Source organism: Triplophysa rosa, linkage group LG23 (assembly GCF_024868665.1).
Source record: "Triplophysa rosa linkage group LG23, Trosa_1v2, whole genome shotgun sequence".
NCBI lineage: Eukaryota > Metazoa > Chordata > Actinopteri > Cypriniformes > Nemacheilidae > Triplophysa > Triplophysa rosa.
Window position 1 is genome coordinate 9,574,859 of NC_079912.1, and position 72,089 is coordinate 9,646,947.

General features: G+C 38.1%; 3 protein-coding genes across 6 annotated transcripts; 2 read left to right on the forward strand and 1 right to left on the reverse strand.

The window, feature by feature from the left end:
* Positions 1-4,419: 4,419 nt before the first annotated feature.
* On the reverse strand, positions 4,420-39,735 carry LOC130547048 (dnaJ homolog subfamily C member 13-like). 3 transcript variants are annotated; one of them, XM_057322691.1, is made up of 57 exons: positions 39,578-39,735; positions 35,588-35,668; positions 30,154-30,229; positions 29,870-30,019; positions 29,379-29,420; positions 28,497-28,697; positions 28,018-28,224; positions 27,755-27,850; positions 27,380-27,471; positions 27,116-27,282; positions 26,713-26,792; positions 26,337-26,506; positions 25,414-25,513; positions 25,210-25,317; positions 24,954-25,109; positions 24,809-24,865; positions 24,616-24,737; positions 24,058-24,133; positions 23,868-23,963; positions 23,632-23,772; positions 22,342-22,359; positions 21,840-21,922; positions 21,039-21,192; positions 20,749-20,852; positions 20,474-20,633; positions 20,313-20,375; positions 20,126-20,227; positions 19,920-20,024; positions 19,354-19,556; positions 19,168-19,252; positions 18,914-19,068; positions 18,755-18,800; positions 18,025-18,179; positions 17,663-17,864; positions 17,407-17,522; positions 16,578-16,656; positions 16,338-16,473; positions 16,050-16,234; positions 15,880-15,954; positions 15,593-15,712; positions 14,727-15,122; positions 14,530-14,643; positions 14,318-14,434; positions 14,049-14,226; positions 11,217-11,308; positions 9,959-10,058; positions 9,731-9,805; positions 9,093-9,205; positions 8,824-8,993; positions 8,704-8,746; positions 8,436-8,609; positions 7,987-8,166; positions 7,626-7,766; positions 6,570-6,713; positions 6,345-6,444; positions 5,742-5,843; positions 5,316-5,427 (listed from the first exon to the last, which is right to left on the reverse strand). In XM_057322691.1, the coding sequence occupies exons 2-56, from the start codon at positions 35,653-35,655 to the stop codon at positions 5,788-5,790; spliced, it is 6,744 nt and encodes a 2,247-aa protein (XP_057178674.1). In that variant the 5' UTR covers positions 35,656-35,668; positions 39,578-39,735; the 3' UTR covers positions 5,316-5,427; positions 5,742-5,787. The 3 variants fall into 3 exon arrangements, with proteins under 3 accessions (XP_057178672.1, XP_057178673.1, XP_057178674.1); XM_057322689.1 differs by lacking the exon at positions 5,742-5,843 and having other exon boundaries at positions 4,420-5,427; XM_057322690.1 differs by lacking the exons at positions 5,742-5,843; positions 22,342-22,359 and having other exon boundaries at positions 4,420-5,427.
* Positions 39,736-45,424: 5,689 nt separating this feature from the next.
* On the forward strand, positions 45,425-55,742 carry lztfl1 (leucine zipper transcription factor-like 1). 2 transcript variants are annotated; one of them, XM_057323368.1, is made up of 10 exons: positions 45,425-45,630; positions 46,627-46,751; positions 46,891-47,085; positions 51,152-51,209; positions 52,295-52,366; positions 52,522-52,587; positions 53,028-53,105; positions 54,034-54,210; positions 54,321-54,424; positions 54,527-55,742. In XM_057323368.1, exons 1-10 carry the CDS (start codon positions 45,628-45,630, stop codon positions 54,543-54,545), a joined length of 897 nt encoding a protein of 298 aa, XP_057179351.1. In that variant the 5' UTR covers positions 45,425-45,627; the 3' UTR covers positions 54,546-55,742. The 2 variants fall into 2 exon arrangements, with proteins under 2 accessions (XP_057179351.1, XP_057179352.1); XM_057323369.1 differs by having other exon boundaries at positions 54,052-54,210.
* A 4,605-nt stretch (positions 55,743-60,347) lies between these two features.
* On the forward strand, positions 60,348-63,865 carry ccr9b (chemokine (C-C motif) receptor 9b). The gene is made up of 3 exons (XM_057322610.1): positions 60,348-60,432; positions 60,834-60,868; positions 62,472-63,865. The coding sequence occupies exons 1-3, from the start codon at positions 60,408-60,410 to the stop codon at positions 63,504-63,506; spliced, it is 1,095 nt and encodes a 364-aa protein (XP_057178593.1). The 5' UTR covers positions 60,348-60,407; the 3' UTR covers positions 63,507-63,865.
* Positions 63,866-72,089: the final 8,224 nt, after the last annotated feature.

Sequence of the window (72,089 nt, forward strand, 5' to 3'; positions counted from 1 at the left end):
AGAAATGTGCCTTTTGCCTTCAAGTTAAAAAAAATCCTTCAGAGAATGAGGTTTGAGGCAGCTGAACAACACACGCATTATTCATCTGCTTACGTTTCTCATCCGACTTCTATTATTCTCAACAGCTGCTGATCAAGCCATTCTACACTTAGCACCATGTAACTAACAATAGAGGAAGTCTAGTCTCAACAGAACTATTTAAAGCCACTGTATTAACAAACACAAAAGGGCTTCAACTGGATAGTGAACATTAGACAAAGTTCTGTCATTGGCAGAGTAACCTAAAGTAAAAAGGCTTGCTTTTTAGATTTTCAAAGCGTTAACTCTCTGTGCTATACAAGACCCAGTGAGAATGTTTGTGCATAACACTTTGAGAGTGTATAGAATAAAAATGGAGAAAGCACATATAGGCAATATAAAACAATTTTTGTAAATTTCATTGAACTGATGAGTTAAAATTGATGATCAAATTAATCGGTCCTGCGTCAAACCATTTAAAAAAATAAAAGTAACTAAAGGAATGAGCAATGAGCAAAAAACATGCTTCCCCAAGGTGGGATATGGGGAGACCGGAAAGGTATATGTAACATTTTTATCAGCATAAACAGAAAATGCAGGGTTTAGTTTTAAACACAATGGGTGAAATGTTGTAATTCACACCATATCCTGTTGTGAGATGTACCAATATGAATGAAGCTTTTTATACAACACAGACCTTTCAACATAATCTGTGTGTGTGTGTGGGGGGGAGTTCATGTTTTTATATCCTGGTGGGGACCTAAACCTGAATGCACATGGGGACTCGTGTCACCGTGGGGACCAAAATTGAGGTCCCCATGGGCAAAAATGCTTATAAATTGTACAGAACAATATTTTTTAAAAATCTAAAAATGCAAAAAGTTTTCTATGATCTTTAGGTTTAGGGGTAGGGGATAAAATATACAGTTTGTACAGTATAAAAAACATTACGCCTATGGACTGTCCCCACGGAGATAATAAACCAGACGTGTGTGTCTCTAGGAAATTCAGGCTCTCCTCTCCGTTGGTTCAAATCCTACCTCCGGCAGATCTTTCAGGGTGTCATGGAGGGGCTCGCTGTCCACTGCTCACCACATGATCACTGGGGTCCCTCAGGGATCGGTGCTTGGACCGCTGCTTTTTTCCATCTACACGACATCCTTGGGACCCATCATACGGGCACATGGCTTCTCGTATCATTGTTATGCTGACGACACCCAGATCTACATCTCGTTTCACCCAGACGATACCACTGTAGCAGCTCGCATTACAGCCTGCCTAGAGGACATCTCGGCTTGGATGAAAGAGCATCACCTCCAGCTGAACCCGGCCAAGACAGAACTACTTGTGTTTCCGGCACACGCCACGGTGCAACACGATCTCACCATCCAACTTGGCAATACCACAATCACTCCTTCCAAAACAGCCAGGAACCTCGGAGTCATATTTGATGAACAGCTGTCCTTCAATTATTACATCGCAAAGACAATGCGGTCATGCCGATATGCCTTATTCAACATTAGAAAGGTTAGACCCTATCTCAGTGAGCATGCGGCACAACTCCTTGTCCAGGCCCTGGTAATCTCAAGGTTGGACTACTGCAATGCTCTCCTTGCTGGTTTTCCTGCAAAGGCTATCAAACCGCTCCAGCTGCTTCAGAACGCAGCAGCAAGCCTCATCTTCCAACAGCCCAAAAGGGCTCATGTGACGCCCCTTTTCATCTCTCTCCACTGGCTACCGGTTGAAGCCCGTATCAGATTCGAATCGCTAATGCTTGCCTACAGGACTATCACTGGATCTGCACCGACATACTTTCACACCCTCTTACACTCCTACACTCCATCAAGATCCCTGCGTTCAGCAAACCAGTGGCGTCTTGTACTGCCTTCCCATAAGGGCAGTAAATCGCTTTCCCGCTCATTCTCATTTACAGCTCCTTCCTGGTGGAACATTCTTCCTAACTCGGTCCGGTCAACCACATCTCTCACAACATTCAAAAAACTACTTAAAACCCATCTCTTTTGTGAATACTTGACAGACAAATGAAAAAAAAAAAAAAACACTAACCCCCTCTCTTTCTCTCAACAGGTAGTGGTCTAGCTTTTGTTGAAACCAGTAACTTTGTATTGGCACCTATTGCATTATTGCTCCTGTATGACATATCGCTTATTGCTCCTTAAACTCTTTGTAAGTCGCTTTGGATAAAAGTGTTCGCTAAATGACTAAATGTAAATGTGTGTGTGTGCGTGTGTGTGGGAAGGGTAAACCCTACGGTATGGGGACAAAATGTCCCCACAAAGATGGCGATATCCAAAACCCTTGTCCTTGTGGGGACATTTTTTTGTCCCCATGAGGAAACAAGCTTATAAATCATACAGAATTAACTTTTTTGAAAATCTGAAAGAGCATGACGTTTTTTGTGATTGTTAGGTTTAGGGGGTGGGTTAGGGGTAGGGAATATGATATACAGTTTGTACAGTATAAAAACCATTGCGTCTATGGAATGTCCCCATAAAACATGGAAACCCAACATGTGTGTGTGTGTGTGTGTTTGTGTAATAAAACTGAATACAATGAGAAATTGTTCAAAATTAGTTTTCCCCCTCTAAAAGCTGTATCTCTACTTTCACATGTGGATTAAGGAATACCATTTGATTTAGCATTTAAGAAGAGAAACAGGTGAATGGTAGTTTATTCCTAATTGACGTAATTGTAAGTGTTACAACCCCTAATCTGTAATAAAGAAATGGACTGCTCTAAACCATTGTGTTAAAAGACTGCTCGTCTCGGAGCTCGTCTGTCTGTCTGAGGTTTGCACGCTGTAAGCATTAAAAACCGGATGCAAATCCTGAGTTTACGATTTTCTGTCATATCATATATGGACTCATAGAGTACTGATGGAGTTCAGGAATCAAAAGGACATTTAGCCTAGATGAGACACATGAAGGTAAGTGATGATGAGAAGATATTTCAAAATAACACAGAAGAAAACATGGAGGCTTTGGAAACAGCCTACAAGGATATGACAGCAGATGTCTCGAAGCATCTGGATGACATATGGGCCAAATATTATAACATCCCCAAGGTTCACCGAGACACCTCAGGTGGAAGACAGAAAAAGACAGACATCTGCTATCCATCATCAAGATATGTAAGATACCTAAGAAGCTAATGAAGTTAGAATTCTTGAGAAGTTAGTTGTAGCACAACTACAGTCTCATTTGGAGAAAAATAATCTTTATGAGCCGTTTCAATCTGGTTTCCGCCCCTCTCATAGCACTGAGACAGCGCTTCTAAAAGTGGTTAATGATCTCCTCCTGGTTTCTGACTCAGGTGCCTATAGTATCCTTGTTCTACTTGATTTAAGTGCAGCATTTGATACTGTTTGCCACTCTGTACTCCTTTCTGGACTATCTGAAATCGGGATCACTGGTGTTTCTCTTCAGTGGCTAGCTTCATTTCTTTTGGATAGGCAGAGTTTCGTAAGGATTGATAAGTATAGAACTCATACTGCTACTGTCTCTCTGGGTGTACCACAGGGTTCGGTTCTTGGTCCACTCTTATTTCTCATCTATGTGCTTCCATTGGGTAAAATGATCAGACATCATGGTCTTAATTTTCATAGTTATGAAGATATTCATTATTCATTAGATACTCAAGATATTCATAAATTTCATAGATATTCAAATTACTTTACAGTTAAACCTAACTCTCTTAGCCCTGCCCTCTCTATTGTCTCCTGTCTTCGAGAACTTAAAACCTGGATGTCTGATAACTTTTTGCAATTAAATGCTGATAAAACTGAAATCATGATGATCGGCCCTAACTCAAAGTACCTGTCCCACCATGACTTTTTCGTTGATATTGATGGTGTCCAGCTTAGGCCCTCGAAAACCGTGCGGAATTTGGAAGTACTGTTTGACCCAATGTTAAGTTTTGATTCATATATAAGTCAGATTATAAAAGCATGTTTCTTTCAACTGCGTAATATTGCTTGTATACGTCCCTCACTCAGACTTCATGATGCTGAAACTTTAGTCCACACTTTTATTACCTCCAGCCTGAATTACTGCAACTCCTTATTATACGGTTTACCTGCCAAAGTTAGTGATCGTCTTCAAATGGTACAGAACTCTGCTGCTCGAGTATTTACATTTAACAAAAAATCGTCACATACCACTCCCATCCTTCATCAGCTTAACTGGCTTCAAAGCACATGATAAGGTACGTTGATCTTGTATTTTAGGATTAGTTGTTTACAATACAAGTGTTAGTGTGAAACAATATTCAAACAAACCTGTTTGTGTCTCTGGTATGTGTTGTTATTCAGTTATTCAACAAAATAAATATGGCCAATATTCCGATATAAGGAAATGAAATAACCAGAAACATAAACATTTGGATTCCCTTTTATTTTTAAAATGTTATGTACAAGTGCAACTGATTTCTTTTTTCAATAATGTACATTCAATATAGAAAGTTTATGTACGTCATATTTCATTTAACATTTCACAATTGCACTAGTCTTTCACATACATTGGTAATCAGAGTCGGTACAATTTGTCCTTTTAACGCTCATCTTCGGTTGGTCTTTATTCAACTAGGAATAAATAGTCTAGTGCTTTCTGGGAAGGTAAGGAAAAATGATCATTCCGGAGTGCTGGGGGGGAATTATATTGGGGTCTTACAGACAGAAGACAGATAAGGAAAACATGGTCAGATTGCATCCAGTGCGGTACTCACATGTGCACGTGTATTCATATGACAAATAATCACAGGTTCCTTATCAAGTTTCTATCTGTTCATAAGCACACTTTGAGTTCTTCAGAATACATAACAAACACAAAAACGGGGAATTATGATTGTGTGGGGGGGCTGCGATTTATTCACAGGATGAAGACAAACAGAGGCTGGTCATGAATGTGAGATACAGGCAGACGAGGGAAAGAGACAACGTATCAGAGCCAACATGTCAGGCATTCAGAAAAGCATCAAATATCTCCATACAAAAGTAAACTATTTTACTCTCCTTGGAAAGAAATCAAGTTTGAGGTGCAACTGAAAATAAAATGAATTTAGGGAGGAAGGGTTGAGTATTAAAATGAAGGAATCACTAAAGACCACGAGTGCTGTGTTGAGGGTGCTGGACATTTTCATAGTTTGGTGGCAGCATATTGCGGAAACGTTTATCCTTCTCCGCTATTTCCTTTCCATCTTTTAGTTCATCTTCTCTTCTTTTTCAGGGATGCCACCACTCCAGAGAAGCAGGTTCATCTGTGTCTGGGTTAGTCTGATGTTTTATTTGTCCGATTCATCCCAGGTCTCCGATGTCATTGTCTACGGGTGGTGGGACACTTGGCATTACCGTGGAGCCGGTGCCTGCTGTTAGATAACCTGCCACGCCTGAACCTGAACACATTCAACATACCATCATTACTATCAGTAAAAATAATCCAAGTAAGGAGTTTTATCAAACTTGACCATCACAGTAACACAAGAATGCACTGCAAGACAAAATGAAAATATTGAGAACTATTTGTTATGATGACTAGAATGAACATGCATCTAAATGTGTGAGGTGGGCTGATAGATGATGTATTGATAATGAAGTATCCTACAAAGTACTCACTACATTCTCTACTTCATGTCAAGGGAATGAAATGCCAAAAGAAATGGGAAAAGAGAAACATGGAAGAAAAAGAGGGAGGAAAGATGAGTGTCACCTGCTTCAAAGAAATAAAGATCGGGGTGGGAAAGGCCACGAGGCCACTAAAGCCCACTCCGCAACGGACTGCTGCCAGCCAGAAGGGATGGAGTGGACACACCTGAAGAGTGAGAAGAGAAGACGGCAACAGTGCAGGAGAGAGGAAGCGAGCACAAGTCAGAACCAGAAAGCATTAAAATGCAGTTAAACGGACAGTCCACCATAAAAAAAATTATTTTCGAGTTGTTGTATAAATGTCTTAGTTCTGTTGAACACAAAAAATATTTTGAAGAATGTGGGAAAGCAAACAGTTCTGGGGCACTATAGACCTCCATTGACATTTTTCCTACTATGGTAGTCAATGGTGGCCAAGAACTGTTTGGTTACAAGCATTCTTCCAAATATCTTTCTCTGTGTTCATCAAAACAAAGACATTTATACAGATTTGGAATAACATGACGGAGAGTAAATGATGACAGAATTTTCATTTTCGGCTGAACTGTCCCTTTAAGAAAGCCCTTATGCCAGAAGATTCCAGTCCGGCTCCTGCGGGACTCCAGTTCCACATCACATAAAGAGAGGCAAGTTCAAAGCACGGAAGAGCAGTGAATATCTCTCTTACCCGTCAGGTAGCCTGCAGTTTGGGAGTCGGAGATGAAGAGGTCGTGTTTCTGGTCTTTGAAGGCACTCCACACGGTGGAACGAGAGAGGATTTCATTTACCTGCAACAAAACAACCACAACATCAATCCTTAGGCCATGTGATGCATATGTAATCTATAACAGTGAACGGATCATTGATTTCACCTCTAATGTGTCTGTTATGCTGACAAATGAGATTTCGTTACCTGTTCTCCATACTGTAGACTGTGGGTCATGGATTTAAGGGCTTTGACGATCTGAGCTTTGGTTGCTGAGGGGTTTTCAAGAGTCTCCAACCCTATTCCCTCCAACAGTTTCAAGAGGTACGGCACCAGGTCTACTCTGAGAGCCTGCACAAACACACAAAACGACACAAAAATGTATTTGTGTCTATACTTGTATTTGTGTACTTGTGTAATAAGATGGTATTTATTAAAAAAATACAACAGTGATTAATAACTTCTATGGCCCTGTAAATAACAGCTAGCACATCCACCATTCCCTATCCTTGCTGTTAAAGTGATACTTCACCCAAAAAGGAAAATTCTGTCAGCATTTACTCACCTTCGAGTTGTTCCAAATGTGTATACATTTCTTTGTTCTGATAAACACAGAGAAAGATATTTTGAATAATTCTTATAACCAAACAGATCTCAACACCCATTGACTCCCATAGCAGGAAAAATTACTTTATCATTTTGTTCTGTTGAACACAAAATAAGATAATTTGAAGAATGTAGGACAGCAAACAGTTCTGGGGCACTTTTGACTACCATTGTTTTTTTCAAGTCAATGGGTGTTGAGATCTGTTTGGTTATAAATCGATCTTTATCAGCACAAAGAAATTTATACACATTTGGAACAACTCGATGGTGAGTAAATGATGACAGAATTTTCATTTTTGGGTGAAGTATCACTTTTAAGTGCAATATATATATTATACTTTATGTAAATACATATTATAATTTTTAATGGTTATAAAAATGTACAGTACACAATTGTAATATACAGTACGTACTAGTAGGCACACTTGCAAATGACTAAACTGCACCTTTGTATATTATTTATATTTTTTATTCTTTTAGTCTCATATTTATTTTATATTCTTTTCAATTTCCTGTGTTATGTATATACTGTGTGTTTAAGACAATAGAGCTCCTGTAACCAGAACAAATTCCTAGTGTGCGTGTGCACACTTGGTGAATAGAGCTGATTCTTATTTTTTTGTATTCATTTTCAGCATAAACGTTGCATGTGTTTACCTGTGCGACCAGTTCAGTCTGCTCTCGCTGGAACATACGGTTAAGAGCCTCACAGGCCAGTCCTGCCATATCAGCTCTCATCTTCATCCCGGTGATCAACGGACCGATGACGTCTAAAGCAGCCATGGACCGCACGCACAACTACAGGATGAACAAACAACAAAACAACAACAAAAAACCATTATTAATCGTGTAGATGGCTAGAGATGTTAACATCTAGTATTTTAACATTTACAAAACATGACGCACATTGCATGGTATGGGGTCAGTTAAATTAAAATTGTCCACAAAGTTGGAAAAATATCATTACATAACATTTAGAAATGTTCAAACACTTTTTGACAGTTAGTGTGTGATGTACCTCATTGTCTGAGAGTATGTGTAGGAGTTTGATGGCACTTTTGGGCACAGCGTTGTTTTTGTGGTTGAGCGCCGATATGACACGTGGAAGATGCCCGAGAGGAGGGACTTGGTCAGCCAGCTGGGTCTGGGTACCAAAGAGGCACACTGCTGCCGTGGTAACCGTCTCCAGCGCCTCACCCTGAGATTATAAAGAGGGGAAAACAAAGTACACAGCTATTTATGAATACAAATTTGATCAAAGTATGTCTTCTGTAGTGGGAACCAATCTGTAGTTGATTCCAATAACAATAACATTATTGTTGATACTAATAATATAAAGATCAAGTAAAAAATAACAAACATAACTGAAGCACTAAAGATGCTGCAAAGTATGTTTGCAAAAATGTTTTTAAATACAAGTATGAACTTGGTACAGAAGTGCAGATGTCCCACGGTGAACACACTCACATTTGGATTGTTTTTCTCCATAAGTGTGGTGAGAGTATCTAGTAATGACACCAGGAACTCTCTGGGTTTGCGCAGCACCCATCCTGGCTGAGCGATGAAGATCCGTAGAAACACTCCACCAACCTCCAGCTCTCCCTGACCTGCTCCATACGGCACTGAGAAGTCTTCAGGCAACTATGAGCCGTACAAACATAAATATATGACAATACAGCACCTGACCATTAATACATCTAAACAATACATTCAGACAGACCATTCTGAATCTCACCTTCCAGTTAACATCTGGATTATCCTTCTGCAGCTTGAAATGCCTGTGAGAAGAAGATGAACGAGTTAATAAGAACTTTATGAGAGAAACTTAATGGAGTCGAGTTTCAAAGAGTCTCACTCGAGCATCATTTCTCTGACAGTCGTGGAGACGGTTTCTCTCGAGCTGTCGTTCCAGATGAGTTCGGGATTCTCGTGTGTTCCTTCGAAGATGTGCACAGCGGCCTCTGGGTTATCCCGCATGGCGTCCATGAAAACGCCTGGCAGGAAACGCATCAGGGTCAAACGGACCTGTTTGGGGGAAGAGATGCGTTATTATGACAGTGAAATGATCAAGTTATTTGAAGAGTGTCAAAGAACAAATATGAAAACATGGTAGAGGAAATGTACCTTTGGTCCCACCAGCTTGTCTGAAGTCATTTTGGAGAAAAGCTCTGCCGTCTGGGTGCGCACCTGAGGATGGGTGGAGTTACAGAATAGATCCAACAGGTAGATTAATGCACCTGAAAGAGAAAAATTAAATGTGATACATAAGAAAATGTACACCATGCACTTAAAGGAGCAATTTGGAGATTTTAGCAGCATCTAGTGGTGAGGTTGTGAATTGCAACCAATGGCTCACTGCACCCCTTCCCCCCTCCCTTTCAAAGCACTATGGTGGCTGAAACAGAACTAAAATGTCGTCACATTTTCGTTTTGTTTTTTTTTGCCCAAGGAGATCACGTATTTACAAAACGCACTCTGTAGAGCAGTTTGTCCGTTTAGGACTACTGTAGAAACAACATGGTGAATTCCATGTAAGAGGACCCGTGGTGTATGTAGATAGAAATAGCTCATTCTGAGGTAATAAAAACATAACGCTTCATTATGTAAGGTCTTTATACACCTCTGAAGACAAAGTTATGTATATTATATTGCATTTCTGACAATAGAGCCTCCAAAAAATTGGACCTTTAATGTAAACTTTAGTTACTACGGTATGTTACCGTTACCAGGAGTAAACCATCTTACACAGTGAACACACTTACCTTTGTTCATGGCCTCTGTAACAATCTTAGTATTGGATGTCAGTGCATACAGTGTCTCCAGCACCAGCTGTCTGCCTGTATACAGATGAGACAGTTAGCACAGAGGGAACACAAATCTGAAACATTCACAGTTTATCTCAATACTGTATCTATGTCAGCACAAAATAATGTTAGGGTATATTTACGGCTATGCATCTCTTTATAGTGGATGTAAAGTGGAAGTCTTACTGGATGGTAAAGAGTGTAGCAGCACCAGCAGATTGGGCAGAACCAGAGATTCAGCGATGTTGATAACACAGTCCAGATTTGATGTGACAGTATTCACAACCTACAGCCAAACAACATAATGGTAACAGTTATTACCGTTATTAATAGAAAAACGTTAGCAATACAACATTGTAGTCAATTCATTTGGAATAATCTACCTGCTGATATTAGATCTGTTACATCTTTTAGGATGTTTAAACCAATTCTGTCATCACATTATGTATTGGTTTGTACATGTTATTATTGAATCTGTCACTGTTCATATCTCTCTATATCTATTGTTGATGTTTATTTACAATCGAATCCATCACTTGGTATTCTGGGTTAAATGTTTATATAGCTATTAAGTTATTTTGTAGTGTTTCCTTTTCTTTAAGTAAATCTTTGTTTATGTGTTTAGTGTTTGTTTTGCTATCTGTGTATTATGTACTGTGGGCCACCCTCGAAAACGAGATGTTTCATCTCAATTAAAATAAATGTACACCTAAAACTCATATTTACATTTATGCATTTGGCAGACGCATTTATCCAAAGCGACTTACATTGCATTATACTATACATTTGTTTCTGATTATGTGCAATCCCTGGGATCGAACCCATGACCTTGGCATTGCTAGTGCCATGCTCTAACCACTGAGCAACAGGAAAGCTGATCTTCTGGGTGACATGTGTTTACATGTCCCTCATGTGTTTATGCTTTAAAATATGAATATAAATAGATGTAAGTCTACACCCTTCATTTATCTAGTATATGCAGAACTATGAATATATTTGCTATAGTCGCTGTCCTTCCCAAACCTCCAATGTCCAAATTCATTTTTCAGGGAATTGAAAAAAACACTTTTGAAATGATTAAATACCGTGTTGTCAAAGTTGACAATTACTTTGAAATATTTCTTATTGGTTAGATATTTCCAAAACCCAGTGACACACATAAAGGATGACTAATAATAGTGATTCATGGCTAAATCAAAAATCACAACATCTCATCTCATTCTACCTGACTCACTCAGTGAACTGTGTGACGTGATTGGTTGTGACATGTTTGCGATGTAGAAAACAGTAGTTTTAGGGAAAAATACTCAACAGTGGTGTTGACTGGTTTTCACCACAGGGGGACTTGAATAAAGCAATCTTTATACTAATGTATCAAGTGTATAAAGTAGAAAAGATTCAGAATAAATGGCTTAAAGTGAATGGGTTACGTGAAGGAATGTACCTCTAAAGCAAGTTGCTGAACTTTGCCGGCTCCATGAACTCTCAGCAGGGAGAAAAGCAGCTTAAAATGGCCAACGCACTCCGTCTCAGAGCCTGTTACACAAACACACAACACCTCAGTCATCACTCTTTATATGTATATAAAGTACAAAATATGTCATTTCTGTGGGATTTCCTTTAACTCAAAGATGGGTTCATGGGTTCATACCCCAAAGAACACACACAGATTTATAAATGTAAACCTTAAAGGAGTCCTGTCATTTTAAATACAAGCATCTATGAAATACATGCAAATCATCTTTGACATTTGTGACCCTGCCTATAAAATCCAGGCTAAAGTCACATAATGTATTTATGGGATTAGGAGCATCAAAGTTTGATTTCACTGCGATTTTAGTCAATATTCAAAATATCAAGATTATATCTTCACAGAATGTTCTTTACATTATGTAGGATGATTTTGTGTTTTCTCAGGCAGGGCCACATTTCGTCGCCTTGGAGTTATAAGGTTCTATCTGCGGTCTGAGTAGTTTGGAGATATTGAGCTTCAAAGTTTTTGCATTTCATATACTGTAGGAAAAATGATACGAGTGACAAATCTCTTTTATACATGAAATGACAGAGACGGTGAGACCCTTAATGTATTCCAAATGTACAATATCAACATTTTCAGAAATTTGTAAATGTTTTTTTTTGGAACAGATCAAACGCAGATACAACCTTCTGATTCTGAAAAATCACTTTCAGTTTAGAATGATAAGGTTCTATCAGCAAAACATTCATTAAAGCAATACATTTTCAAGCAACACAAACAATTTATTTATAACCTTTGTTAAAACATGAAATTAGTGTATAATAATGTAAAAAAGGTACATTTACATGGTTTTTATGACACTTATTTCATATTTTAGGATGCTTTTTTCTTGTTCAAGTTAAGCATAAAAGGCCGTGCTAATTGTTGTATCCATGTTTTATCCACAGAAGGTGGGACAGATCAGATTACTTTTTAGAGATGAGTATGGCTGAAAAAACATAATAATGTTTATTATTGTAATCAAGACTCTTGACTGCATTATGAGAGTCTATGTCACATGTGTCAAATACAAGGCCCGCGGGCCAAATCCGGCCCGCCCCCTCATTTTATGTGGCCCGCGAGAGCTTACAAATTATTGTAGTGTTATTATACATTTTATGTCCACGACCTGAAAATGCAACTCAACTTTATTACCTGCGCGATGACGACATCTAGCCAGTAGGTGGCAGTGTCCGTATATATCGCAGAAATAAGCCCGTCCAGTGCGATCAGGTTGTTTCTTGTTTCACACTGGAGGGGCTTATTTCGCGATAACAGCCGGCTGCTTGTACATTATACCGCTTGTTACGCGGGATACTTGCCACATGAGAAAAAAAACTTGACATGAAATGTGAATTTGAAATATTTGATTAGCTCATTTTTACTGAATGCAAACCTAACAGGAAAAGCTGTTTACTTTCGGTTTTAAGATAAGAAACAATGTTCAAATGTCACGAACATTCAATTTGTTTTAATAATTTGTAAATATAATGTCATATATGTTATTAAAAGACATATTTATTTTTAATTTGTCAAAAAAAGCCTGTCAAAATGATTTGTTGCGTCAGGGTTACCCTGTGTTATTAGTTTTGAGAGGTTATCTGGGAATAACGAACCTGCAAATGTCGCGACTGGCCAATCAGAATTAAGCATTCCAACGAGCGGTGTAATAAGTGAGTGATATGATATATATATATATATATATATATATATATTAATTAGACACATTGTGTCAAACAAATAAAAATTGATGCAGAGGGGAGGCTATTTCAAGAGGGATGGGAAAGCAAATACATGTTTGTGCTTAATGGAAACAAGCTGGTGTGTCGTCTTTGCCAGGAGGCCATCCCTGTTAAAAAAACCAGCATATGCTTGTTTGGTATGTTTTGATGCTGGTTTAGTTGGTCTTTAGCTGGTCATGTGCGGTCCATAGCTGGTTTAAGATGGTCCAACCAGCATCAAAACATACCTAACCCAGCATATACTGTTTTTTTTCAACAGGGGTGGCTGTGCTCAAAGAATACAGTACAATTTACGTCGGCACTTCGAAACCAAACACAGAGCAAAGTATGCTAACCTTAGCCACCTAGAAAAGCAACAAAAGGTACAAGACTTGAAAAAAACTTACATTTTTGGCAGAATTTGTTTGCAAATGATTCTGCAAAAAGTGATGCAGCCGTGAAAGCCAGCTTTATTGTGGCTGAAGAAATCGCCCGAGTTACCAAGTGATTTTCAGAAGGTACATTTTTAAAGCAGTGTATGCTGAAGATATGTGAGCAAGTGTGCCCTGACCACAAAGGCCTTTAAAAATGTTAGCTTGTCAAGAAACACTATGCAGACCGACTATGTGTTCATACAGAAACATATCATATAATTTTTTTAATAAACTGTACAATAGTTGTACACTTGAATACACTTTATTTTACTGGTCTTTTACTGTCAAAACTAGGTATTAATTGAGTTATTACCAAAAGGAGTAATTAAATGCAGATGTAATTATGCAGTGTGATAAAAGAGTGGATACATTTATATAGTCTTACAGTTACAACCGGCCCTTTGAGAGCAATCATAATACTGATGTGGCCCGGGATGAAATCGAGTTTGACACCCCTGGTCTATGTAAACACAGGTATTAGGAAGCTAGCGCTGCTAACATTATGCCATGTTTGTCACAGAATAAGAATATGTGAATAACTCAATTTTGACCAAAATCTCAGATAGAACCTTGCGAAGATTTATGTTTATGAAGTTAAAAGGCACCTGGGTTATTTTTGATGACGTTTCGCAGAGCTTCGAGAGCCATCTCAGCCCAGCGTAGTCTCTGAGCGTGTTGCTGGGACTCTACTTTATTAGTCTGTGTCATAGCCAGCAAAGTGTGCAGGTACTGGGCCTGGGAGCCAACGTAATCCAACAGACTCGATGCGAATGCTTTTGGATACTGAAATGAAAAAAAAACATCCTTTTACAAAAAGTACTCTCTAAACGTATTGCAAAGCAAGCTTTAATAGGAGTGCAGTGAAATATTTCACCTCCAGAGGAAACGTCGGCTGCTCGTTGTAAACTCGAACAAAGATCTCTCCCACGATCAGCTCCTTCCCATGTTCACTGAATAAGAACTCTGCTCCAAAACTCTTATCACACTCGCTCTACAGACAAAGACACCGAAGGAGGTATTTTGAATGGTCTTTAGTGTGTTGATATTACTGTTAATACGAATAACGATGAACGTTCTTCCTCTTACTCTCTTGATGTTGCTTTCTTGCTGTGCTTCCAAGAACTCCATTAGCTCCGCTCTGGTTCCATTGTTCCAGATCAAATATGGGTTCTCCGAGTTGCTGTTTAGCAACTTCAGAACCTGCAAACATTGTAGGAAAACATAATCACACGGTATAGTTTGTACTTTTTATGTTCAATACAACATCTGGTTTTCTCCCTCACATCAGCCGGCGAGTTGCTGCCCAGTTTCCGTGAGATGTATGGAGTCAACATGGCTGCCAGACTCTTCCTGATGGAAGGATTCTCTGGAGGGTGATTCGCTGCTCCTCCACCATTAGCTTCTCCGGCAGGCCCGTCCTCCGGGCTGACCGCTGAGATGTAACCTGCGAGCCGCCCGAGGGCCACCAGGCTGAGCTTAGCCAGACAGTTGGCCACCTCCTGCTGGTTGGTCTCCTGGTTGGCCTGGACTCCGCTCTCTTCTAAAGTGTAGTCATAGTTGAAGAGGTTGACTAGTAGGTGCCACAGAACACCGGCGTGGTACAAGTGCGTCTGGAGGAAGAAGTCTATGGCGAAGGAGCTCACGCACTGAACAGTCAGTGAAGCTAAACGTGGCAATCCCTGAAAAATAGCGGAAATGGATATAAAACTCATTATATGAATGAAGAAGAAGAGTTCACCTAGAGCATTTAAAGGGATGGTTCACCCAAAAATGAAAATTCTTCTATTATTTATCATTTATTCACCCTCGTGTCATTCCAAACCTGCATGTCTTTCTTTCTTCTGAAGAACACAAAACAAGATGATTTGAAGGAGGTTGGTAACCAAACAACGTTGACCCCCATTGACTTCCATTGTATGGACATAAAACCCTTCCTCAGACATTTCTCAAAATATCTTCTTTCGTGTTCCACAGAAGAAAGAGTCATGAACAGGTTTTGAACAACATGGGGTGAAAAAATGACACGATTTTGATTTTGTGGGTGAACTATCCCTTTAAGAACATTAAAAAGGATAGAAAGAATGGGCTGCATAGGCCATGACACTGGACAAAAGTCAACACAGATGTGATGAAACATGCACGTTCTTACCTTGCCATAGTAAAGAATGTGACAAACATCTCTGATAATGTTCGGAAGCGCAACTATTTTTTCTCTGCATTCTTCAAACTGAGCAGCTACACTATAGCACCTGCAGATGTGCCCGCACACCTATAAAGTAACCAAAACACACAAATTCAGTAGTAAAACATGCATGTACCTGGCATTATTATTTTTTTACATAACATACACATATTTAATAATAGCGGTTGTATTTATTAAGATGGTTGTATTTGGTCATTTTGATACATAAGTTGCATGTATAATCTAAATTGTACCTGTACTGCCATGTCTTCAGGTTTGCTAGAAGCCATAAGAATAGCCACACATCGAGACAAAGCCTCCATCAGTATCTGAGAAAGACATCAAAGCACAATCACAATGATGTGAAACACAATTTTTTTGCTCTGGTTAACAAAACTTTGCTGACCGGAAAAGGAATTCTAACCTCAATGCCATTTTCTCTCCGGAGCTCCTCTGCGTTGAGGGCGGAGCAGTTGACGGTATGGAAGGCCAGTTCGGTGGCTGCCGGTAACAATGGTGAGGTTTTGGAGAAGAGCTGCTCGTCGCCTGTTTCCATGGTGATGGTCTTAATGAGCATGGGGTAACCAGCATACTTATAAGGTTCCAATTCTGAGGAAGGAAAAATGACACATTTGCTTACATATTTAATCAATAGTCCATCAAAGCAAACGCTGAAACATTGATTCATTGTATTTATGGGTCTGGTTGGTACCCTGTTTGTGTCTGTTGAAGAGGATGCTCTGGGCTTTGAGTATTAAGATGATGTTCTCAGGGTCAGGGCCATCCACAATACGTGCCAATTTAGTGCACAGGAACTCGTACGCCTTATTCACCTTCTCAAACATGTCCTGCACAAACACACATTCAAGTCATTTAAGTTTTCCATCAGTCACAGCAGTTTATATTTGACAATTGATTTTTTTTACAAATGAAGAAGCTTTAATATACATACCCTGCCTTCTGGATTTTTGTCTGGATGGTATTTTTGGGCCAATCTAAAATACGCTTTCCTTATTTTACTCTCTTCATGCCTTAAAAAAACAAAAACATGATATTGGTTTGTCCAACAATGAAGAGAAGTTTACAACACAAAGCTTTATATCAAGTCCAATCAGACCATTTATGAATAGTATTTATGGACATTTATGGATGCTAAATGGAATGCAAAATGGACTGCTACTTATTTAAAAATGTTAGCAAATCCAAACATGTCATGACGGACTTAAAGGGACAGTTCACTCAAAAATAAAAGTTCTGTCATCATTCACCCTCGAGTTATTCCAAATCTGTATAAATGTCTTTGTTGTGATGAACACAGAGAAAGATATTTGGACGAATGCTTATAACCAAACAGTTCTTGGCCGCCATTGACTACCATAGTAGGAAAAATTACAATGGAGGTCTATAGTGCCCCAGAACTGTTTGCTCTCCCACATTCTTCAAAATATATTTTTGTGTTCAACAGAACAAAGAAATTTACAAAGCAATTTTTCTACTATGGTAGTCAATGGTGGCCAAGAACTGTTTGCTTTCCTACATTCTTCAAAATATCTTCTTTTGTGTTCAACAGAAATGTATAAAGCAAATTGTCCAACTATGGTAGTAAATGGTGGCTGTTTGGTTTGGTTACAAGCATTCTTCCAAATATCTTTCTCTGTGTTCATCAGAACAAAGACATTTATACAGATTTGGAACAACTTGAGGGACGGTAAATGAAGACAGAATTTTTCTTTTTGGGTGAATTGTCCCTAAAAGGGAAAAAAACTAAAGGCTATACTCACTGGCCCTGTCCTTTAGGGAGATTCAACACCTCATAAGCATCATCCACAGACATAGAGGGGGGCTTTTTCTCCACCTCTCTCTTCCATGCATCCAGAGTGTCCTTCAACAGCTTCACCTACAGGGGGCAGTAAAAATACACTCACTGTATATACATCACACTGAAGGCTGTTGAAAACTTCACAGTGCGCTCTTAATAAACCACAAAACTTTGGAAATAGATGAAATTTAAAGCGCTCGGTGTGTAGATGTACGTACAGAGTCTCGAATGGGCCAGTTGGGGAAGCGGTTGGCATCACACAGGTGTCTGAGGTAATAGATGTTGCAGAAGAGCTCATTATCCAGCTGAGGGAAGTTCACCACAGGGATGGGACAGTACTGATACAGAGCACGAGTGTTACTCTGCAGACGAGGACTGAAGTCTGCCAGGTGAGCTGCGATTTTCTCGATCATCATGCGTCTATAAACACACATAGCTTAGTATAAATGCTCAAATTCATACAGTGGTAAGAATGGCACTTATTAGTCTTTAGTGTACATCTATGAACAAAAAGAAACACCGAAGGCAAACACACGCCCATGTATACAGAACAGCAAGATAGAAACATGGGCCGCTTCACCTCATTTCACTGCTCCAGATGGCTTCGGGCGTGTCAAACTCTCCCAAGAAAATCTCAGAAAATCGCTCAGCCTCGTAATTCTCCAAGTAACACACCATGGCTTCTGGCATGATCGGGCCTAACACACTTCTCTGAACAATGTCCAGACCTTTAGCCTGCGGGCATTGAGAAAAGGGAACAAGTAGTTCAAATTATATTTGTAAAATTCAGGGCTGTCGCGATAAACCGACGATAAATATCACGTGATTTATGCACAGCTTTTGAGTGAAGTACGGGGAAAAAATGCTGCATCCGAAAGCCAGAGGGCGCTGTCGTGCGGAAACTCCAAATGCGCACTGCAGAAGAAGACCGTAACGCACTCTAGAATCTAGGAAATGCCTATGGACATCTTTTTTATCACTGTTACTCAAGCCTCATCAGGTATTTTTATGATAATAAAGTATATTTATAATGACAATTTTTGACGGGTGTTGCTTTTTCAAATGCACATTATAAGCGACTCAAACCCGCACTGCTTTTAGATCGAGCAGCATTTCCAACTGATCCCAGAGCCGTGCTTCACGGACAAGCTACGCATTAAAAAAATATCGACACATTGCATATCGCAGCCAGCTTGATTTCAATAGGATTTAGTGGTATTGCGATAAATTATCGTGCAGCCCAGAGCCAATTCACTCCACACTATAATCAATCCTTTCATGCATAATGTACTGTAGCTTTGGAGTCTTACCTCCTCTGATTTAAAGGCTTGTTTCAGGTGAGTGTATTTCAAGAAGCTGGAGGACAAAATAACACGCATGCATTAGATATTAATACAAAATAATGTAAATAAATGGCCAAATATTGTTGACCTGAAAGGTTTTTCCTCATGAACACAAGGGTACGGTACCGTGCGACAGGCAGAACATTGGAGCCAGTGTACATCATAATGAAGAAGAAAACTCCCGTGAGGTAGAGCCGCTGTAGGTTAGGGTTATCCTGCATCACCAGGTACAACAGATTGGCTACTTTCTCCACCAGGATAGGGTCAAAGGTCAAGAGCAGCTGAAAACATAAACACACAATGTTTAAAATGCTATTGTAGTCTACATGGGTCATGTATCTCTTAAACGAAATTACTTTTAAAAGAACTTGAACCTGTACCTGAACAATGTGAGGCAGGCAGGTGTTGTCACTTATAAGTCTCTTCACCTTTGGTAAAGGCCTGATAATGGCATTATCTTGGTCCCTAAACAAACAAACACATCAAACGCACGTGTAAGCATCTAAATCAATGCAAACGGGCACCTTTAAACAACGCGAAGAGTGAATATGTGAGCTAGAATGAACCTGCTGGGAAAGTAGGAGCACATGGTGATAAGCATGTTAAGGATGAGAGTGGCCAGGTCAGTCTCGTTCATCACGGCCTGTCCGCTGGCCAACAGACACCACTTCAGCTGAGGGATGGCCTGCAGGGGGCGCCAACCGTCCATTCCCTGAGCCCAGCAGCGCGTCTTGGCCGTCAGCGTACCCGAGTTCCAGAATTCTTGCATCTGTTGGACAAACCAGTGGTGTTACAGCATCTACTAGACATCTTTCTATAACCTTATGCAAAATTTAATACAAAACGTTAATATTAGACATTTTCAAGATATTTGTACTGAAGATATAAATATCAAGAATATCAAGATATCAAATTTTAGGTGTATAGACCAGCCCTGCTTTCATCCCATTAAAAGAAAAAGAAAACCAGGATTTGATTAAAGAACAATAGTCAAGATTTGTTGACAATAGTCAAGACTTGTTCTTTTGGAGATTTGTTCAAAGAACCTAGATTCATGGCATCATAATAATTTTACTTTAACTAATTCCAAAAACAAAACCCTTCAGATATATCTAGTGTAAAAACACCATACCTCCTCATAGCTGTAAGGTCCTCTCCGTTCTTTATCTGCGTTACCAAAGTACCATTCCTTTTCGCTCTCTCTCTTCATGTCTGGCGCAGCCTCTAACACGTTACTCTGAATCAAACAGTCAAACAAACATGCAGACAGATGAAGATGTTATAATAAATGATCATATCCAGTCAACAAATCATAAATACAGGGACATGTGGACACACCTGTAGTGGTACAGTGGCTCTGTTGGTGTGAAGGTGCGCGAGGGTCAGCAGATCCACTAATATACGCACTCCGTTTGAGTCCAGGATTTCCTTCACGTTTTTCTATCAGTCAAGTTGAACAAACATGAACATAACATGACTAAACAAAAGTTAGGGTCATCTGCGGCAGTTACTCGAGGTTACTAACCTTGTTCAAAATGAGTTTGTTGAGGAATAGAATGAGTCTGTCTCTCTCAAGCTTATCTGTACACTGGAGATTTACAGGAACAGGAGATGAGAAAGACAGCAAACAGCGGTACAAAAAGCTAAGAAGGATCTCATTTTTATATTAGGTCAAAAAATACTGACCCGATCCAACATGCCTACGATATACTTGGTGTCTGTAAAAGGTCCGATCTCCTCACAGCACTTCCCATAGACTATAGAAAGAGCTTGCAGACACAAACACTTCATAGCTACTTTGGGTGTCAATAGAAACCGGTGGTACAGTTCATTAAAGAACTCATACCTACAAGCAGACATATGGTGAGATTATAAGAAAATGGTCTTATAAGCAAAATGTGTCTTTCACAACGTTGGTAATATTGTATAAGGCAATATAAAGTCAGGATTGTGTTACGTACGATCTCTTGATGGCACCAGACTCTTCATTTTCATCTTCCTCCAGCAGAAGACGCAGGTAATAATCTCCTATTTTAATCTCATCCGAAAGGCACTCGTATTTCACCTGAACACATTGTTAAACGAGATTAGATTCTGTATTTCATCCTTTAATGGCAAAAGACAACTTCATCAGTCTGAAAAGAAATACAATCTTCCAGCTGCTGTACAGCCATTTCTAGCATCCTAAAGTCTCCAGGACGATTTGTTTAGTTGCTGTATCTATTGCAAAGCCATGGAGATAGAACCAGACCTCAAACTCTTGGTGGTTCCAGGAGATGACGGTAGCACTGCCCAGCTCGCGGTCCACGCTGAAGGAGCGCATCTCTCCCTCCAGAGCGTCTCTCAGCTCCTCTCTGGTCTTCAGATTCCAGATGAGATTAGAGCGAGCATGATCGATCTGAAACCTTCAGACAGACAAACAGAGAGCGGGGGAGAAACATTGAATAAAACAGTACAACTTTTACAAAACCGGTCTAGAACATGTCCAGGACATATTTCACAGTACATCACAAAAATGTCCTTCATATCTTTACATTTTTTATAGTATTAGTGCTATTAACAATTAAGTATAAGTAATGATTATTATTACCATAATACAAAAATTACTTCAAAGAAAAACATTGAGCAACAAGAATTTGTGGAGACATTTTTAGTATTGTAATGTTATTATAGCAATGATCCTTAACAATTCTTAATGCATTTTTCTTTATTTTTTGGGAACTTTGACCTACAGATATGTTTTAGACCATGGGCCTTTTTGAAGGCCCCCCTACTGTATTCAACAATATTCAAAGGCCTCCCTCCCACTCACAAAACCTTAACATTTCTACCTAATAAAATATTTTAGTGCTTAACGTTAACTGGAAAAGCATTTATTAATGATAAAAATGGCCAAAGAATAAATATCTTGCTCATTTTGTGTCATTTTAAAATATCGGTCATCTTGAGGCCCCCTTGGAAGTCAGCCCCCCTGTTGAGAACCACTGTTTTAGACCCAATGACTAAACTCAACTAACAAGAAAAGCGTTTAATAATGTAAAACGCGATTTACTTGTAGTAAAAAAGCTCCCAGTTGGCCTCGATCTTGATCCTCTGACGTCTCTTCCTCAGAATGACAGGTTTTTGGTTTGCATTCTACAAGCAATCAACATACAGTATGAAGGAAGAGCCTTTCAGGTTCTCATTGAACATCTTCTGTACAATATAAACAATGTGAGTTTATATGACAACTACAGCGATAATGTTATGATTTACTCATGCGTTACATGGGAATGCAGGTATATTGCTATATGACCGGTTACAATCCTGTTCTGAAAACACCAAATCACCAACACACATAAACACACAACACAACAAAAATAAATACCGCTTTATTTTCCAATAAATAATATACCTGCCTACATTTCACATATGTTTTTCTGGAAATAAATATGTATGCAAACACGCAAAATGTCTAGATGAGCAATAATGTGTAAATATGATACCAAACGACTGACAGTGAGAGGGGAGGGTCTGACAGAGGGAGAGGTCTCTGATTGGATAATACTACTCACCAGGTTATTCCTGTCCTGCTGCATTGATTGACAGCAGGAAACCACAATAAGGGCCGGTGGGAGGGGAATGGGCAGAGATAAGAGAGGTTATTGGTCCTGAGGTCAACCAATCACACATGTCATTTCAATAATTACGGCAAACACCAAAAGTTATTTTTTGTTATTTTTTTATGCATTTTGGTGGCAAGTACTTGAATTTGGGTGATTGGTGGCTCAAGAGTTAAGAAATGATTTATGACCCAAGTTCTCAAAACCAAAGCTGTGCCTTTATCTGCAGCATATGCTACATATACAAAACCAAGTTTCAGTGCTGAATACTGATTGGTCGATACAGTGGTTCAGCCATGTATGAACAGTTTACAAAGGCTATCGTGTATATCATTGAACAGCACACATGGAAGATTATATCATCATTATATCAAGGAAGACAATATCATTTAGTGATAGGAAAGCAATTTTCTTAATAATGTTTAATAATTTAACGTTTAACAATGTTAAAAATAATGTTTTCATGAAATTTCTGTATGTTTTACTATATAGTAGGTAAGTATTTGATGAAAGCAATAATAGACTTTAAGGCCCTGCTACAATGTAAATATTCCAAACAACGCTATTTAGATTATATATAAAGCAGCCTAGTATTTTCTACATTCTTGTTACTTAAAAAAGTGGTAAGCTGAAAAGAATACGTCAAGTGTACATGCAAGATGATGCAGAAAAGTTTTCTTTAACACCTTAACCCAATTAAAGTTATTTAAAATGTGTGGATTCATTAGAATTTTTGCTACTACAAACTTCAAACTAAAAACAATAAATACAGGCACAGTAAAAGGCACAACAATGGTCTGTGAACTTGAGTTGGCTGAAATGATTCAAGTCATGCGTAAGGGAACTAGAACTTAAGCAAGCCATATCAAGAAAACACTTAGGAAAGAGTGTGCACATTTTAGTAAATAAAAAAAGTCCCAACAAAAGAACCAGAAAATTAAGATCATTCATACGAAACAGCCATTCACAAAATAAGGAGACATTATATCACCTCTGCAACCAGATAGAAGGACCAGGAAGTTAAGATCAAACATTACAAAACTGACAATGAAGAAAGAGTTTAAGTCCAGCGTCAAGCAATGTTAATATGGCCAGTGCTTACAAGACCTGCTCATGGACAACACTGACAAACCAGCTTTAATGAAGCCCGTGCAGCTGTAGTAACATTGTGCAGTACTGTGCACACCACCAAAGAGAGGAGAAAGCTGAAGAAACAAGATCAAGCCATTTAAAGTGGTTTACCTCTTTCTGAGCGATGCCCATTTTGTCTCTCCAGTGCATGAACACTATATCTGCCTTCTCTTTAGCGAACTTCTCCACCTCTTTCGCAGCTTTTCCAGCTATACGCTGCCACTCCGGCACTTTATTTCTTCCAAACTGGTCCTAAAAAATAGTTTTGTAAAATTACGAAATACGTTTTGAAAATATCTGAAAGACTTGACTACAGCCTGTTCGAGAGACAGAAAATCAGTCCCTACCGTGGCAATTTTGACATTGTCACGTATGTGCATCCTGTCTACGTCCTTCTCTGGCACTGGGTCAGAGCTGTCCAAGTATGCTAATAGACCGGTGGGCTAAAAGAGAAAGATTTATACATCATAAAGACTTCAGTCTGTCCTCATAGGCTTAAATAACTGATATATTACAGTACTTCTGTAAGTATATCACCAGTATTCTCTTGAGCAAGTTTAAGGCGGTGGGGTTTTCCGCCGTCCACAAACCCACTAGATGACGACTCAACTGTCTGTATGACAAAATATAAGCAGGATTAGTATTTGACTATAGGATACATTTAAAGTCCCCGTGAACCCGGAAGCTGCGATCGTTTTTACTTCCGTATTTTAAAGCATTTCAGAGTAAAATTGAATTTTGAATGAGGAAAAAATAGTGGGCGTGGCTTTCGTCTTTCTCTGCGATTTGATTGGATGTATAAAAACAGCCGTTGCATTTTGAAATGGAACTGGCAGCAGACTGACAGTTGAAGGGGAGGAGTTAACGGATGCTCCACCCAAGGCAATGGATAGTCATTACAGGATGATCAGATTTTAACTAAAGATTATGAGGGCACACGATTTTTAAAAAGAGAATGACCCACATTGATACACTATTTACATTAAACGCTGCAATATTTCATGGAAAAATAGGCATTGTAAGTTTTTATTTCACTGGGACTTTAAACTAATGTCCTGGACAATGTTTAAAGGATGAGAGTGTGTTGTGTATGACCTGTTGGTGAGCATCCTCTGGTCAGAGCTGATGGTGAACATCGATGTGTGGAGGTGTCTGGGTAAAGTTCCTTCACTTAGAGCCAGCTCCTGCATCTTAGTGGCTATTTCCTTATCTCCCTCCTGAAAGAGGATATTGGTGGTCAAAACATGTGCTTTGAAATATCACAATGCACCGTAGAAACAGGTCTCACCTCAATGATGGCCTTCATGATCAGACCTGCTCCTTTAACAATGGCCATGGAGGGATGCTGTAAAAATACAAACATCGTTAAATCTGTCTTGTCAATAAAAAAAAATGAAAAGAGATGTTGTTCGTTTTCATATGTGACCCCTGACCTGGAAGAGCTTAAAGAGGGTCCGTCCATTAGACGCCACCATCTCCAGCAGCATGTCAAACTGTTGACTCTCAGTCGTCTCGCTGTAGGGGGCGCAGAGGGCAAAGGTCAAGAAGTCCAGCAGCGAGCTGATCACTAAAGCTCCTGAGCCGTGATCCTAAACAACAAGAACAAGAGAGTAAAACCAGATGGAAATGATTCATTTATCTTTAAATGCTTGTTTTATTTACACATGCCGGGGCTCATTGGAGACATACCACATTACTGATGAACTTCTCCAGGAGGTTCTCCAGAAACTTCTTGGAGGAAAGGAGAGAGGCTTTGTTCAGTTGCTCCTGCCGCAGGTCATAGTCATCATGCATCGGCTGAAACAACAACACACGCCCATAACTTTCAATATGCGTTTCATACTGAGAACTCACTGTGAATGATGAATGTGATTGTGTGAATGAGTTACTTACACACATCAAAGCACAGAGCATGTCTATTGCTGCGTGTATCACACCGTTGTTGTTTCTCTTGAGTGCTTTGACGGTTTTTACGCCCAGCTTCTCCCTAAACCTAAAGACAGCCATGAAACAAATATTAATAATACACATAACTGTAGTTAGAAATCATAGCTCTTACATGAATAAAAATACACATTAAAACTATGGCTAGTAAGCAAATTCACGTAAATAAATGTGATCCGTTCAATATTTGTGCTTCACAAATACAGGATGATTCCTAGATGTATAAATATAGTGGACAGTAACACAACTAGCAAACCTGGCAGCCAATTCATACATCTCAGTGACCCAAAGAGAGAAATATCACTGATAGCGAGTATGAGATAGGAAAAATAACACGTCAAAAAACACGTCAAAAAACAGCATTTAAAAAACAACAAGGATTTTCTTATGAAATGCTTCAAGAAAGGATTTGGAGATGGTGATGGAGAAACAGACAGATGTGGGAAAACAAAGGAGGTACACCGATGTATATGGACTAATATTTACATTGTGTGTTCGTGTCCACTGATAGGACCAGACCTTAGAACAACAGAGTGATTTTATTCAAAGATGTGCTGATGAGCAAGTACACAGATGTGAAGAATGTGACAGGAAGAGAGCAAGATAAGGTTTGTTTGGACAAGAAAGGACGAAGCGCAGAATAAACCATTATCAATAACAGCAGGTTTGCAAAAGAAAACACATCTATTTGTTAGACATTATGATATTTTCTCTAAATATATTATTATCAGATCAAATGAAATCTATTTTGCATGAGCCAATATGTTTTAGCGATGTGAATGCCAAACAATTATTGCATTTTTCAGTCTCTTCAGAGAAAGGCTTTGAGCCGTCCTATTGGAAAGGAGCCTGTTGAAACTAGATGATCATACTTTGGAAGCTGTGTGAAGGCCTGGAATCCAGCTTTGGAGGCCACCAGCCGTCTGATGGCCTGAAAATGAGCCTCCAGCTCAGAGTTTGGGCCTGGAAGCTCAGCATCTTGAAATAAGAGAGCCAGGATGGCATTGTTGATCAGTTTCTCTTTGTTCTCTGAGAAAAGACCCTACAAACAAAACCAACCAACAAACAACCAGAAATCACCAAAAGCAACAGTAGGAGTGAATGAAGGCTTAAACAGGCACATTAAAATAATCATTTTCTCTCAAATATACAGGAAATTACAAAACCAACTGCGTTTAAAAAACATCGAAGTGACAAAAACACATGAAAGTTCGGAAAAGCCAAGAGGTGATAAAAGGCGGTACTTACGTCTTGAGTGACGGCATGTAATACTCCACTGTAAGATATGTTGGCGTTAAATCTGAACACTGCATCTGCAAAATTACAATCTACAAAACAAATGTTATTCCGTTTAGGCATCCATAATCTTATGCGCATCATACATTAGCATACGTGGGTTTAAACACATTTTTTTAATATGTTTACATTTTTTAAATTGTAATCGAAATTATTACAATGAATGTCTGTATGCATTACTGGATTGAGAATTATATCAATCCTCATTCTTTATTTGCCAAATAAAATGTCGCACATTTCTTTTTGATTGTTGAGCACAAAAACACTTGATATTCACGCACACATACACACGCACACACGCACGCACACGCACACAAGTAAAATGCGATCACACTTGTGTGTGTGTTTAACATACTGGGTGGGGCAGCGAGGAATCTGAGGTGTAGGCTCTCCACCTCCTCATCCACGGGCATGCTGAGCAGACCCCACCTCTGCCCTCGCTGAGTGGGGACCATTTTAACACACACATCCCTGTTCCCAGACGCTCTCACGCTGTCCAGCAGACTCGCCAGCAGAGAGTCCCTGCAGAACCAGAGCAAGAAAGTCAGGAAAGTATTTTTAACTTTCTGCAATGCCAAAATCAAAAGCAACACGTTTGGTTTGTCTGTGGATGAGGCACCTTTCTGTGGAGCAGTACTTGCGTATTTGTCCTCGGATGAACTCGATCGTGAACACCTGAGGATTTTCTGAATCGCAGATCAGAGCAAACACCTGCAAACGCAAGAACAAATGCAGCCCAAAATATTCATTTATTTTTATAGAAACACCTATATTTTTTATAAGTATACAAATATAAAGAAATTCAGTTTTTGTGTGAAACGTTTGCTGACAATTACATTTAAAATGAAAATGTTTTTTTAAAATGAAAAAAAAAAACAGCTCATGTGTGTCCCATTTTAATTCCATTTCAAAATACTTTTGAATAAATTGACTTCAAATGTTGCCAATACCAAGCATAGCTTTACATTCTGTTATTACATGAGGGTGTACAAACCTCTCCAAAGGGCTTAACAGTGACTATATTATATGAGGCAGGGTCTCTCTCCACCAGACACGTCTCTGTGAGGGCCAGAAGCCTCTTCACCGGCTCCTGAGACAAACAGAACCAAGAACATCCAAAACGTTAGCAAAAGAAATTCAATACAGTCAAATATAAAAAAGCCAGTTAAGCACTGCGCCAAGTTTCATGAGAGAGTAATGATTTACATTCTAATAGAGTGCATGTCAAAGGCATCACATATATTACTGTGCACTGACCGCGTGACGTGGCGTGACCTTCTGCACGATAAACTCTGTCAGCGAGGTGATGCACTCGTCTGAGCCGTACTTTCCCAAGCGCTCGGTGAGGAAGCCCTCGAAAGTCAGCACCTCCTTACGCAGACGCAGCGTGATCCCGATGAAGTTGCCGGCATGCTCGGTAGCACTGCGGATGATCTCCTCACGGTGCTCTGATGCAAAAAGATGCTGCGTGGAATGAAATAGAGAGAAAGTACATTACACTAATTACTATAATATAACTGCTATATAAACGTAGTTCTTACAAATTAGTGAAGTAATGATGACATCGTTTTTGCAATGTTAAATAATTTTTGTGGTTTTACAGCAATAGAAAATCTTATCAGTACATGCAATCCCATGCTCTGGCAGTTGAGCTATACAAAGGCATTATTTCGCAAAGACACATTGCTGTGACAATTTCATTCTTTGTTAAAATAGCAACGTCTGTACACACATACCAGTCTACCAAAGCCTCCGTAAAGAATGCAGAAGCCGCCTTGGTAATCGGAGACCTCGGCGAAGCCCTCGACGCAGCGGTAGTCATAGGAACAGATCACCCGGTTGGTTTGGGGGTCAATCTGATCGATCCCTCCCGGTGTGACCTCTAAACAAACCGCCTTCCGCGTGTCGCTCCAGTGATGCTTATAGCAATTGTAGCGCTGAGAAAAAAACAGAATCACTAACAATCACGATTTTGAGACATTGATAAAACATTCTTTGGTTTATTGTATGCATACAGAGTTGTATGTAACGTTTCGCGTGTACAATAATTTTTTTTACTACACAGTCATACTGACTTTGTGTTTTTCTGCAAAAAAAAAATGATATAAAAAATTCCACGTCATGCAATGATTGTGATAATTAAAGGGATAGTTCACCCAAAAATGACCAAACCTGTATAAATTTCTTTGTTCAGCTAAACACAAAAGAAGATATTCGGAAGAATGTCAGTAACCAAACAGATTGCATCCCCTATTGACTCCCATTGTATTTATTTCTCCTACTATTCTGTTTGAGATCTGAGATCTGTTTGGTTACTAACATTCTTCCAAATATCTTCCTTTGTTTTTAGCAGAACAAAGAAATGTATATAGGTTTGGAACAAACCTGAGGGTGAGTCAATGATGACCGAATTTTCATTTTTGGGTGAACTGTCCCTTTATTACAAATGTTGCTGCATAAAATGGCTAACGTATTCTGTGTGTGTCTTTTTGATGTAGCAAAGCTATAAATATTTATAGGAAGAAAGCGGCTTCGTCATAGACTGCATTTATATTTATGTTTTTGTGTATCAATTACGAATCTGTGTAATATTTCAACACAGCTCAGACTATACTCACTCTTCCAGTAATTTTTCCCTCAGAGAAATCTGTTCTGAACCTCTGTAGAGAAGAAAGAGAGAAGCATCAGACGTCACAATTTAAACAGATGGACTGAGTCAATGTGATAAATAATATTATTAAATATTATTTAGAGTAACGAGGCTAATAAAATGATATACTGGTTCCTTCAAAGTATATTATTTGGAAGAATAAATCATCGTCAAGTATACATTCTAAGCTTTGAAATGTCCCCTCTTTTTGTGTCAAGCAAGTGGTTTTTAATTTATTCGCCTCTGCTTGAATCAAAAAGCTTAAAAGCCAAGCACAATTACATAAGTATTGGCCACAATAATCTTTTCACTATTAGTTATTAACACAGAAATTCCATTTCGGTGCATTCACATAATTTCACTGAATGCCATCCATTAGCACTTGTTGATGTCTTCAGTTGATCATCAATACAAAGACAGAAGATGACAGGAGATACTGTAATAGGCAGAGACTCTCACCAGTGCTTCTGTTAGCAGCTCTGTGCGATGCTCTGTGGAAAACTTGAGTGTTTCCGATTTCTTCCCGCTGCCTTTTCGGAAAGTGAGGTTAAACTCCGTGCCCTGACCTTTACCCACCGGAGCAATGCCGCAAATGTCTCCATAAGGCCACTGTAGAGGGAATGACAGGGAAAGAGTGACCAAACAAACAACATGGAGATACAGACAATACCTTATAAACAGGTTTGAAAGAAACGCTATGAGGGATACATTTAACTTGGTGTGATGTATTTCTGAGAGAGTACCTGGTTTGTAACTTCTAACGTGGTGGGATTGTATGTGGTGATGCCATGAGTCCCCACTGAGAAAACACGTTTGTACCTGAGAAATAAAAAACACATTTTGTGAACTTGTGAGATCAATAAAACACATACCACAGCTATTTAAAACAACACGTACAAAATTCAAAACGTCAAAATTACAACACGTTTCACAACCCTGGACCCTGTAACTATAGTCATTACTACGCAATTTTCTTGCACAAGAGCTGTGGGCAGTACATAAAGGGACAGTTCCCCCCAAAAAATTCTGTCGTCATTTACTCACCCTGAAGTTATTTCACATCTGTAAAAATTTCTTTGTTCTGATGAACACAGAGAAATATATTTGGAAGAATGCTCGTTACCAAACAGTTCTTGGCCACCATTGACTACCATAGTAGGAAAAATGTCAATGGTAGTCTATAGTGCCCCAGAACTGTTTGCTTACCCACATTCTTCAAAATATCTTCTTTTGTGTTCAACAGAACAAAGACATTAATAAAGCAATTTTTCCTACTATGGTAGTCAATGGTGGACAAGAACGGTTTGGTTACAAGCATTCTTCCAAACATCTTTCTCTGTGTTAACTGTTCATCAGAACAAAAACATTTATACAGATTTGGATGGACTTGAGGGTGAGTAAATGATGACAGAATTTTCATTTTTGGGCAAACTGTTCCTTTAAAAAACACTCCAAACATTAAACATGGCACACAAGGAAAAATAGATAGGAGTATGTTGAGCTTGAAAGAGCAGAGATAAGAAAACAACTGGAGCCTATAGGACCAGAGACTGTATAAGACACACTTTTCAGACAGAACTGACAACTAAATACACAAATCAACCCAGACAAAACTCCCTCAACCTCACTGTAATTCTGTCCAATAACAAAACTATTGAATTCAAAACGCATTTTCTTGCATAAAAGCATAAATATGGAATGTACTGACATCCGTCAATCAGTAGAGTCATACATGCATGAACAAACCCGAAACGCCCCACAGCAACAAAAGAAGCTTCAAAAGCGCTTTCCACCCACTCCCACTCTTCATTATGTTAATATACATACATGAAGCATTGAGCGCTACAAAAGACAGCACCAAGGCTTCAGCATAACAGGCAACACAAGTTCTACAAGCGAGGAAATAAAAACGTGAACGCTCTCACAGGAAGAGATAAGCTATGCACAGAATGTGCAATGTCCTGCAAATCAATTGACCACAACGATAAAGATAATGAAGAGAAGTGGTTATATTCACTTCTTCAAAAACAAACTGTATAAACTAAATAATTTGAAAAGTCAGCAGTTTTTAAATAGAAACTAAAGTCTAAAATAGAAACTAAAGAGTTAAACAAGTAAAAACAAATTCACACAAATAACTACTCAGGAGGAACAAACACATGTCTGAGAAGTTTGCAAAGAAACCAAGTGTTCTATTTTATTACTTTTCATTCGTTTTTTCAGATAAGGAGTAATTAAATGTAAACAAATATAAAACATGCTATGCAAAAAGCAACAATAACACTGTACTGTAAAAATACAGTAAGATACTGTATACTGGCCACAGGGAGGAATTGAAGTAAATGAGATGAACAGAAAGTAGCTTACTGTGGGTATTGTTTGCTGAGGATTAGCCCAGCACTAAGAGACAGATAATAAGAGACAGTCGCTGCGTCCGAAATCGCCTACTTCCATACTATATAGTAGGCGAAAATGAGCATAAGCCATGAATAGTGTGTCCGAAACCTTAGTATGCAAAAAACAAATAGGCGAGATTAATGCCGCGAGAAATACCCAGATGGTCTACTACTTCCGCCAAGATTCGCGATTGTGGATCGGATGGATCTTTCCCATGATGCCACGGGAGCTGAGCAACGGTCAAATTTGAAAAGTAAATCAAATAAATATAGCGGAAAACTTTAAGGCGGACGTCCGTTTTTAATGTAAGTGCCAATAAATGAATTTCTCGTGACTAAATTATGTTTTTAATCAACGCTCACGCGTATAGGTTGTTGTTAATACGTCATAGGAAAAAGAGCATACGGGTCCATGACCATAAAAAATGGTGGACGCAGTATGTCCGAAATGTATCCATACTACTCCCACTCATACTATACAGAACGTACTGTTTTAACGGCCGATAGGTAGGTACTTATTCAAATTCAGTACGTACTGTCACAGTATGCGATTTCGGACGCAGCGAAAAATTAAAAAAATGAAGCGGGCTGTTTATCCAGTGGCCATTCGGAGAGCACCCCATTATGCCTATGTGTTTATGATGAAAGATCATCCTTTGCAAATCATCTATATGAGAGAGGATGGGATGTTTTCAACACTAACTCATCTGCTATATAATGTGTGCTGACAAACACTACCGTAATCCTTGCACGGAGCTTTACAACAGCAGTAATGCTGCAAGTAAATGCAATCTCTATTAAAGGTCCAATATGTCATTTTTTGCAGGTTCTATAGACATAAATGCATTGTGATACACATAACTATGTGTTCAGAGGTGTATAAAGACCTTACATAATGAAGCGTTATGTTTTTATTACCCTAGAATGAGCTAGTTCTATCTCCATACACCACGGGTCCCCTCACATGGAATTCGGCATGTTGTTTCTACAGTAGCCCTAAACGGACAAACTGCTCTACAGAGCGCGTATCGTAAATATGTCATCTCCTTCAGCAAAAAAAGCGAAAATGTGACGACATCTTAGTTCTGTGTCAGCCTCCGTAGTGCTTCTAAAGGGAGGGGTGGAGTGAGCCGTTGGTTGCAATTTGCAACCTCACCGCCTCTAAATTTCATACATTGGACCTTTAAATGATGGTAAATGCAGAGAAGACCATTTGTGCATGATGAGTGTCTGGACCTGATTTCGAATGCCCTGATTGAAATACTAGCATACTGCACACTGCTTACTGCATAGTACTGTATATAGACTGTACTTAGCCTACTGTTCTTTCACAATTCGGCAAACGTTGCAAGTCATGAATGTCATCCTAAGTGCAGAATAGTTGTATGGCAATTGCCATTATATTCAGTTAAACACAGCTTCTCTGCCTATTCTCCATTCTCTCTCTCTTTATGACCTTGCATGCTGAGCAATACTGACAGCCTGGGACAAGTCACAAGACTGGTTAATTATTCATAGTTTGTGGCATTTAACATCTTCCCTTGAACAAGTATAGCACACACTGACTCCATCACAACACCACCATATGTCTGGACCCTTTTAATTCAGTTATTTGATCTTGAGACTTAGGCAATGTTATGAATAGCACACAACCAAAACCAGCCTTTCTGCAGTACACAGCATGTAAAGATGCATTTTCACATATACTTGTTTTAAGTTCATATTTTACATGATAACTGTACACCACCAAAATGAGATAATAAAAATGCAGTATTAAAAGCTAAGTGTTGCATTCAAACACAACAAATGTGCATGAATACACACATATACAAATGTACATTAGGAATTTCACAAGTAGGTCAAAAGGTTTCCAAACTGAGATTACAGTTGCACGGACAGTACATGTCACGCAGAAGAACATGCATGTAATACAACGGTAAATCTAAAGTCAGCTGTGTAGTGATGAGATGATCCAATAGCTTACTCATTAGCTCAGCTGACATCACTCATAATGAATATTTCTTCAGTGGACCCAACCTGCTAACATCACTGAGAGTGAAAAGAATCTCTACAAACATCTATCTGGGGCAGGGAAACAAATCCAGGTCAAAGTCTAGAGCTGAGATACAATTTAAAGAGATAACTTCACGGGCAAATGACATCATGGATAACTTGTACAAGTGATTTTAAAAGTCAAAAATCAAAAGACCTTTTTACAATTTCGACAATTTCTCATACACATTAATAACAATGTTTAAAAACCATCCAGCTAATCCCACACAAAAACCAGACACTTTTTAAAAGGCAACAGAGAACTCTGTTGCCCACTGTATCGTATATTTGGTCGTATAAAACCAAGACTAATGACCCAAAGTAATTAAGGGGAGCCTCTAGGAGCACCAGCCTCCCCTCGACTTTAGTAATAAATCCAGTTACTAAGCAGGACCACAAACTGCCTGCATTCAGGCACCAATGTCCACTAACAGTAAAGCTTGTTTAAACGAAAATTTAAATATTTTATATTCAAGTTTAACCACTGTGTTCCAAATCAAATATAAAAACAAAGATGTAAATTGTGGAAGATACAAAATACTTAACAGTAGAATTTAAAATATATATATATACAACCATGACGGTACAAATGTCCTTTCATCGAGAACAGTGAATGATTCTCTCTTTGTCTTTTGTTTCATTAACATGATGACAAACATCAAAGACAGACAAGGGTTATTGTGCACTTTAATACACTGATCCAATATACTGAAACACATTCGACTGTTTACATTCACTTAAGACCTAACTGCTGTGGGCATGTTTGCACAGTATTTGCTTTTATTGCGTCCTCAGGATAGGTTAAATCATCAAAATATGAGATGCATTGCACAAAATGGACAAAAAAAACTATTATTTGGTTAAATATATCAGGAAATGTGCATAAAAAACGCATAGAAAAAGCATTACTTGGACAACATACTCTCAACATGCTCTGTTTGCAAATAAATTAGGGGTTGGAAAACAACAAAATTGCAAATTCCCACTGTATTTTGTCTTTTCAAACCTGTCTGACTTTCTTCTGCGGAACACAAAATAAGATATTTTGAAGAATGTTGGTACTGCGGTACCCATTGATGTCTATTGTACAGACACAAAACCAATGCAAGTCAATGGGTACCGCAGTACCAACATTCTTCAAAATATCTTATTTTGTGTTCTGCAGAAGAAATAAAGTTATACAGGTTTGAAATTACCAGAGGGTGAATAAATGATGACAGAATTGACTTTTTTGGGTGAGCTATCCCTTTACTACACGTCAGACATCCACAAATCCACAGACAGCTCTCTCTCTCTCTCTCAACACATCAAGGCACTCCTCTCATGTTCCCCTGTTTAAGCAGCAATAACCCTGTAAAGGTCCATCCGGCTTTCATTCACATCAAACGGAGTCTGGCCAGCCCATCAGGCGGCATTTTCAACCCATTCATTATTTAAACAGCACGGGTTGACAGCCATCAGAATATATCAGGCGTAAAAGGAAAGTAATGACATCCGAGACTGTGGGAATACAGACAGCATATACACCATGGCATCATGAAGCCAGACATTTGACTATATTGCATAATGCCTCATTCACAATGCAGAAGGACAAGAACCACCCACTAAGACAGGAGGAGGTCATGCAAATGAATTACATAGAGTTCTTGTTTTACATGATGTTTACCTAGCAAAACATATACTGGTGTGCTAAGGGACCTCTCATTCACTTGGGAAGAAATTCACTTACTTCCCCCTCCAGGAGTGTTTGGTTGTGTAAAAACAGGCCAAGTCTTTGTTGTCTTTGAGGACGTTCATCTTCAGGCAGGGCCTGTGAAAAAAGAAAAGAGGGTCACAGTGCGTAACTCAAGAGGATGGATGTCAACTCTGACATCAACCTGATTTACTTTCCACAAAGATGACAAAGGTATATATGAGCACATGTGCAAAGTTAAGAAAACTGGAACTACAGTAAATGTAGCACATTCGAGTAATAATATAATGACAAAAGAATGTCTGTAAAAGACTCTAAACAGAGCGAAAGAAAAAAATTCAAGGATTTGGTTATAAGTACTAATAATAGTTTTTACATACCGTCTATGATATTTTTCAAAGATGTAAAAGACCAAACTGCATTCTGCTTGGTCATGCAAAACTCAACAACAAATTTTCACATTGCTACAAAGTCGCTATGGGTCTGGTTACTGACCCAAATGTTAAGAGCCCACCTCCATGTCTCTAAGATATTTGGATGCGGCAGATTTTATTCATTCACAGGAAATTTGTCACTAAACACAGTGTTAAATCACAATAAACACTGGAACAGTAAGCGAACCAGTCTGCATAGTTCACTGCCACATGGCAACGCTGCCATACCACAAATAGACACTGAAACTATCTTGTTAAACTAACAACACAAGCACACTTGACACTGGACTCACAGATTCCACAGCTCACCCTCAACGCCTTTCTATTCAAATGTTCGTTTTTGAGGCAGGCAAGGGTTTAGAAAGGAACAAACTGAGGACATGGAAAAGAGTGAAGAACTGTGAGTAATTCTCACATAAAGATGTAAAAGGAACTTTTAATAAGTTTGGAAAAAAACTAAAAAGAAGGCTATACATTTACTCCATGATTAATCACAGACATGGAATTCTCAAGTGTCCCCAGAGGTATACAAAATAATAGACGTGTGTACAATATGCGAGATTTGTATGTATTGTCTGATGAAACCGAAAAACAAGGTGGAGAATCTGACTGTGATTGCCACAAAACAAACAAGCCAGGAAAGAAGGGAAAAGAAAAGAGGGGGGTGCCTAATTCAGAGAGCAATGCAAAGAGTGCTGAGAGGTGTTAGATCCATGAACCGTGTTGAACAGAAGTACATGAATGTCTCTGTCAGCATTCTGCATCAGAGCTGAAAAGGACTGACTCCATCCTTCCTTCCTTCCACTTTTCTCTTGCTCAAACTGAGACGCCATTACAGGAGCTCAGAAACTCACTTATTGTATGTGAGAGGTCATGTTTCATCACCCAAACCTCACACTGACTGAACCTTAGACAATTTTGAAATTCTGTGCCTTTTGGCTAAACTTACAAAAACAGCCAGATAGGTACAATTTAAATAAAATTTGCTTTTTGCACTGTGACATTATTTTCAGTACTGTGAGACACCCAACAATGACAAATACGTCTGTATTTTCATGATTATTGTTATTATTAACAGTACATTAAATAGATTAAATGATTTTAAAAATAGAACTGCATTTCTCATGCATTATTACGGCAATAATTTTTTTTTTACATTTTAATTGTTTTCATTTGCAGGTAGTTCTTTTTATTATGTTGACAACAAAAAGCAGGGCTGTCACTTATAATACTGGTAAGAGAAGCTGCATTGTTTTCATGATCAAGTACAAATCAATGACAAAAAAGCAATGAACTGCAATGACATAAGCTTTTAAAAATGAATGCAGCTGCAGTGCACTAAAAACATTTTTTGAATTTTTCAATTTTTTGGTTTTGTTTTGTACACACTAATATGTGTGTACTCTTGGGTAATCTGCAGTCTAGCAGCATTAAGATGCATTATAGCATGGGAAATGCATTAATAGCCTGAGTATGTACAAAAACGGCAGCAATGATTCCAGGATATGGCAGTCATGTGACCAATTTAAACAGCTCTTAGTACAGATCAATAGAAGCAGTTTTACAGTGTCCTCCTTCATTCTTCTTGATCATGCCTCTGCACACAACAGCTGTCGGTTATGAACAGTGCGCCTGTTTCTTATCTGTTTGTGCTCTACACCTGCCTCTCTGTACAGTTTTTTCATTGTGGAATATGCCACAGGACAAAACTAATCGATAATCCTGACGCTGCGGACAAAAAGTAGTAACTATCAGATGAGCCTGTAGCTAAACCAATAATACAAACTTTCAATAAAACGTAATGTATATACAGTATGATGAGCACATATTTATGGTGTATGATATTTACCCTAAAATTACAGAATTGCACAACTGTAGGGCCTGAACCCTGGCAGTAGTTTATGAAAAACTTAAATAATCGTAAGAAAAAAAAATGAATGTCAAAAATATATAAACATATGAAATATTGAGTAAAAAATAATAAAATAATATAAATACTTTATTTGAATATTAATCCCACTCCTTTTTTATTTACAAAGGCTAATACTAGTGGAAACAAAGGGCTGGGCGATATATCGTGCGATTCTTAAGATCTCAGTTTCTCAATGATTTACGGTTAAATGCCGCCACATCCGAAAGCCAGAGGGCGCTCTTGCGCAGAAACTCCGAATATGAGAAACAGAAGAACAACAATTAGTTCCAGGAAATACCAGTGGTCATATTCTATCGCTGTTCTTCAAACCTTTTCAGGTATTTTCATGATAATAAAGTATATTTATAGTGATGATGTTTGACGAGTGTTGCTTTTTTAAATGTACGTTATAAACGACTCAATCTCGTAGTGATTTTAGATCGAGCAGTACTTCCTACTGATCAAAGAGCCGTAGGTCACAGAAGAGCTGTGCATAAAACATCGAATCGATTTAGACACATATAATTAGCGTGAACCGCGATATATATCGCCCAGCCCTCTGTTTTATAGCACAAATTATTAAAAACAACTCAAATTAAATATAGACTAGAAAATACTAGTATTTTATATATTTTTTAAAAACAGAATTTGAATTATGATGTCATATTAATAGCTGGTTCAGCAGGAAGCCTGGCTGTTTTACACCAAACATGTCATCCAGACACTCTCAGCTTGACAGGCCAGTGTTTATCTTAATAGAGGATGACAGTCACATGGCTCGGTCATGTGCTCAGTGCCCATGTCAGAACCCCAAGCCTCAAACAGAAAGTGCTAAATCGTATTAAATACAACCCTGGGAACTTAACCGTTATTACATCCCAAATGAGAAAACATACAGTTGACAAAACATTCTTCATGTTGTTTTTTTAGAAATCGAGGCCTGCACAAAGCAAACTAGAGTCACAACGTTTCCGGAGTTCCTTGAATGTGCCAAAACACCACGTGACATATGACTGCATTTCATATGTATATTAAGCAAGCATACAGTTCAAGAGCTTGACGTCAAAAAACGCTAGGAAGACGCTTAAAGACATTTTTTGAAGAAATTGGAGTGGGAAGTGCATTTAGATAACGTTACTCGGCTCTGTGAGGTGGTGGCACTTCCTTTCAAAATGACATTAAATCAAATGAGTAACATGCACATATAAACAGATTTTAACGGCATGCCCATAAGTTTAAGCACACAGCACTGACATCCAGCCAGCAGCACAAGAGAAAGCAAAACTGCAAGTTAAATGTAAGTCACCATTTATAAAGAAACAAGGCTTGCATTATCATAATACATATTAACATACCGATTACTACCTGTAGCGTCACCACAGTTAACGGCAAAACAACATAACGTTAGTTACAAAAAACTTCCCATTTGCATAAGTGCAATAAAAAACAAATCGTTCGAAATGACAGCCAGATTGCGAAAGATCCGTACAATGCCTCAAAGAGGAGTTTTATTTAACTCGTTGAGGTTTCACATTTAGCTATGGTATTGTATTGGGGAAACCATGGGAAGTGTTGCATTTGAAGTAACTGGACGCTGTCAGACGCCAGTGGCCTGATATCACAGCTCAGCTCCAGCGCAATGAATGCAGATAGGAAGGAACCTCTTGCCGATGTGTTTACCTGGATCTAGGATATCAGAAGCGATTCGGTGTTGTCCCTCAGCCCCCCACCCTCCTTTTTGCGTGGCTGCTGCAGCTCAGTAATTCCAAACTGATGCCCAAACTGGCCAACTGCGCTTCCCTCTGTAGGAAATCTCAGGACGCCGCCATCTTCCTTCTGCCACCAGCGGGGCACTGCGCGTGCGCACGACCGCCGCGTCTCATGCGTCTGTCAGCTGATTGGTTTGACAGGAAGTAAGCAAGTGGAGGTAATGACAGGGGTGTATGTATGCTTGCACAGTATGCACACAACGGGTTTAGTAAAGGATTGCGAGGGTTGAGCAAATTCATTGGCAACGCATTTTTTTCAACAAATGTTCCTGGAGTTACAAAACTGTAAAAAGGTTTTATAAGGTTTTTGCTAGTCATCATAAGTAGTAAAATGGTCTAGCTCAATGTTTCCAGACTTTTACATGCTCATGCCAGGAATGTAGCTGTTAACAGTCCTTAGCCACACTGCAAAAAATTGATGCGCACAATTAGTTAACACGTGGTTTTCCTTTACTTTAACTCTTAAAAATAATTGAACCAATTTCAATTCATTAGGCCTATAATGTAACTATACAAAATGTTACTAGAAGTATACCTGAAGTTTATTTAATAAAAGTTCATATTAGTTGAAAAGCGATGTGCATATACTTTATATATCTTAATAAGTCCAATTAATTATAAATTAGATCTTGTGTCAGTAAGACTTTTAGCCCAACCATGTATAGAATAGACCTTTCAAACTACTGTATATGAGCTAACACAGGCAAAGTACGGGTTTTATTTTAATTTAAAATGTGAAAAAATAACAAGTGCAATATTAAAAAAATACTATATATAAAAACTCATTTTGTCCTTGTGATAATTCGGTTTGATATCTCTGTGTTGGTTACAGTAAAATAAGGTCTTAATCTTGGTGGGTTGACACCACACAGACTTGAGGTGAAAAGATATTCCCCACCAACTGTGATCCTGTGAGTCTGGAGTGTATATTAAATGGTACTGGTCTCTGATTGGAAATATTGCAGTGTAGAATCTAGGTATTGATATATGACCAACTTAGGTATGTGGATTCTAAAGTTGGAAACATTTATAACATTGAACAATGTTGTCTAGTCTGGTATCCTCGTCCCCGTGCACTCAGAAAACGGATCAGACTTCAGTAGAAAATAGGGAAGTTCTAGCATTCATTTTAAATAAATACGTTTGTGAAGTTAGTCATGACTGTATATTTTATTTAACTTATTCTATTAGTCTAACTTATTTATTTTTGATTTTGGCTTTAGAAACATATTTCTATCTTTTGTCTTCATTTTTAGTTTTTAGTAAATAGAGATTGTATTTGATTTTATATTTTAATCTTAAAGGGGATGTGCAACAGTGTTTCATGCATTCTGACTTCTTTACACTGTTAAACGTGCTGTCTTCTCATGCTTGACATGGTCAACTTGACGAGTTGGACGTATGACGTAGTATTTCTGTGCTCGATACACTCCCCCAAGGTTTGTATAGGTTTCTGAAAGTTTTTTTCAAAACATGAAAAATCGTCAAGTAACAACTTTTCTGCCGGAAAAGTACGCCCGTGGCAAGGCGAAAGAAAAAGCCCGCCCACGCGTCAACCGACGAGCGATAGGAAGACCCGCTTACCATCAAGATTGGCTGCGCTGCATCAAGATTGGCTGTGCTGTGAGCCTGCAGCTGGAGCTCGTTACTCTTGTGATAGTGAGAGAAGTTGAGGTGTGTTTGTTTGTTCACGGCATTTCAGTGATGGATGTTATATAAACGGTGGATATAACGCAGGATTTGGAGATCGTTTGAAACTTATAGACGGAGCGGTAAAAAGCGCGAAAAGATGCCGGACATGAACCGTACGCGGTAAGTGAAACTTAGTCATTTGTCTGTGTTTTGTTGGCAATGGGTGCGCACATCAGTGCTTTAGTTCCACCACCTCCAATCCCCCCTCGCACGCATCAGTATTTTTTCGGAAATAATCGTACAGCTGTATCTGTCTTTTATGAATGTGATCAAACTAAAGGCTCTACGGATATTTGAAGGGTACGATACTATTCTGTATGTACTCAAGATTAACATGAGATATTCAGAAACTGTTACGAGTTACGGCCACTTTAATATTAACCTTTCCCTTCCTTCAGTTAGATAAATTATTTTTAGGGCTGTCAAATGATTAATCGCGATTAATCGCATCCAGAATAAAAGTTTGTGTTTGCATAATATGTGTTTATGTACTGTGCATATTAATTTTGTATTTATAAACACATACACATGCATGTATATATATTTAGAAAATATGTATGTACATATATTTATATATATTTACCAATTATTTGAATTATATATACATTTTTAATAATTTTATTAATTGCATGTATGTGTATGTTTTTATAAATACAAAATAAATATGCCCAGTACACAGACAAATACTATTATGTAAACACAAACTTTTATTCCGGATGTGACTAATCGCAATTAATTGTTTGACAGCCCTAATTAGCCTATTTGATTACTTTACACAGTCTGCAGAGCTGGCCAGATTTTATTTCTCTGCTCGTTGTATGTCCATAGCTGTGTGTGACATGTAAAAATCTTAAATCTTGCATTTATTTTATACGTTTATATGTAAAGTTTTCCGACCAATATATTTAGAGGTTTCTAGTAGGGTTAGGGTTGATTTCATAGTACTCAATTCCAAATGCTAAATTCATCTACCCTTTATTGTCCTATTTGTTGTGATGTGCTGTTTTGTTTCTCTTCCAGTGAGGCTGGATGCCACAAAAATAGTCCTTGTATGACAGAACGGCTTGGATAAAAAATTTCACAGCCTTGATAGTGACAGAAGGGTCGATGAGAAAGCAGTAGGGACAGTCCCCCGGGTCACAGCTCTCCATTTGACTCATTAGTACCGCCGTGTAAATCTGTACATGCAGCCAAAATCCTTTGCTAAGGGCTCCCCTAGTGGTTCGTTCTAAAAGTACACCGGGATCTGTTCCAAAATGAGAGCATCTACTGCCCCCCTTCAACCTTTTGCTAATAATATTGGAAACCTGGAGATGCAAACCAGGGCTACTTGGAAATGGCATAGTTTCGCTATGGCAGAGAAAATTAGCCTGCTTGCTGGCATTTCACCCTTCAGAGTCAGACTCCACCGTCCACATGTGGCCGGCTGGGCCCGTATTCAGTTTATAGCTCGTGTTCATGACATGAGAATGTGTGATGTCCAGTTTTTGATAGAGACACTGGTGCCTTTCTCCAAATTGCTGGAGGTCCAACGAATTGTAGTCGAGATCCAGCTAATTTGGTGGAATTTTTCTCCGCCTTTTCTTGTTATAGAGACAGTGTGCAGGATATTTAAGGAAAGGGTTGCTGTCTTTGGAGCAGTGTGAGTTCAATCAAACAACAACCAGGTGAAGGCCCTCTTGACATACAGCGGGTTCGCACGGCTTATTGTGGTGCCAACAATGAAACAGAAGATTATGATTCCAACCGGCTGTTAAATCACAACCTGACTGGGTTTAATGAAGAATACAGAGAAACCTTAGGGTGAGATAAGTTTTATATTGATGGTTGGGCCAAATTACTCACATGGTGTACTCATGTTTGGAGCCTCAAACAATCAGAAGCTCTGAAGACACATTGTTTTTTGCTTATACGGTACCTTGAATTTTATAATACAACTGGCATTGTATGTGATCATATAGAAAAATATGATTCAGTGAGTTTCTCAAACACCTATGCCAACTTGGACACCATAAAAACCTAGTCCTATGAGCTACTACACATCTGCCAATAATGAAGTTGAGAGAACTGTCTCGTGCCGAGGCAAGGAACCACCCTGAACAAGTGTCCAGTCCATCACACAGTCCTATCTAAGATGATTTGTTTTAATGACTTGTTTCCTCTATTAAATGATGTAAAATACTAAACTGATTCAATGAATCTGAAAATGAAATATTACGTCCTCTTAAAGTGACATGCCTGTTACTGTTATGTCAATCAAAACAAAACGAAAAAATAAACACAGCTGAGTTGGAATGATAAACGCAAGCATAATACGATTAAAATGAAGTTAAAATGACTAATAAACTGTAAATATTCAATTTGCTGTTTTTAAGAAACTCGAGTCCAGAGGGAATGAAGCTTGTTCTGCATCTAACTGAAAACAGGCTCATGGCGCATTTGATGTGACATTGCCTTTTATTTGATCCTCTTGGTAAGAAATGAGTGTTCTAAAGCCTCAGGGACTCACCGTGACTGGAGGTAAAGTGGAAACATCTTGCTGTCCGTGTCTTGTCCACATGAAGAGTGATGTGAAATAGGACAGCAACGTAAGTATAGTCACGTTATGAAGCATCTGATCCAAGGGGTCTAGCATGTGCTGCCTGTTATCCTAATTAAGTTAGTCACCGAACACAGCAGAAATAAAGGCTGGGTTTTCACGCTTTTTTAGTGTAATCCAATGCAAAACCAAAACGAACGTTGACAACAGTTTGGCCTTTAGGTAAACACAGAAACACATGAACTTTTATTTATTGTCCTATGAGTTGATAGGACAGACTTACATGGCTCCAGAAAAGCAGAGCTTATCTGCCTATCCTGTTATTACAGTAACAGAATTATTTGGTAAAACAGAAAAATGTCTAGGCCTACAGATGTTGATCTTTTTTTGTTTAAAAGAATGATTAACTTCATCTAGTCTTCAACTAAACTTTTGTGTGCTACAATACAGTATAATCACAGTACAGTACGAGAGTAACCAGTTTAAGCGGGATAATTGTAGGAATACACATCTCAATCTGTCAACTGTTGCAGTGGTTACTATACTTTTGCTATATTAAAACCATATAACATTTTCCTAAGCGTGGGGCAGAACATCTGACATGATAATACATATTTTCCAGTGTTGGGTAAATTACTCTCAAAAAGTAATTAATTACTAGTTACTAATTACATATTCAATAGTGTAATTAGATTACTGTACAAATTACTCTCTCCAAAAAGTATTTAGTTACTTATTACTAATTACTTTCTATATCCTATATCAACCTTGATTAGTTAAGTGATTCAAGGATAGGCATGAAAGGGCTCTTTTAATTCATTCAAATAAATAATATTAAAGTACATAAAGTACTCTTATTAACTGACCAAAGTATTACAAATGTGAGAAAGATACATTAAAGCACAGATTTTAAAGTTAGACTTTGAATTTTGATGTCAATTCCACTATTGCACACACATATATTACACAAAGTATTTAGTTTAATTACATCAAAAGTAACTGTAATTAAATTTCAGAAAAAATAAGAGTAATCCCTTACTTTACTTTTCCAAGGGAAAAGTAATTAAATTACAGTAACTAATTACTTAGTAACTAGTTACACCCAACACTGATCTTTTCTGTGGGACATAAACCTTTAATTTGTCAGAAGGCACTTGGTGGCCCAGAAACGAGTGAATAATCTAACTAGAAAAGAGAGATTTGTATAAACTAAATTGCGTAAACTGGCCAACCTAAAGTTCCTACTTCTTTTGTGTTGATTTAAAATGTTTATTTCCTGTAAAAACACTTTTATATTAAAAACATTTTAGTTGTTTTTAACGTGGATTTTTTAAAAATGTTTTTATTTACATGCTTATTTGCTACTTTATTGGGATATTTTGCACACAAATAAAACATACAAGTTTTAAATGAAAATCTAAAATAAAAATCTACATTTCACTGCCACCAACACAGGCGTTGACAGAGCGCCCTCTACTGACATTTGTCCAACTCGCTCTCTTGGTGCGCTTAATAGTGACGCAGTGACGCTGTTCCGTTTCCAAGCGCAACCAAAAGCATAACAGGACTGTCTTCTCGCTATCTTTACAAATTGTCCGGTTGTGAACATCATTCCCATCTGTTTTCTTTACAGTGCCTTCTGACAGTCCAGCCTTATGTAAACGTGGTATATTTCATTCTAGATTTTCAACTCGTCACGACAAAACTCTGCTCCGCATCATCCTTCTGCAATGGTAAGTAGCTTAGCCAGCTAACACTAACGTAGCTGATCTGATGGAAAACTGGAAAATGAATCAAGTGTGTTCCCACGAATAAAGCAGATTTTACGCATATCCTTTTTATGATCTATAAACTCTGTCTGATCACTAAAGTGTGTACATGACGATAGGGGGGAGAGTAAAAACTAGGCCAATAATAATATAATACCATTAATGCAGTGCAAGTCTGCTTGCGATTTCAATATTAAACAATACTAATTGAGTTTATTTGAAATGTATTTGCTACACGCAATATAGCATTATATAGCGTGATGTTAGGAAAGTCAATTGTATAGGAGCTTATGGGCTGGATCATACGGTAATATTACTGTATAATAGCATGGATGTAATTAATATTGTTGTAAATATGTTAAAAAGTGATACGTTTTCGGCTTTCATGCAAACGCTTTATTAGTCAGAGGCACAATGAAGTCAACATGAAACCATAGCCACCAACGTTACTTGACAAATTAAATATTTATCACGACGTCTTTTGGGAATTTCAGATAACTTTATATATGTATAAAGATCTATTAAACCACATATGAAAGTCAGAGTCAACTTGCTTGAATTATTAAGTTATTTCCAATAGCTCTTAGTTAAACGTTTTTCGCAATATGTATGTCGACCAGAAGAGGACGCCATTCCTCCTCAGTAAGTTTTCTGAAACTTAAATTTGCGTGTGAAGCTGTTTGTCATTTAGGGGCGGTTTCCCGGACAGGAATTAGTTTAAACCAGGACTAGGCCTTGGTTAAATTAGGATATTTAAGTCGTTTTTAAAAACCTTCGTTACAAAAAAACATTACTGGTGGGCATCTTGAGACAAAACAATCCCACTGATACATTTTAAGATATGTCAGTGCAAGTTGTTTTCGAATTAAGACACCTCTAACATTTAAATTAGTCTGGGACTAGGCTTAAGCCCTGTCCGGGAAACTGCCCCTTAATGTACAGTTCTGTTTTCCCTCAAAGGCTGACTTTGGTTTTAATGAGCACCATCAGAATGAGGCCATCAACTACATACATTTTGCCCGCTCTAAACGGGCACTGAGACTGAAGACCATCGACTCCTGTTTCCAAGACCTGAAGGACAGCAGGTAACATTCTACAGAAAGGGTCAAACATTTCCTTTATGCCATTTTAAGGTATCTCATGAAACAGGAAGTAAAGCAAACATTAGATTTAAATGTTCTTTCTGGCCTTCATGGTGTCTGGTGTCTTCCCCCCATGTGAAAGGCTTATGGAGGAAACGTACACGGTGGACGAGGTGTCTGACATGCTGAATGGGCTGCAGATTCTAGTGCGTGGAGAAGTGGAGATGGAACTCATAAACACGGCTCACACTAACGTGCTGCTTCTGCGACAACTGTTTTCCCAAGCAGAGAAGTTCTACCTGAGACTGCAGACCGACATCTCTGAGCTGGAGAACAGGTGAGGGCTTCATCAGGAAAACATAAAAGGATTGAAATGTTAAAAAGTCGACAATACTGAAACCTTAGATTCAGTTTACCCCTGGTATTAAAGGAACAGTCATCCCCATAAATGCAACCATGTTATTGCTTTATTGTATATTAGGTGAGCAGGTGGTCCTTTGGTGACGTCATGACAAGAACACGATACTAGTGATCACGTGCGTTTGTTTATTTGTAGCGCTGTCAAACGATTCATTGTGATTAATTACATCCAGAATAAAAGTTTGTGTTTACACAATACATGTCTGTGTACTGTTAATATTTGTATTTATAAACACACACATACATGCATATATTGAAGAAAGATATAAAATATACAAATTCATACAAAATGTATGTAATTTAAATTATTAGTAAATAAAAATAAATACATACACCTAAATATGTATGTGTATGTGTGTGTAAATACAAAATTAATATGCACAGTAAACAGACATATATTATGTAAACATAAACTTTTATTCTGGATACGTTTGACAGTCATATTTATTTGTTTAGGTCACAACATGCATCCTTGGCTCCACGACAGGTGTTTACACTGGCATAAATGCGCTCCTGAAAGCAAGGAATATTATACTAATGAAAATGAATAGCGGTTATAAAGGATTGTGGGAGAATTGAATATCAGACATGCAGAAAGTTTCAGACAGCTATAGCATTCAATTATTCTGTCTGAGACTGCCGTCTAAAGAAGATAAAGAACATATACTGCAAGGGAGACCAGGAAAGCTGAAATGGATCCATCAGGGAGAAGAGGAGAGAAAAGGTTTAGTCAATGGAGTTCTACTAGAAACCGCCCATTGATGTGTGAGAAGTGATAAAAAAGCTGAGAGGAAGAGGGATTTCACTGGATTTGATAAACAGGTACGGTGGAAAGTAAGTTTATTGGGTTGAAAAGTTTCCATGGGCCACTGTGGACTGACTTTAGAGAGCTAGAGGAAGCTAGGGTTCACTGAATCTCAAGGTGTTGCTTATATTTGGTGGATTGAACCGGGCTGAAAAAAATCTGCTTGCAACTGCATACTGATGAATCAGATCTGGAGGAAACGGAAGGACAGAGAGAAGAACGTCAACAACCTGACCACGTCTGGTTAGAACAGGTGGATACTAGTTCGGTATGTAAGGTATAATGTACAGGCAGCCGGTTGTTATCGCAGAAGTTTCGCGAAAACAGCCGGCTGCTGGTACATTATCCCGCTTATTACACGGCTACTTGCCACATGAGAAAAAAACTGGACATAAAATGTGCATTTGAAATATTTTATTAGCTCATTTTTACCGAATGCAGACCTTCCGCGAGGAAAAGCCGTTTAGTTTCGGTTTTAAAGTAAGAAACGACGTTCAAACGTCACGAACAGGCAAATTGGTTTAATCGTTTGTAAATATAATGTCATATATGTTATTAAAAGACATATTTATAATAAATTTTTGTGTAATATTAAACTGCCCTTTTCAAAATGATTTGCAGCATCCGGGTTACATGGTGTTATTAGTTTTGAGCGCAACCCTTGGAATGTCACGACTGGCCAATCAGAATCAAGCAGTCAAATGAGCCGTGTAATAACTGGGAATAACGAACCTGCAAATGTCAGGACTGGCCAATCAGAATCAAGCATTTCGACGAGCCGTGTAATAATACTAAATTAAAGATTTCCACTGGTATACAGTCACCGAATGCAGAAATCAGTTGATCAGTAACTGGTGCAATTGTGCAAGTTGTGTGCAATTGACTGTGTTTGTAATGCGTTGTTGTAAACATCAGATAATAATTTTGAAGAACTCGTGATGAGGAACTTGAGGCAGAATGGTTAATTTCACTCATGACCTCAAACATCATCTGTCACTAATGTGACCCATGCCCTCCGCTTTACCGTCGAAGCCACATCCTTCCTACAGCTCGGCTCGGGCCTTGCTCTGGAAGGTCACCTGAATGTCACACTTTCACTTTTCACTCACACAGCAGGCAGGTTTCTTTGTTGACGTTGAAGTCATGTGAAAATCGAGCAGGTAACTTTAACCTTTGCAAATCTGCGGTGGGCTTGAGAGGTTTATCGTGCACAACTTTTAGCCTACTGTATACGGTTTTGAGTCCTCAAACTAGTACATGACCCTGAAGCAATTGATTAATGTGTCATCAAGTTACGGAAACTTAAGATTTGTCTTTCAATACTAAGAATAGACGTTAAGCGTGTGATGTGAATTTTCAAAACAAAAATGTGGAAATAAATTGGAGAAAAGATATATAAAGATAAAGCTAGCCAGATCTTAATATTACAGCTAATAGAACAAAGTTAAAGTAAAAGTTCACCCACAAATGAAAATTCTGTCATAATTTCCTCATCCACATGTCATTTCAAACTTGTATGACTTAATTTCTTCTGCAGACAAAAGAAAATATTTTAAAGAATGTTGGTAACCGAACAACATTGGCTCCCATTGACTTCCATTGTATGGACACAAAACCCCTGAGATATTTTCAAAATATCTTCTTTTGTAGATGCTTCACAGCAGAATGCTTGACTTTTGTTGCAGTAGATGCATTAGATTAAATGGCTCAAAGAGAACTTTAATTTGTTAACTTTTTTCCAAATTTTGCTTGACAGTCCCATTCCCCAGCCACATACATTGTGTGTTATAAAAATGCAAACATTCTTTATAATGTCTTCTTTTGCATTCTGCAGAAAAAACACAGGTTTCAAACAAAATAAGTAGATAATTTTTTAGAAAATAATTTTTCATTTTTTCATTTCACTGTCTCTTTTTTTCCCTTTTATAGCATACAAAGTGGTAAAACTTAATTTGACCTTTTATTCGGCAGTTGACTAAACGAAAAACAAAAAGAATCATAAACATAGATCAGAGAGAGCTGAGCAGCACAACTTTTGTAAACGCATGTTGCATTTGCAGTGTTGAATGTGTGCTTTTGCGGCTAAACCTGTTTCATCTTTCAACATACAGCTTCCTCAAACAGCTGTGTATGTCCCTCCCTCCTCACAACATTGTCCCTCCCTCATCACAACATTAGGGATGGGCTTCACACACGCACGCACACGCGCACGCACGCACACACACACACACAGGGAAAACACCCATATCCGCACATCCTATGCATGGGCAGCAACTTTATCAGACCACACGTGTAGCCAAGTGCCAGAGAGTTGTTTTGCCTACCACAAACTGTTTTCATAAGGAGAAGGAGGGGCTTTATTTTTCCTCTAAGAACAGTGTTTTTAAAGTCTCTGCCTTTGTTGACTCCACCTACCTGAGAGAATGAGAGCAGGTGCACCTGATTCTGTGCCAGTGTTACTTCTTTTGTGTGGCTTTGAGATACGGTTAAATGAAATTTTAAGAGTCAGATGTTGTAACTACATCTTTTACATTTTTTATTTGTCATGTATCTATAAGGGTGTCTTTGGCCCTTGCTAGATGTAAGGTCCTTGTTGCGTGTTTTATAAAACTGAGTGTTACATTTATTTATTTATTTAGCAGACATTTTTATCCAAAGCTAGGATAAAAGTTTACGCCTGCCATACTATTTCATGAAAAAAAGGAAAATTCTCTCATCTTTTACTCAACCTCTTGTCATTTCAAACCCGTATGACTTATTTCTACCGCAGAAGAAGATATTTTGAAGAATGATGGTAACCGAACAATGGCGGTACCCATTGACTTGCACTGGTTTTGTGTCCCCACCATAGAAGTGTATGGGTACCGCCATTGTTTGGTTAACAACATTCTTCAAAATATCTTCTTTTGTATTCTGGTGAAGAAAGAAAGTCATACAGGTTTGAAAAGACAAGAGGGTGAGTACATGATTACAACGTTTTCATTTTAGGAGTACTTTTTTCTTTTGTTTACGTTAACTTAATGTATTTTTAGTTTATGGTCATTGGTCATTTTCAAACCCCCTGTTAAAGGCCCTGAAATATACAATATAACTGTCATCTGTCATGTGTCGTCCACATTGAATATAAAATTCATTTCACATCCCACAGTTTCATTTCTGTTTTTGTTTTCTTTTTTAGAGAGTTACTGGAGCAAGTTGCTGAGTTTGAGAAGACTGATTTCAAACCCAACAGCAAGGTGAGATATCTGAGGATATTTATCTCTAATAGGCGTAGTCTGTGTTTGTTTTCAGCGTTTATGTTCATTTCATCTGCAGCCAGTGGAGAATTCACACATTTTGCAGGTTAAAGTGTGACTTTTACATGTTTAGTAGTGTTTCAGGTGTGCAGATATTCAGTTAGTGGTTAAATCAGTGGGGATGATTAGCAGAAGCTTGTGCATGTCTTCGGTCTCTGATGTTGTTTGTCAGAGTATAAGCAGAACTTCCTTTTTTGTTTAAGAACATATCTTGTGATGTTATCACTGTTTGGTGGTCATGAGGACTAAAAATCTGCTTTTAGGAAAAAAAAGACCTGTTATTATTTATTCAACCTCAACCTTCCATGAAGCACACAAATGTGAATGTCCAGATCATTCTCTTCCATATGATTAATGATTGAGTCTAAAAATATAATTAAAAGTGTATTAAAGGGGTCATATGACAGCTAAAATGAATATTATCATCTGTTTTAGATGTAATGCAATGTGTATTCAGGATTTAAGTTTAAAAACACTGTATTTTCCACATACCGTGCATGTTTGTATCTCCTCTTTGCCCCGCCTCTCTGAAACGCGCAGATTTTTCAAAGCTCATCGCTCTGAAAAGCGAGGTGTGCTATGATTGGCCAGTTCACCAGTGCGTAGTGATTGGTCGAATACTGCAAGCTTGTGACGGAAATGTACCGCCTCTTACCATATTTGGTACCTTACTTGCGTATACATTTGGGCGGTCTTAGTCAAATCATACCACAAACTGAAGTAGATTTGTGGGGGTGTGGTTACACGAGGTGTTTCAGGCAGGTCTGGGTGAGCATTCGCTTTTAGATAGAATGCATCTTTTGTTCCCACACTTTAATTTTTGCAATTTTACGTGTCTAATACATGCATGGACAACATATAACACACCAAAGACACAGAAAAACACGTATTCGTGCCATATGACCCCTTTAAGATCTCTGAGTATTCTGAAACTGTACAGTAGCTTTGAATGAGAACCTCATAAAAGCTTTTTTTATATCTTGTCATGGCAAGAGACCATTAACACCTGTCCTATGTGCCTTCAGGTAAATCAGGAGTCCAGTAAGCCAAAATTAGCTCCACTAAATGAAGGCGGTGTGTCTGAACTGCTCCAGAAGGTAAGACAAACTTTATATTAACATAGCAAAGCTCTAAAGATTTGTGAAATAATCTAGAATCTGTAATGATCCATTGGAAACATCTATGTACACATGCACATCATCGTCAATGACGATACTAACAGATATGCTCTTTGTTTACTTTTCGATTTCAGGAGATTTCCAGACTACAAGAAGAAAATGAAAAGTTGAAAGCTAGACTCAAAACATTGGAGTCTCAGGTAAAAAGAAAAATCATAAAAGTTAAAAAACATTCAGTGGTCTCAAAGTATTTGGATATGTAAATAAAAAAATATGTAAATTTTGGCCGATAACCGATAATTCTTTAACATTGGAATCCGATAACCGATATATTTGCCGATGGCAAATAGGCTATAATATATCGGCCTAAAGTTTATTATCGGCCAATACCGATAACATTAAAAATGACCGTTTATCGACCGATCCCGATATGGCCGATAATTTATCATGCATCCCTACACTGAACCACATATCCATTGTGTTTGTTCAATATTTCTTATCAAAGAAGTTCTGCTTGGTTTTATATTTTATTATCCAATGCCTCGACTTTCACATATTTTTAGGGTGAAAAGATGGTTTTGGTGGCCACATTATGGTGGAGAATTATTATTATTTCATAATTTCAGCTGTTGTTTTCTAGGCCATGAGTGCTCTAGACAACAAATCCAGAGCAGAAAGAGCCTTGAGAGACCTTCAGAGGAACCAAGGAGATCAGCAGGTAAAACTAGACTCTCTATTATGGACCTAAATAGGGATGTCCCGAGTAATGCTGCTGCTACAATAAGCTGAAACTGATTTAAGGCCATTGCACATTGAGTCCGAAATTTGTGTCCGAAATTTTTGCACGTTAAAAAATAAATACGACCTCATGTTATGTCATTCACATTTACACACGGTCTCTGATATTTTAGTCCGTCATAAAAAATTCGGACTGGGTTCGATTTTCTGCGTTTTTCGCATTCGTAGCAAGCATTTTGAGAGGCGTTTTGACGATTCAGAGACACCGTACAAATGAGCGCCAAATACGAAAAAACGCATACGAAAATTTCGGACTGTATGTGCAAAGACCTTTAGACTGAGATGTTAATGTTTAGTGCACAACACTAGTTTTACTATAAAGCTGCAATTGTTCTGTTCAGTGTTAAATGAAAATTTGTTTGTTTACCAAAAAATATATAGAAACTGAGGAAAATAACTTAATTTATTGCTGAGCTTTGCAGTTGTCAAGCATATAAATTGGATTGATTTAAATAACAATAGAGTACCTGAAGTATATACTTAACTATAGAAAAATAAAATATAAATAAAATAAAAAATGATTCGGATTGTATCAGGTGTGCGAAAAACTTCAAAATCAATGGTTTGTTTGTGCTTGTGCTTTGTATTTTGATTTGAGCTTTTGTTGATCAACCTGCTGGCTTCTTGCTTTAGCCAGTATAAATCATCATATTTTGTTCATGAAGTTGTGTTTGATCATTTTTGTTATTTATTTGGCTTCATGGAAACATGGTACGTGCTGTTTATTTGCCATTTATGCTTATTTTATAATCTGTTACTTACAGTATTGCACACCCCCCTTTATTTATATACAGTACAGTCTACAGTATAATAATAGACATTTACAGGTTCTTCTTGTCCTTTGACAGTCTGTGATGGTCGCTCAGGAGATTGCTAATCTAGAAGGCACAGTAGCGGCAATGCAGTCTGACTTTGAGAAGACCTTAAATGCCAACATGGCCTCTCAGAAGGACCTGCAGGACAACCTGGTGTCTGCTAAACACGACCTGCTGCGAATCCAGGAGCAACTAGCCTTAGCTGAGAAGGTGATTACAATAATCACATTATAAATTTGCTATTTAAAGGGACAGTTCACCTAAAGTTCTCTAAAATGCTGTCATTGTTTACTCGCCCATGTTGTTTTTTACTTGTTTAGGAACTGGAGAAAAAATTCCAGCAGACCGCTGCCTACCGTAACATGAAAGAGATTCTCACTAAAAAGAACGAACAGATTAAGGATCTAAGAAAAAGATTACAAAGGTACACTTGAAATTCGCATGTAATGACCACCAAACTGAATTTCAAATGATGTTATGAAATTTCCATCCATGTTTGTATTTTTGTGTTATGTTCTTTCCTCAGATATGAATCGGATGAGTGAACGTGCAGACTACAGGACACAAATGCAGCGGGACTTTTAATGGACTTTTAATGGATATTACAGGAAGTGAGCCTGTGACGCTACACATTTCAAAAGGCAAAGAACCAAAGTATGAGAAATAAAAAAGACGAGGGATTTTCCACCAACTTTCCATGTAATTCCTCATCAGCAAGATCAACACTACTAGATCGGCTTCATATATTGTGGTTTAGAAACATTAATCTGACATGCACATAACACTACAAATTGTGTAGTTATTTCTCACTGCTGTGTGTCGTTCTGTGTGTGAAGCCTGTTACCTGAGAGCAAGGATTGATTTAAATTCGTACATCCTTAAAACAAAAAAATCTTATTTCAGGGTACCATAGACTTTTGTATTTGTTTCAAGTCACAAATAATATTTCTTAAATTTTCTTTTTATATACATTAATCTTTAACATTGGATTGTAAATTGGCAACACTTTCTATAAAGCCTGTAAAGGTAATGCACTTATAATGCGTCATAAGTGCAGTTACAAAACATTGTAATACATTTACTGTATACGAGTATTCATATAGTATAATGTACTGTGGTGTAATGCAAATAAAGTTAAGTATGCACCACAATATGATTAAAATGCATTAATCGAAGCTTTTAACCACCTACTATATATGGAAAGTGTTACTAAAATGCTTTTTTGTTTTATAACATTTTTTCCATGACTATGTGTACTGTAGTTATTTATATTGAGAGAATTTTCTTCACCCGTTCTGGTTGACACCAGTTCACATCTTTGATCATCATCCTTTAATTTGTCTTATTTGACTTTTAATGTTTTAAAATAAGTCTGAATGTCACATACATTACAACACTAACTACAGGACAATTTCAATGCATTCAGCACAGCAGTGGAAGCACCGGTGCTTTATAATGTTTCTTGTATTGCACATTCATTGTATATTTATATGCTGTCCACAGTATATTTTTGTAAGATTTGTGTCCTTTGACCTTTATTTCTTCAATCAGAAAGGCCTACTTAAACAGCTGTGTAGGTGTAAGCTCTACCTGTGGTCGGAGTCTTGTATTTTGTGTTACCTTTCTAGCGATGTCGTATGGAAAATATAGTGGTTCACATGAGCTTACTGTCTGTTTTTGCAGCACTCTTGGTCTGATTTATGCACATTTGATATTTTAATTAAATGCTGCTAACAACTGTGTACTAGGAGTTGATCTAGTTGTATTTTATTTAATTACACACAATTCCCCTCATTAATGTGCATAAACTAATGGGGGGGAACACGGGAGAATGTTAGTATTGTTTTAAACTGGTCTTGATGCGTGACGGACACTTTAATTTTACATGTGTATTTGCATAGATTTTGTCTGATTTAAAGAAACAAAACTACACAAGCCCAATGCTTCTATTTTTTAAAAGTGAGCTCATGTCAGATTTAAAAGAAATTTGTACACATCACGCAGAACTCTTCATTTTGATATCATGACACTTTCAATACACTTTCAACAACAAAAACACTGTAAGGTCACAAAGCTCAACGTAATCGGTTATATAAGCTTGGTGAAATAAAGTATTGAGTGGTAAGCCCCTTAGAATGTTTATAGTGAAACTCGCAAAGCCACTGTCTGCCTTATAGTAACCTAGAGTTGTCACTTACGATGTGTGTGTCTGTTTGTATGCTTGGATGAGCAGTGGCTTGTTTAAAAATAATAAAATAAATGAAAATGTAGCTTTTACTAAAATGACCTGACAAAAGTCTTCCATACTTTAACCGACTGCAAACAGATACTGAAACTTGACTGTTACGGCAGTCAGCATCTCGTGCAGCCATCCACAATCCTGACCGTCATGTCACTTGTGAAACCTGAAACTTCTAAGGTAAGAGTTGTGCACACGTTTCCATATTTAGAAAGTTCAGTGCACACACTACAGTGGCATTGCTCAGTATATAATTCTGAACATTTGCTATATCATTATTACATCAGAAACAAATGAAAAAACAAATCTCAGCAGACAGGAAGTGGTTTGTGACTGCCATGCACTTGTAGTCAGAAGTTCCAATAAACAACGCTATGGTATTTTACTGTACTCGTGTGATTGTTCGGCTGCCGCTAAAAGACCCTAGAAGTCAACAGGGATTTTCACAGTCACCAACATCCTCTCAGTTTTAGTCATACATGCATACAGTGGCTTACAGAGAGCATGGGGACGCTGTCATGACAAACATGTTTTATTATTTATATTTTTAGATGTGTGGCATAGGCCTACTGTGGGGTTTAGGTATATAAATGTTAAAGGGGTCATATGGCGCGAATACGTGTTTTTCTGTGTCTTTGGTGTGTTATAAGTTGCCCATGCATGTATTAGACATGTAAAATTGCAAAAAATTTAAGTGTGGGAACAAAAGATGCATTCTATCTAAAAGTGAATGCTCACCCAGACCTGCCTGAAATGCCTCGTGTAACCACACCCCCACAAATCTACGTCAGTTCGTGGTATGATTTGACTAAGACCGCCCAAATGTATACGCAAGTAAGGTGGGCGTACCTGTCAGTACAATTGCTTTGGAACCTGATGTACCAAATATGGTAAGAGGCGTTACATTTCTGTCACACGCTTGCAGTATTCGACCAATCACTACGCACTGGTTAACTGGCCAATCATAGCACACCTCGCTTTTCAGAGCGATGAGCTTTGTAAAAAATCCACGTGTTTCAGAGAGGCGGGGCAAAGAGGAGATACAAACATGCACGGAAACTACAGCGTTTGCCCATTGCATTACATCTAAAACAAACAATAATATTTGTTTTAGCCGTGTCATATGACCCCTTTAAAAACATCTCTTCTGTAGAACAGAACATCTTGTAAACTCTAAGGCAGGGTAACCGCTCTTACTGTCAGTCATATGCTAACTTGTTACGTTGTGTATTGGTTACAGGAGCAATGTGGAGATTTTAGCGGCGTCTAGCGGCGAGGTTGTGAATTGCAACCAACGGCTCACTCCACCCCTCCCTTTTAAAGCACTACGGTGGCTCTCACAGGACAAAGATGCTGTGGCGTTTTCGCTTCTGTGCCGAAGGAGATAACATATTTACGAAACACGTTCTGTAGAGCAGTTTGTCCGTTTAGGGCTACTGTAGAAACAAAATGGGGAATTCCACGTCAGGGGACCCATGGTGTATATAGAGAGAAAATATTTAGGTTAACCATACGTGCCATTTTACGGGCCAGGATTTTGGGTGCTTCCACCGGAGGTCGCATTTCACACTTATAAATATTAATAAATTAATTTAGACAGATGATTTATACAATGACATTTGAAACTGAAAATGTGGAACTGAAGGTCATCAGTTCAAGACGACAGCCTTATTACTGATGATTAAGTGCACCTTTGAGCTATAAGTATATTTTCGTGATAGCAAAGCTCTCAAATGGCAAGTTCATAACACTGTATCATTGTAACATGTTTGTTTCCTTACATTTATAATAGATTGTCATTTGATCTGACTTTTGGGTCATTCCAAGACAAGCTGTGTCTTCTGCAGCAGACCTGTTGGAGTAGAAGGCAACTTGTGAACAACTAATCTTAATTTTCATTAGTCAGGTTTTTAAACGGTCGTGAGAGACAGTTTTACAGTTTCACCTCTGATCGTTTGTGGTTATCCCCTGTGTCTATCAGATCTCGCTCTCATACCAGGTCTTGTATTTGAATGAGTCAGTTTCTGTATTCCATGTGGCTGGGTTTTCAGTTGAACTACAATGAATGACATGTGGCATAACGACACAGATTAGTTTTTCTCACGAAACCTTAGCCTTGATTCTGACTTTACTAGTTGAGCAGAGTATTGAGCACAAACTATTGACCTGATCAAACACACTCAAAGTCAAAGATGCTTAAATGGAGGCGGTGTGACGAAAATTGTTCGTTTGACAAATTTTTATCATCCTTTGTAACATTTTGTCAGATTGCTCGTGATTTATTCTCACTTATTGCAGGTGATTCCGTTCTGTTTTGCAGATTAGCAATGCTGTCACCTTTGTTCGTGTCACATCCGGTGAGAATACTTTCCCATATACTCCACGCCGACCGGGTACCGGACACGGCCGTTTTATGTCTTACTGTGGTCTGAACTGAGAAAAGAAAACGATGTGGGTACGACACCTCACCATCACAACAGTGTGTCTGGTTCCTTCGCAGAAAAAAACAGCACTTTGTACCCAAGGGGTGAAACTGGTATTGAAACTTCTGAACGGTGTTGAGGGATGTTTTCAAATGTAAGACTTTCACACCAGGCGGACATTGTGTTAAAACATTTTCTTAAGAAAACAGCATAGACCACATTTATGTGTTGGTTTTTGTAAGCACTAGCGTCAAGTGTACAGAACTGTGTATGTTTCATCAGATGTAACCCAAGATGTGCTTCGAATGAATAAGTTAAAAATAATTTTAAAATAGTGAACAAATCTTCCACATTACGTCCATACATTTTTACTGTCAGATGAAGTTAAAAGTGGACATGCACATTTAAGGGACAGTTACAATGGTAGTCAATAATGCCCCAGAACTGTTTGCTTTCCTACATTCTTCAAAATATCTTCTTTTGTGTTCAACAGAACAAAGAAATTTATGAAGACATTTTTTCTAGTCAATGGTGGCCAAGAACTGTTTGGTTACAAGCATTCTTCCAAATATCTTTCTCTGTGTTCATCAGAACAAACAAATGTATACAGATTTGGAAAAACGTGAGGGTGAGTAAATGAAGACAGAATTTTCATTTTTGGGTGAACTGTTCCTTTAAGACTTACTGTAGTTCTGCAATCCACATCAACATGTCATACCAGTGACTCGTTTCCCAAGTCACATGGAACACAAACATTGAATTTGCCTTCAGGAGCTAGCATCTGGGAAGAGACAGCGCGTGTGAAATATACTTCACTTGCGATTGTGGAAAAATAAGGATCAAAAAGCTTGTCCACCTCTGTCTAAAGTTCAAAGTGGGATTTCCCTTATACAAAAATGAAGCAAAGTCCCAACATTCAAATGCGTTTTCTCTGAAAGTGTTTTTATATGTTGGGATTAAAATCAGAAATAGCTTTAAATGTAGCTATTATTCCAATATTAACATATTTCAGTTTGTGGGCAAAAAAGGGAACACGGTACAGATAGGTGCATTTTAATCCAGTTCATCTCTAGTTACCAAAATCCTACTTTGACATTTCTGGACATTGCCTTTGACATTTGATCTTTAACTGTTTTGTGATTTATTGTTACATATTTAGGATTAGTATAGTGAAATAACATTCCTGGCTTTTAGAGCTCTAAAGTCAAACTATGAGGGAAATTCTGGTGCATAACATGAGAGAGGAAGTTGTATACCATTTTTTTGTTTCATTTTCCCTTTTTAAATTTCATCTTTGATTCTTCTGTCTCTAAACATCCTGGCTCAAGTGTCTGTGTAAAATTACCAGATTACAATTTCAATACGTTCACCTTTCCCCCTAGAATCATTCATTTCATAGTATTCAAATCATAATTTGCATGCTTTTGCTGTTTAAATCGTCCTTTTATGCTCGACACTCATGCTAACCTGACAGAGAAATCAGAATCAACTTTTGAGTCATAGTAGGTATACCATACTAGCACACACATTTGTTTTCTCTGCCCTATAAAACATTTTCATTCAATGTATTTCAAGATGTAGAAGGTTCAGAGCCGTGTTTTTGGATGTCATAAGACATGTGATGCTATGGCAGGCGTGACTTTGTGGTCAGAGTGTAACTATTATAAAAAGGTGGAGACACTGGTGGAGGAGATTACTTATGACTGAATGCTTGATGACATTTAAAGACTCCCAAAACACAGAAAATGGAACAGTTCATAACATACGACAGTAAGTACATGTAAAAATGTCCTTTGATTACTTTAGTAAAATGCAATTAATCTGCGTATAATCAGTTGTTTATAGTAAACACAAAGTTAAATGACTGTGTTTGAAGCGTATAATATATGAAATGTATTTTTAATTCACTCTTAGCTTGGTCACGATTATGATTTTGGCATCATTTAGGTACATGCCATCTATCATTTATAGCATCTGTGTTTACATGAGTGATTTGTGGTTACCCACAACAACAACAGTATATAAACTGTAATTGTGTAATACTGTATATCAAGAAATATTGTAGCATATGAACTACTGATGGGCTTTGAGGAATTATCTCTATTTTACTAGTGTTATTTTCTTCTCTATTCATATATGTTGTATTGATCACACTTTGTGCCTCTTATTAGATGACATGGGAACAGATAACTTCACAGATGAAATGGTGAGTTTTAAGCATTTTGTTTAAATGTCTTATATGCAGTATACGATATACAACACTGAATCTTATATACAGTATTGTTAAGGTGGTTATTTTTATGTTTCATTGTTATGATCTTACAATAATGAAACTTTAAAATTTTCTTTTCAATGAAACTAGTGAGTTCTGAGATGACACCAAACATAACTACTATAGTTGAATTCTGTTCATCTCAAAGTCCAAAATCTTTTCAGTGGTTAGGCTCTGTTCCTGTTTGTGATGCCTGCTTGTTTTGCCTTTAGTTGTCTTCTCAGTATTTTCAAGTGAACCTTAATATACTATCTGATCCCCCATTTGGATTCAGATTAACATCATACAAACAAATTTGACTGTTACCACATCACAGCGCGTTTAAGTAACACGATGGAAAAGATTTTCCACTGCATGCGTCACCTATGCTTTATCTCTCATCTGCATGTATGTCAATACGGAACAGCGTCTTGCATTCGGCGTGCTCCCGAGGGGCTCTGTTCACGTCGACCCCACGGGTGGGTGATGCTCTGTTTGCACTCTTCAGAAAAAGTTGAAAGAGGATGTGGATGCGGTGTGCTGATGTGGTTTCTCCGCTAGAGACACCTGCACCTGAGCTCAGTTATGGAACGCGTTTCGTAAATTTAGATTGGCGGAGATCGCTGGGGCATGATGTCACACAGATTCACACAATACTGATCATGTGAGTTACCAGAATGGTGAGAGACCGTTGTGCTTGATAGCTTCTAAACTGCTGCAGACAGGAAGAGGCTGTGAGATCAAATCTGACACAACAGTGGTAAAACAAACTCATTATCACATAATTAAAGAAGCGCATGTCCATGAAAATAAATGACTGACATTGTCAAAGTTATATTGTGGAGTTTAGATAAAATGCCATTAAGAGTAGTTCCTTAAAAATCAGTTGTCACTTGTTTACCATCGTGTTGTTCCAAACCGCATGACTTTCTTTATTTTGTGGAACACATGGCAATGACCATAAAAGCACCACAGATGTAGTCCATACAAGACATCTTGTTTAGACCAATGCTGAAATGCATAACGTTTTTGGAAAAATCAATAAAAATCAATTGAGCAAGTACGCTGTAAAAAAATGTAATTTTATTCTACAGAATTTTGACATATTTTTGAAATGCGGTAAAAATAGTTAAATTACAGTAACAGACTGCAAATTTACAAGTTGGGTTTAAAATAATGTTTTACTTTACAAAAAGTTTTGTTGTTTTTTCTGTCGCCTCAGCTGCTGGAATATTTTTGTTTTTACGGGCATTTTTACCATTTTTTACTGATATTTTACTGGTGAGTGTCTTATCCCGATTTGCAACCATAAGCTTATAATAAAGATGTTTAATATGTCGGAAAATCTCATTTTGACGTATTTAACTTAAAAACCCGTTACAATTAGTACATGAAGTAACCTGCAATTTATGTTTCAAACAACGATGGCGATAGAGAGGCAAACGTTACTTATTGCAGCTTCACCTTCACTAATATGCATTCAATTATGATGCTTTTGTACATGTGACATGTCAGGTCAGGAAACTGCTTTCTTTATAAATCTGTTTTTCTGTTTCAGATTTCTGACACAACTGACTATGACTCTGGTCCAAGCGGATTTTGTGACAAAGAACTGGTGCGACAGTTTAGCAAGTCCTTTGAGCCGCCTCTTTACTGGATCATCTTCGTCGTGGGCGCTCTGGGGAACCTGCTAGTCGTCTGCATCTTCACAACTGTGCGAAACCGCCTCAAGACCATGACCGATGTCTACCTTCTGAACCTGGCAGTGGCAGATCTTCTCTTCCTCGGCACATTGCCCTTCTGGGCTACAAATGCCTCCCAGGGCTGGGTGTTTAGCGACGTCATCTGCAAAGGAGTTTCTGCGGTCTATAAGATCAACTTTTTTGCAAGCATGCTTTTACTCACCTGTATTAGCGTGGACCGCTACATCGCCATAGTTCACGTAACGGAAGCTCACAATTACAAAAACAAACGCATGTTTTTTAGTAAGATAACCTGCGTTTTTGTGTGGTTTGCCTCTTGCCTCTTAGCTCTACCGGAATTTCTCTTCGCGAAAGTGAAAACCGCAACAATGCAGTGTGTGTTGGTGTACTCGATTTCAGACGATAACCGTACCAAAGTCCTGGTGTTATCGCTAGAGATCTGCGTCGGGTTCCTGTTACCCCTGCTGGTCATAGTGATATGCTACTCGGTTATTATTCGTAAACTGATGCAGGCTCGAAACTTTGAAAAGCACAAGGCTCTCAAGGTCATCTTTGCGGTCGTGGCGGCATTTGTTCTGTCCCAGTTGCCATTTAATGGGTATCTGATCATAGAGGCGGCTCAAGCTAACAACGCCACAATAACAGAGTGTGACATCTCGAGAAGGTTAGATATGGCTGGGCAAATCGTCAAATGTCTGGCATACACACACTGTTGTCTGAATCCTATTTTGTATGTCTTTATTGGAGTTCGCTTCCGCAGGGATCTCTTGAATCTTCTTCAGCGTTTCTCGTCCTGCCTGGGACTCCTCGAAAACAACAAACTCCAGCAAGTTCCCAAGAGGCCCTCTGTTATGTCGGACACTGACACAACACCAGTTTTTTCTTTATAAACCAGCCCACTACTGTATATTCTGAAATCTTTTTAAAAATCTGATGTATATTAAAATACAGAGCATGTTTTTGGATTGTCCTAACAACAGTGTTTAAAACCATAAACATTTTTGAGAACTCTGCTGAACTTTGCTAAAGTTGAATGAAGTTTATTAACGGCGTATGTTAAAATTGTGAATATAGAGGTCCAATATTTTGAGAAGTGTGGTTCTAGGATATAATGTAGCCTTAATATGATTTTCGTGCTTTTTGTCTACCAGAAACATTGTAAGGAAACTGTAAATATGTATTTTAATCCAATGTAGCATATAGTGTGTGATATTAAATTTTATATTTTGAAATAAAGCGGTGAGGACAATATGTGTTTTCTCTTTTTGTTCATTTTATAAACATTAAATAAATACAAAACATAGTAAACTTTAGAAAAGCTTCATGTGTTTAGCACAGTCGAGTGTCTTTTTTTAAGGGATAGTTTACCCAAAATGAAGATTCTGTCATCAAGTATTTACCCTAATGTCATTCCAAACCTTTATGACTTTCTTCTGCAGGACACAATAGAAGATATTTGTTAAAGAACTCTGGTAACACAACCCCATTGACTTCCATTGTATGGACACAAAATCACTGAGACATTTCTCAAAATATCTTCTTTTGTGTCCTACAGAAGAAAGTCATATACCTGTTTTGAACGACATGAGGGTGAATGATGAACTATCCCTTTAATTAATTTAGTTGTAAGGGGAAATACATAGATTTCGCAGGTGATTTAGTATTGGGTACTGACATTGGTTCATTTGCGTCTATACAAACACAGAGGGTGCACCACAAGACACAAACCACAAGTGAATCTCTAGAAGTGAATGGCATGAATATAGCCTTCAGATAGGCTCCTCTTCAGTTCTGAAACCAAGATTAGGATGGATACGTTGGTGAGTCATGATAAGAAAATAATAGTAGAAAAGACACCAGCTAGATTTCCTGTAAATTTGCTGTAATGCACCAATAAGGGACCAAATAAAAATTTGAGAGGCCAAAACAATTACTTAAGGAATAGTTCACCCCCAAATTTTTGGGATTAATTATTTCTTTAATAAGAAGACTATAATCAAATCAATGTCAAGAAACCCCACAAGAAAACATGATGATATTAGATTAGATAGACAATCTCAAAAAATTCAGATTTTTGGCCATAGACACCAGGTTTTCTCTCAAATACCCTAAAACAAATCTTTCTATTTATTTTGTATAACTAAGAGATCTTGAGATCTTGTTTCCCATACAAATGTAATCATAGTATATATATGCTTAAAACAAACCCTCAAGGCTTTGTTTGCTTTAAAGCACTGACAGAAAGCCACATGGTGTTTTTAGCTGTATAACGTATTTTCTGTGGTGCAAGAAAACTTCACAAATGCGGCTTCTTATCTCACTCAACAGTGTTTTCGCTATGACTGTTGCTATGTCTGGTGTGGATTGAACGCTGTGTAATGAGAGACGTCTGGTTGGGTTAAGGCAACGCACAAGTGACACAGCAGTTTCACAGGGCATTGGGTACTAATGAGACCCTGCATGCAAAATCAACAGCCAATCAGCTGCCACAGCTATAGTATAGTGCAGCATTACAATGCAACTGTAGAACATGCCTTACCAACACTGACAATGCACAAACCAACCAAACACATGTGCACTATGCACTGCAAATATTTATACATCATTTCATACACATTTCACATTTTTCTTCCTACAACAGGATATTTCGTTTTCTTAACTACACTGTGTGAATTTCATTGCATTATTAACAAAATATCAAACCAAGTGGCATCTACAAACCAATGATCTTAACAATTTCTGTAATGCTTTTTCTGTTGTTTTGTTTTTGTTGATGTCTAGATTTCATAACTTTCAACTAGAAAGTGTACCTTTTTTGAAAGATGTGAAAAGTTTATTCTTGTATGATGCAGTGCTTATATATATATATACACTGAACAAAATTATAAACCCAACACTTTTATTTTTGCCCCCATTTTTCATGAGCTGAACTCAAAGATCTAAGACTTTTTCTATGTACGTACACAAAAGGCCTATTTCTCTCAAATATTGTTCACAAAACTGTCTAAATCTGTGTTAGTGAGCACTTCTCCTTTGCCGAGATAATCCATCCACCTCATATGTGTGGCATATCAAGATGCTGATTAGACAGCATGATTATTGCCCAGGTGTGCCTTAGGCTGGCCACAATAAAAGGCCACTCTAAAATGTGCAGTTTTGTCACATAGCACAATGCCACAGATGTCGCAAGTTTTGAGGGAGCGTGCAATTGGCATGCTGACTGCAGGAATGTCCACCAGAGCTGTTGCCTGTGAATCGAATGTTAATTTCTCTACCATAAGCCGTCTCCAAAGGCGTTTCAGAGAATTTGGCAGTACATCCAACCGGCCTCACAACCGCAGACCACCAAGATCGTCTGAGACCAGCCACCCGGACAGCTGCTGCAACAATCGGTTTGCATAACCAAACTGTCAGAAACCGTCTCAGGGAATGCTCATCTGCATGCTCGTCATCATTATCGGGGTCTCCACCTGACTGTAGTTCGTCATCGTAACCGACTTGAGTGGGCAAATGCTCACATTTGCAGTTTGCAGAGGTGTACAGGGCAGATGGCAGACAGCGTGTATGGCGTCATGTGGGTGAGCCATAACCCTAAACCTAACCCTAACCCAACCATTGAAGAGGAGTGGACCAACATTCCACAGGCCACAATCAACAACCTGATCAACTCTATTCAAAGGAAATGTGTTGCACTGCGTGAGGCAAATGGTGGTCACACCAGATACTGACTGGTTTTCGGACCCCCCAATACAGTAAAACTGCACATTTTAGAGTGGCCTTTTATTGTGGCCAGCCTAAGGCACACCTGTGCAATAATCATGCTGTCTAATCAGCATCTTGATATGCCACACCTGTGAGGTGGATGGATTATCTCGGCAAAGGAGAAGTGCTCACTAACACAGATTTAGACAGATTTGTGAACAATATTTGAGAGAAATAGGCCTTTTGTGTACATAGAAAAAGTCTTAGATCTTTGAGTTCAGCTCATGAAAGATGGGGGCAAAAACAAAAGTGTTGCGTTTATAATTTTGGTCAGTGTATATTTTTTGCACTGTTGTAAAAAAAACGTGTGCTTAAAAATATTTGTTCAAAAGTCCACTTGGTATGATTTTTGAATCACATGCAATGATGTTTATACAGTTTGTTTATACAGCCGTATAACGTGCTTACCTTTAATGCATGTAAGCAGTATTAAACTGTATAAAATATTGTATTAAATAAATGTAAAGCAGGTAAAAATGTAAAGCTATAACATTAACAACCATAATATATCTGATTTCATTTCTCATTCATTTTGTTACAGTGACTATGCAACAAGATTATAGTTAAGAATTTGAAAATTCATGCAATTTTCAAGAAAATGTGGTTACATATTTTGCTCTGTTGTGTTACTTACTTTTTCCAAAGCAAATAACAAACAACAATGATGTTATTGAGGTTTAGAGGGTTTAGAGAGAGGCTGTACCTACAGGCTTCAGGTGAGACCACAGCATCTCTTGTAACATTTATTCATCTAGTCTCTCTCTCTTTCTCTCACCCGCTCACTGGCTTCATTCTCTCACTCTCGCTGCTTCACTTTCTTCTCACGACAGGAAGCTGTCAATCATGTCAATAACATTCCGTATGCATGCTAATGCTATGCCTGTGCCGCTGTGCTAACGCTACTCTGAAAACTGTAGGGACAACATGTAGTGAATGATTGAAATATGTGAACCTTACTAGAACTCTTTTCTTTTGAGCCCGTCTGTTCTCAAGCGAGCCATCGCACACTTTTCACCCAAGAAAGTTATGAAGTGTTGGTAAAATACAATAGTTTATAAAGTAAGTTTCATCAGGATGAGTAAAAGTGAAAAAGTGAGAATGCTCTTCATCACATAGGTCTGATGAAAGTGAACTGTCATTTAGATACACAAACTGTGAGAAATAATGTGAGTCATAGTAGTTTTGAATAATTTAAGTTTATCTATGGCTATAAGACTGAAAACGTTCAAGCTGAATACACACACCATACGTGTGTTTAAAATGTGAATGTGTATTTGTTATGTATTATCTACATGAAAAGTCAACATTATTTGATTTACCTATGGGAGCCAAATATGTTCAACAGAATAAAATAAAATAATTTATAAATAAATTAATGTACAAAACTTTTTTGGAACTATTGTACAAATTGTTCCCACCAGCGTACAACTGCTTTGTTTTTAAATAAGCAGAGATGAGAACTCATATGACGCACTTTGCATGTTCTCTGGTTCTGTTGGAGCCACAGAAGTCCTTCATGTGGTGCGTTTTAACTGTGCTGCTCGTGCTTCTAGACCTGCACTTAGAAGAGCACATGCAGTATCAGGCCTCTTCTGCTGGGTTTATGTACAGTATGTGTAGTATGTAGGTGGCAGTGAAACTGGAAGACACCTTGGTTGTGACTCTTGGTCTCAGATTGCCTTCTTTAAAATTAGGCCAACAGTTGCGAGAAACGTTTGTTTGAAAGTACTCAGATTTTTGCATTGATTACCGACCAGATGTGGTCTTGTCTTCATTTCAAGTCATATATACAAACCTAGAAACTGTTGCACTTAGATTTTTTTATTGAAGACGTTGAGTAATCAGTTACAGTGCTTGCTGGAAAAAAGAATGCAGTAACTGATCTTCTTTTAGCAGCAATTACCGTCACCAACATTTCCTGTCACAGCTTTTTAAGACTTCTTTTTTAAGTCGCAATGTTGAAGATTCTTTTTTTAGGCAATTATTTGTTGATTTACTTCTGTGCTCTGGGTTGTTGTATTGTTGCATTATTCTGCCTCTCTGAAGCTTGGGGTCAGAGCCTGCTGCCTTGACATTATCCTCTAAAAGTTCAAGTTTTGTATTATCTGTTCAGATTCAGAACATTTGTCTAGAAGCATTGTGGGACATCCATTGGGTGTAACGCAAACTTCAAATGTACAGCAATGTTTTTTTTAGTTGTGTAGTGTCAGTGTTGAACCAAAACTAACTTTTGCCGTTTATAACATTTTCTGAACGTTTCCTTTCGATTCTCTTTAGTGTCTATTTTCATTTCAATTTAATGGTTTTAGGAATTAAATATTCATGTAAAATGTGTTAAAATGTTACTGTTTATTTCAAAAGTTTATTTCTGTTATATATCATTTGAAATGTCAGTTATTTATAAAACAGCTGAACAAAACACTACTTTTCAATACCAGCTTTTACAAATCTGACTTGCGTACAACCACACAAAATACTCAAAAGATGCACGTGCAATTCAATTGTTTTCTCCGATAGATGGCGACTCCTGCACTACATAATGAAAGATTAGGCATCGTACGTTTATTGACCGAAACAATAGCGCCACCCTGCGGTGCATAAAGTATTTGGGGTGGTTTTGTATTTGCTGCTGTATTTAAAAATACAATCCAACAGTCGGGTGTGTAACGGTTAACGTGGCTTTAGTTTTTTACGTCCTTAACATATTTCTTTCAGCCTAGAGAGAAGCGGCGCGGAGGGCAGCACGAGATCGCATTTCAAAAGTGGAGCAGCACCTGTGTCTCACAACATCCCATTCATTACACATCTCCCCTGAGTATGTGTGTGGGCATGCACGATTGTTTATGTGTGGGATTTCTATTGTCTCATTTTGTATGTGTCTGTGGTTTAAATGAACAGTAAAATAAACATTCTACCATCATTTATTCACCCATATCTTTCTAGACTTTATTTTCTTAGTGGAAAACACCAGAAAATATTATATTATTTTTTCTCATTATTATTATCACGCTGCTCTTTTCTATAGCCTACCACAAAAAGCACAGTGACCGGGGCTGTCAAGATAAAAAAAACTATAGGTCCTATTATAAATTAAAGTATACAAGTAGGCCTATACAGGTATTCAAGAACGTATAAAATTAGGCTGTAACGTGTCTTTGGAGCAACTTTTAGTGTAAAGTTACCACACGATCTAAATGTTAACCTTACGGCCCGGTTTCATAGACAAGGCTTAGCCTAAGCCAGGATTTAATTTAGGCTATTTGGCCCGGTTTCACAGACAAGGCTTAAGGCTAGTCCCAGACTAAAATGAATGTGCAACCTGTCTTAACTGAATATAACTTGCCCAGAAATATCTTAAAATATATCAGTGCCATTGTTTTGTCTTAAGATGCACACCAGTAATGTGTTCTTCTAAGGAATTTTTATTAAAGCGACATAATTATCTTAATTTAACTAAGGCATAGTCCTGAATTAAGATAAGCGGTGTATGTGAAACCGGGCCTAAAAGTCGTTTTTATTAAAATGCCTTAGAAAAAACATTACTGGTGTGCATCTTGAGACAAAACAATGGCTCTGGCATATTTTAACATATGTCAGGGCAAGTTATTTTCAGTTGAGACAGCTCAAAATTTGTTTTAGTTTAGGACTGTCTTAAACCTAGTGAAACCGAGACTATGGGGCGGTTTCCCGAACAAGGATTAGTTTAAAGTAGGACTAGGCCTTAGTTAAATTAGGATTTTTAATTGTGTTAAAAAAACATTACTGGTGTGCATCTTGAGACAAAACAATCGCACTGATATATTTTAAGATATGCCAGTGTAAATTGTTTTTGTTTATAAGACGCTCTAACTTTTCAGTTAGTCTGGGACTAGGCTTGAAGTGATACTTCACCCAAAAATGAAAATTTTGTCAGCATTTACTCACCTTCGAGTTGTTCCAAATGTGTATACATTTCTTTGTTTGGATAAACACAGAAAAAGATATTTGTAATAATGCTTTATAACCAAACAGATCTCAACGCCCATTGACTCCCATAGTAGGAAAAAAGCAATGGTAGTCAAAAATGCCCCAGAACTGTATGCTGTCCTACATTCTTCAAAATTATTCAAAGCATTATTCCAAATATCTTTCTCTGTGTTCATCAGAACAAAGACATTTATACACATTTGGAAAAACTCGAAGGTGAATAAATGCTGACAGAATTTTCATTTTTGGGTGAAGTATCCCTTTAAGCCCTGTCCGGGAAACCGCCCCTATATGTATTAGTATTGTAGGCCTACTCCTCAAATTAACCGAAAATTAACAAATCAACAGAAATTTTACACCAAAACCTGTGCCAAAAGTTATTATAGGCCTAGATCGTTTACCTTCACTGTCATGACGTGGCACCGATATAAATTTGGCAAGATCCGCGCAAGGATACAGCCAATGGATGTGACGTAACTTCCTTAAACCTGAAGCTAAGCAATCACTTAACCATTTTCTTAAAATACCAGTTATTTTAGTGTATCCTGAGAATTTATTGGGAATTCAAGAAATAAACACGACCACATCTACACTTGTATACAAAACCCGTCTGCTGTCTGTCTCCTGCAGGTGCGTAACGTGACAACACGATGTCCACAAGAATTACGTCCTTGACGCATAACGACGAAACCCAACGGAAAACGACAACTTCGGATACCTTACAACTTAAATTATAAGCAGTTTACGGAACAATTTCGAGTTTTATAAGTAGGCCACCTGGTAAATATTTTAAGGGTAACCGTCATTATGAAACAAATGTAATATAAGCGTAACTTGTATTAAATCCGGAACGTTTCTTTAGTAAGAACGTTCATTAAGCTAAATGAACTTCTGTTGGTGTTTTTTGCCGCACAGTGTCTTAAAATGAAAGAGAACAGCGTTGACCTTCTTCAAAACAGCAGCGTCTCCTTCCACAGAAGGTTTAAAACAACATGAGGGTGAGTAACTGATGGTGGCAAGGGTGAAATATTATTTTCAATCTCCCTGTGTTGTGCTTCTACTGCCAGTTTCTCATTTGTTTTAGCCTATATTTATAATATAGTTCTTGTAAGGCAGATAGTTAAGGGTTACCTGCATGGGGTCAAAGATGAAGGCCAATCTCTTCTTTCACCTCATTCCCTGATTTTCATCTTTTTTGGTTCTCAGGATGGAGTGATATATTATGTTCCTAAACGTCTTTTCATAAGCAGTTTAACTGGTTTTCCTGGATGCTGAGCCATCTTTAGAGCTGTCATTCCAAACCACAGTTCTGTTCTTATCCGTACTCATCTCCTCATCCCATCCATTTATAGAATCTTTCTCTCACATTCCCATTTCATCTCAGTCATGCTGCCGCCCGTGTGTGTGTTACCTGCAGTGTGATAAGTGTGTGATGAGCAACGGGTGTCATTTGTCAATGTCCTCCTCCAACACACACACACACACACACACGCACACACACACACACGCACGCACGCACACACATGCGCGCACACGCACGCACACACACGCGCGCACACGCACACACACGCACACACGCATGCACGCACACACACACACACGCACACACGCACACACTCACACACACAGGTTGATACGAGGAAGAGTATAGAATCCCTCTGTCGTCCGACACACTGGAGACCACAGACAACAATGGGCAGCCACTCTAGACTATTGTATGTGGTTGAGAGCTCAAACCATTCTTC

Excerpts from the sequence above, each read along its gene's own strand:
- LOC130547048 (XM_057322689.1), bottom strand. The coding sequence starts at position 35,655 with ATGAACGTCCTCAAAGACAACAAAGACTTGGCCTGTTTTTACACAACC. Across the intron at positions 24,738-24,808 it reads TCATGAAGGCCATCATTGAG|GAGGGAGATAAGGAAATAGC; the intron begins GTGAGACCTGTT and ends ATCCTCTTTCAG. Across the intron at positions 10,059-11,216 it reads TTCAGCAACTTGCTTTAGAG|GTTGTGAATACTGTCACATC; the intron begins GTACATTCCTTC and ends GTTTGGCTGTAG.
- ccr9b (XM_057322610.1), top strand. The coding sequence starts at position 60,408 with ATGGAACAGTTCATAACATACGACA. Across the intron at positions 60,433-60,833 it reads ACAGTTCATAACATACGACA|ATGACATGGGAACAGATAAC; the intron begins GTAAGTACATGT and ends GCCTCTTATTAG. Across the intron at positions 60,869-62,471 it reads ATAACTTCACAGATGAAATG|ATTTCTGACACAACTGACTA; the intron begins GTGAGTTTTAAG and ends TTTCTGTTTCAG.
- lztfl1 (XM_057323368.1), top strand. Across the intron at positions 52,367-52,521 it reads TGTCTGAACTGCTCCAGAAG|GAGATTTCCAGACTACAAGA; the intron begins GTAAGACAAACT and ends TTTCGATTTCAG. Across the intron at positions 53,106-54,033 it reads GGAACCAAGGAGATCAGCAG|TCTGTGATGGTCGCTCAGGA; the intron begins GTAAAACTAGAC and ends GTCCTTTGACAG.